Source organism: Dioscorea cayenensis, chromosome 21 (genome assembly GCF_009730915.1).
Source record: "Dioscorea cayenensis subsp. rotundata cultivar TDr96_F1 chromosome 21, TDr96_F1_v2_PseudoChromosome.rev07_lg8_w22 25.fasta, whole genome shotgun sequence".
Taxonomy (NCBI): Eukaryota; Viridiplantae; Streptophyta; class Magnoliopsida; order Dioscoreales; family Dioscoreaceae; genus Dioscorea; species Dioscorea cayenensis.
This window is the reverse complement of record NC_052491.1, coordinates 3,200,672-3,261,619: the sequence shown is the minus strand read 5'-3', so window position 1 is coordinate 3,261,619 and position 60,948 is coordinate 3,200,672. Positions and strand designations below refer to the sequence as shown.

The 60,948-nt window shown below is 36.6% G+C and overlaps 2 protein-coding genes across 7 annotated transcripts; one reads left to right on the top strand and one right to left on the bottom strand.

The window, feature by feature from the left end:
- The first annotated feature begins 17,825 nt into the window (after positions 1 to 17,825).
- Positions 17,826 to 36,377, top strand: LOC120252529 (DEAD-box ATP-dependent RNA helicase 37-like). Its single transcript, XM_039260701.1, has 6 exons — positions 17,826 to 18,551; positions 18,660 to 18,743; positions 22,852 to 23,094; positions 26,317 to 26,484; positions 26,635 to 26,748; positions 35,209 to 36,377. Exons 1-6 carry the CDS (start codon positions 17,826 to 17,828, stop codon positions 35,716 to 35,718), a joined length of 1,845 nt encoding a protein of 614 aa, XP_039116635.1. The 3' UTR covers positions 35,719 to 36,377.
- A 10,164-nt stretch (positions 36,378 to 46,541) lies between these two features.
- Positions 46,542 to 49,478, bottom strand: LOC120252571 (protein WHAT'S THIS FACTOR 9, mitochondrial). 6 transcript variants are annotated; one of them, XM_039260750.1, is made up of 3 exons: positions 48,112 to 49,478; positions 47,267 to 47,337; positions 46,542 to 46,794 (listed from the first exon to the last, which is right to left on the bottom strand). In XM_039260750.1, the coding sequence occupies exon 1, from the start codon at positions 49,464 to 49,466 to the stop codon at positions 48,198 to 48,200; it is 1,269 nt and encodes a 422-aa protein (XP_039116684.1). In that variant the 5' UTR covers positions 49,467 to 49,478; the 3' UTR covers positions 46,542 to 46,794; positions 47,267 to 47,337; positions 48,112 to 48,197. The 6 variants fall into 6 exon arrangements, with proteins under 6 accessions (XP_039116684.1, XP_039116686.1, XP_039116682.1 ...); XM_039260748.1 differs by lacking the exon at positions 46,542 to 46,794 and adding an exon at positions 46,845 to 47,183; XM_039260747.1 differs by lacking the exon at positions 46,542 to 46,794 and adding an exon at positions 46,845 to 47,168.
- Between the last annotated feature and the right edge of the window lie 11,470 nt (positions 49,479 to 60,948).

Genomic DNA, 60,948 nt, shown 5'->3' with positions numbered 1-60,948 from the left:
AGAGACTGGTGAGTAACAGAAGTTACCCAGTGAGTTGTGATAGCATAGATATAACAGAGTAGTAAAGCATTTCAAATAGTAGTTACCACAATAATAATATAACAAGGTAGCTCCAAGTATTCAACAGATTAACAGTTAACACAATGATTTATAAATAGTAAAGGTAAGTAACATTTTCTGAGGAAATATAAATTTTTATGAGAGATTGCCCTCCTAAGATTGACAGTTGGGCTTCACTCCCTCATCACAATCCAAAATACCATGTATTGCACAACTGAACAGTAAATCTAATCACAAGTTATTTGCCTAAAAATACTCCCTGACTTAGCCGCCATCGCGAGTAGGTTGACAGCCATCAAAGTATTCATAACCTTAACGTTAGCCATTGAGATCCCCGTGTGGTGACCCCGGGTTTCTCACATATAAGAACCCCCTGTCAGTGGCTCCACACACCTCTTAACCAGGGTAAACTCAGGGTTGACCACGCCGCCTCCCATCAGGTCGGACCGTGGAACCCCCACTATAGTGTTGGACTAAAGTCTGTAGTCACCATCAAAACAAATGCCATAATGCAATTTTTTCCAATTCCAACTCGAGGAATAAGCCATACGATGTTTAAATATAGAAATATACATCAAACCATATTTGATTTGCATGTAAATACATATACATGTAAATATGCTTCTTTCAAGATAAATATGTATAAGCGTATTAAAATCATTTCTGCCAAATAACTCCATGCTCAAAATATCTATCTATCTATATATATATATATATATATATAGATATCAAATGAAATATGATTTATCATCAAATTTATGATATAAAACACATAAAAAAAATACTATAATACTTTTATTAAATCTATACAATTACGAATTGAACCACTCACTGAGCCACCGTCTCGCCTTAAGACTCGCTCACTGGTCGGCAACTTCATTCCCCTTGGAGGATGGTTTGCCACCTAGAATCAAGTAGGGAATCCAAGAACCAATGAACACAAGAATGGAAACTAAAATGCATGCGAATGTAATGTTACATGTCGAACATGTAACTCTAGGGTTTTTAGGGTAAAATGGCATCATTTTGGACCTGAACGACCTCAAACTGGAGTAAACCTAGTTCCAATGATTTCCAAGTAAGAAGGACTTCAATTTGGACTAAAGAAATACAAGAAAAAGTCAAAGGTTTGTGTGCTACAGTAACCTTGGGATTTCTACAGTAAACCCAGCCCTTGTAAAACGATTTTCTACCAATTTACAACATCAAATCAAGAAATCTTCTCACAAACATTCACACAAATGAATAACAACGACATTGGCTTCGATTTGAACCTAAAAACAACCCAATCCATGGGGTATTTCTAGGGTTTTCTAAGATTTTCAAAATCGATTAAATACAAGAAAAATACAAAAGAAAAACTTTGAATTGAAGCCTTACCAAGCTCAAGAGGATGAGAGGAAGAGAGTAGAAGCTTTGATTCGCTGGAAAAGCTTGATGGAGAATTATTTTTTCCAAAATGGGTGCTCAGCCAAATGAAAGAAGAATGAAAACAAAAAGAAGAAAGGAAGAAAGAGAGAAAGAGAGGCAGCCACGTTTCTTCTTATCCTCTCACCTTTTTTTTAAAGAAATAAGGAAAAAGACCAAAATGCCCTTCTAATAAAAGAATGAAAGAAAATAGATCCAAATGACAGAATTACCCCAGTTTTCTGTTGGTTTTCACATAAAAGCTACTATGCAAACATGCAAGAATGTCACTAGTGCTAAATGACCATTTTACCCTTAATGCATGAACAAGAATCTAAGAAGGCCTGAGGTCGAAAATCAGGTGAGGGTACCACACACATCATCACCTTAAAGGACTCCAAATGACAAATAAATAAATAAATAAAAATTGAAGTGCCATGGTACATCTAAATTGGCAACATCCGAAATCTATTCATAGTGAATCATCAAGATTTTCTAGAATTAGGATGAAATAGTTCAATGAAGTTGTTTTATGTATAGATTCATCTTCTGTGAGGGCTTCTTGAAATAATCTCTAGGCAAGTCTTTAAATTTGGACCTGGATGATCCAGTGGTGTTTGTTGTCTAGTTCAGTTTCTCTTCATTCTTTGCTCATGCTTTGTCTCTAAACTAGGTTTTTGAAGAAATCAATTTTCTCCCTACCTCTTGAGAGGTCATCATTCCTAGAGGTAGGAATATGCTTACTACTTCACATTATGGGAAGCTTGAGTGAGGATCTCATTCTAAGCTTGGTACCTCTACCCTTAGATTTCTTTAGTCAAAAGAAAAGGTTAACCTTGAAATCTCCTTATCTTCCAGCTTTGTGTTGAATCTAGATGTGCTTTCCTCTTGTTGAGGAAGTTAAGAATTTGCTTGCCCCTTGCCATGAGTTTTATAACAAAAATTTATCTTTCTCTTTAGATCGACATGGATCTTAGTGAACAATCAGATAAGAAAAAACTAACATTAATCATTATGATGATAAGAGATCTTATTTCACTATAGAGTGCCTTTGGATATCCTTTTCTTAGGTTAAGAATCACTTGTCTATGATTTAAAACTTGAGTCCCCATTAGTCCTTATCCTTTGCTTCATGGGATCCCTATGACCAACACATAGAGATAAAACAAGATGGTCAAAGCCTTTACCTCAAGGGTATTAGAGGCTTGAGATCGATTTCTAGTTATGGAACCCTACAAACAATATCAGATTGGTTGTGATATGGTTTTTCTTCCTTTATAACCTATATTGGTGAGTTAAGATGAAGGGTTCATCAGAAAAAACCTTTCAATCTAGAAAGAAATTAAGAGTAGAATTTTCCTCCCTTTTATTTGCAAATTGAAAAACTTTCAATAAACTTCTTTTTACAACCCTAATAACTTTCTAACAAAAGGCTATAAAATCTTAATAAGTAAATAAATAGAAATAGATGGAACATCTATTATTCAAATTTAAGATAAATTATCTACTTTTCTATTTTCCTCTTTTTCACATGAGTAAATCTCTTGTAAATCTAGTCAAAATGAACTACTTGTCAAGAATAACTCATTATATAGAACAACTTTCCCTTTATCCTGTTGAGTTGTATGTTGTTGTTGACTTGCAATATTACTCTCTTTGTCAAGAATGCACTTGATCTTAAGTGCAAAACAGGGATAGCATTAGAGATTAATTGAAAACGGTTCCCAAGAAGTGTTAATAAGTGAGAGACCCTCCTAATGTACCAAAATTTGTTAGGTACATTATCTGAATTTACATATAATGTACCCACATCCTCTTGCTTGCATGAGAAAGTATAATACCTTGAACCTTTGGATACTTGTAGAAAATTATATTCAGGGTATTATCACCGTAGCAATAAGATTTTCCTGTAGAGCAATTTTGTTGAGAAACCCCAAGTGGAAAAAAAACAAGGACCTAAGTGTGAAAGTTCTAGAAGATTTTGGATTTAAAAGTAATGAAAAAGATTGGCATGACATATTTCTAGAAACCAAGGACTGGAAGGTAAGGCAGCAGGGACTTTTTGGAAATACTGTGTTATAATCTAGAAACCATTAAACAGTTTTGTAAGGATCTTTTGGAAATATTATTTTATTTTTCAGGGACAATTAGTGACTTTTCAGGGATCTTTTTGTAAGGAATTTTATTTTTAGGGACTTCAGATAAATTTTGGCAGACTTTTAAATTAAGAGATGAGGTTGGAAATTTCTAGTTTTGTGTGGCTTTTGTTTTTCTTCTTCATGGTTGCTACAATAACCTGAGAGGAGAAATGAGAAGAAGAATGAATGAAAAGAAGAAGAAAGAAGAAGAACTTGGAGGTTTTGAGAGAAGAAGAAGCTTGGTGTTTAATTGGTAAGGGTTTTAAATAATTTTGTTTTGAGATGTATGGGTGTATGTTTGTATGTTTGTATGTGTGGATGGTTGATGAAGAAGAAGATGTTTGTATGTGTGGTTGGTTGACAAAGAAGGTTATGGTTTGGAAGAAGGGCTGATGGAGAGAATGAAGTGATGGTTATTAGAAGAGTTTTTGTGGAAAACCCATTGTTTTTGTGAGATTTGGGCTTGGTTTTGGGAGTAAAAGCATGGTTTAGTGTTGTAGATGATAAGTGCTTTAAGTTGCTTTGGAAAAATCTTGTATTTGTGATGAATCTTGCTTGAAATGGAGGATGAAATTTTCGGGTTTACTGTAGAGTTAATGTAGCACCGAGATTAGGGTGTTTGTTTGGGTGATTAATCTGATGATGATGGTGATTAAGTTGATGGTGATGATGGTTAAGTTGATGATAATGATTTAGATGGTGATGATAATGGTTGGAAATGTGTTGGTTGAGTTAAATTGGGTTAATTGAGATTGGTTCAGGTTGGTTCAGGAGGGTTTAGCCTAAATTGAGTTGGTTTGAGTGCAATTGAAGACCAATTTGATTATGCAAGGTCAAGTTTTAACCGGTTGGAGTAAGGGGGGCCAATTAGAGAGTCAGTTATTTGTTTCTTCTATTTTCTTTTAGGTTTAGTTTCGTAATTGGCATGTATTTATTCATTTTATTCCATTATCCTGTTAGGTGTTGTTTAGATTTGGGAGGAGATTCCAGGTGCCCAGGGGGGTCAGGTGGCAAAACATCTTTGAAGAGGAAAGGAAATCGCCGACCAGTGTGCGCGTCTTTATGCGAGACGACATGTTCTGTGAGTGGGTTATGTTGAGTACACAATTCTAATTGAGTATTGAAATATCTTATTTGCTTTCTGAAATACTTTCTATAGCTTTATCATATTTTAAATTACAGTTTCATGGGTTAAAATAAAGTGAATATGACCACTAGAGACTATGGTTTATTTGGATGACTTGTGGTTTATTCTCTGGAAATCATGAGAAAGCATACTGAGGATGTAGTTGTGTTAGTTGAGATTGAACTTGAGGATATACATGCTTGGTGGGGAAATGGAAATGGTTGATTTTTACAATGAGTTCATTGGGCTTAAATGTTATAAGTGAAATTGATTATGTATGTTCAATGGATGATTTAATCTCCCTAGTGATGTACAATTTCTAAAGTTTTGAGGCATGATGTGGTAAATATGGTACATGGAACTTGATGGAGCTTTAAATGCTAAGCTGTATAACTGCACTAGTACATTGGAATTGGAATGGCTTGTGGAACCTTATGCATGACTTTGGGTAGTCAGTGAAGTTGATGCTAATATTTTTCTTTGCAATATTTGATAACCATGGATGACATAATTATACTTATGCTGTAGGATTACCAAAGTTGATGAGATTTGTTCTTGTGAGCATAGTGTAGAGTGCTTAATTGTAGTTCAACCATATTGTGGTGTCTATCGGGTGGATGTCAATGATTATGATTATTATTTTAATGGAATTTCTTTAGAAGGTTGATGATGAATAGCTTGAGTTATATGTGACAAGTGTTGGATTGCAAAACTGCGTATCCTTGTGAATTTCTAATCATAGTTTGATTTAATGCTCTTGAGCGGAGATAGTCAACTTTTGAGTATTTTGACAATGGGATTGTTATAGATGAAGTAAACATTGATGTTGAGGTAATGGCACCATGATAAGGATCTAAGATATGATTGGGTATAAGAAAGGGTTTAATAGTAAAGACTTGTAAAAGCAAATACCTGATGATGTGTAAAGCAGGAGTTGATCAATATATATTGGCATGTGTAAATATATGTGATGAGATGAACACATTTTCATGATTTTTTTAAAGGACTTGGATGTTGTGGTTGATTAGAATTTGGGAATAAATCTTGTACTTGAAGGAAAACATAGTAGCCTGCGAAAAAAAAAGCCAGAATTATCCTAAGTAACTTGAGGTTTAACTAGACCAAAAGCCATGTTGGTTCTGATGACTTTTTTATTGTATTTCAAAACTCAAGGTTTCCTTTCTACACTATTGGCATCTGCTTCTAGAAATAATTTGTAAATGAATGCTATGCTCATCTGGATGGTGGATATTACAGTGTATTTAATATTAGTTGGTTTTATTCTAAAGTAATGTTTCAATCAACTTGAAAAGCTTCACATGTTATTGATCTATTCTTGGTGTTTGGACAGAAAATGTTTTTGAACATATTCGCATATCGAGATCGGAATACTTTGTGAAAGTTTATATGCATTGTTATGCCTTTGACATTGGCTTTGTGGAAATAATGTTTATTTCCTATATGTGAATGCTTGTCCTGGATAAGGACCCTGTGATATGATTTATACAGATTGTATTATTGCTACATCTACATGATGGTTTGGATGGCGATGGTGGGCTAAGGCTCAACTATTGCAGTAGTGGATTCCCACCGGCCAGCCTTTAGAGGTGGCGTAGTGGACCTGAGTGTTGATTTGTCCAGATCAGGTGGGAGTGTAGATCCCTGATTGGATGATACATCGGGATCCCGGGGTCACCACACTGGACCGGTGGGCCAACATCAAGGGTGCGAAGACCTTGATGGCTCTCAACTTAGTCGTGACGGTGGCCAATGCTGGAGAGTGTTTTTAGGCCATTGCTTATTTGATCGAGTCAAAATTTCAGTATTTGAGGAAAATCATATTTTCTTGCAATTGGTATATTCGAAGTGTGATCTCTTGCATAGCATGTTTTATATATTACTGCTTTTCGAGCATGTATCATGCAGAATTGAGGATTTGTGAATGTCGGGAATTTTATTTATTTAAGTTGGTGTTTCTACTCAGTTTGAAAACCTATGTTTTGGTTTTTACATACCAAGGTTTCATATCTTGCACTTACATTGTGTTGCAAATATGAAACGTTTCCAGTTCATATATGTTATTGTAAAACATGTTTATTAGAATGCATCGATTTTGTTTGATATTCTTTTAGATTTGTGCTAAGCCATTCACTAAGTGACCTTGGTTACTCACCCCCTTCCCCTCCCTTCCAAGTTTTAGTGGTTTGGGGGCATCGTAGCGAGGCGAAATGCTTGGCAATTTGCATCTCGAGTCAGGTTTTGTTTCTTGCATGGTGTAATTACAGTGGATCCATTAGTGTCTTTAACTCGATGTTTGTGACTTGTATGTCTTTTGCAACTCGGTTGATTTTCTAAATGAAAGTCTTACTTCCTTGTATCTTCATTGTGGTTTTGTTATTTAGCAGGAGTTTGTGAGCCTTACGAGGACTCGAGGGTTGAGTGGTGGGTGTCCCTCCTCGGGTTGTTGCGGCGGTTGTCACATGGTGGCCAGCGGGTCGGGGCGTGACAGAAAGTATCTTCTATAATATTCTCCATATCTTCTCTGTATTATATTGAAAAATCAAACCATTCTCAACTTGCTAATCTAATGTTGTTGCAAAAATGTGATAGTTTTCAGCTTCAAAAGAAATTTGAGGCTATAGTGATTAATTTTAATTAAATTTTTTTAACCCTATAGGAATGACCTTCAAAGATAAACTGTCTTGACTATACCAACTAGCTCTTTTTCATAAGTTGGCAAGTGTTGATGGTGTGCTAAAAAGGGGCATCTAAAAAATGCAATTGGACCTCTTGTTAAAGAATAACCCCAATGGTTGATTAAGAAGCATCACATTCGATTATAAAACCTTTGCTTAAAGTTAGGAAGAGTCACCACTGGGGTTGTCGTACTGAAAGCTTTAAGCCTTCAAAAACCTTTGAGGACTCTGGAGTCTAGGAGAAAGAATTTTTCCTCAACATGGTAATCAAAGGAGTTGCAAGGGCTCTATAATCTCTAACAACTTTCTTGTAATAGCCAGTGAAATCTAGAACTCCTTATAAAGCATAAACAATACCTGGTTTTGGCCATTGGATCATGGCTGCAATTTTTCATGGATTAATTGCAACTCCATGTATGGGAATTGGATGTTCCAAATATGAAATTTGGGTATGCTAGTACGACCATTTAAACTATTTTAAATGTAAATAGTGTTGTTTTAGTAGTGAGAAAACAATTGGAAGGTTGAATGTGTTCCACACACGTTCAACTATAGATTATAATGTCATCGACGAATACCAATATAAACTTCCCCAAGTACTGTTTGAACATATAATTCATGAGAGTTTAAAAATTTAATGGGGGTATTAGAGAGACTGATGAGCATGACCAAGAATTCGAAGTGGCCATGATGGGTGCAAAACATTGTCTTCTCCACATCCATCTTTCTCATTCTAACCTGATGATACCTTGAACACAGGTCTAACTTTGAAAGTAACAATTGCTCGACTAATTCATAAATTATTGGTGTAAAGTTGTATTGGAATATAATGCACAGTAGTTAGTACCAAATCTCATGAATTATAAGTCTCTTTTACTAAGAGAACTAGCGAAGGAAAGGGGACTAACTAAGCTGAATACTCCCTTATTTGAGCATTCCTTCACATTGTCTCTTTATTTGAATATGCAGTAAAGTGGGGGACAGCTATGGGATCCACTTTCGGATTTATAGTTATACGATGGTTACAATTTTTCGATAGGGGCTAGCCTTATGGTGAGATAAAAATAAATTGGAACTTATTAAGAATTCCTTAGAGATTCATCTCTTTGTCCAATTCTGAGGAAGAAGCAGATAAAGAAGCAATAGTTCTTGTGAGGAATCCTTAATGCCATTCATTTATACCTCTTGACATTGGCATTTAAACCTCATCTTCATATCCACAAAATAACAAAAAACAGGGCTGACGTTATGAGCCAACTAACTCCCAAAACTACACCATATCAACAAAGAGGTTATATATATATATATATATATAAATTCAAAGGGTAAATTATTAAAATAGTTACTTAACTATTTGCTCACTCCTATTTGAGTCACCAAATTATAAAAAAATTCAATTACGTATCATAACTTTAGATTTGCGTTTAATTGGGTCATCTGAGCTAACTCCATTAACGGTGTGTTGACGTGGCATGCCATGTCATGCCCTCTTCCATATCAGCAGGCCACGTGGACAAAGAATCAAAGTAAATAAGACATTGATACAACCTATCTTACTAAAAAATTCAAAAATTCAAAAATCAAATTAATTTTTGTTTATTTGACATGAATGACTAGTTATGTTAGTTGACTATCTTCAAAGGAAAGATAGTTTTTACCACGTGGCATGCTGATGTGGCAAGGGGCATGATGTGGCATGTCACATTAGCACCATGTTAACTGAGTTAGCCCGGGTGACAAAATTGAATGCAAACCTAAAGCTAGGGTATTAAATTAAAAAATTTTATAATTTGATGACTTAAATAAGAATAATTAAATAGTTGATCACTATTTAAATAATTTATTAAAATTCAAAAAAAAAAATTAAGTCCCTCACAATATGGGTTGAAAACGACATATGCTTGAACAAAGCAATTTTTCTCTATTTCATGCAATTATGAAAAAGACAATGAGATTTTTTCATGGGAAAATTATTTTTAAGTCCCTGAAATTTTTTAAACTTCCTCCCACGTCCTTTTGACAAAATTAATACCTGGTCAGTCCTTCCTTCATAGTTTTTGTACTCGTTCATCCCTTCCGTCACCCCAAGCCATGATGCTTTTGTTTAATCCTAAAACTACCCTTGAAAAAAGTTTGGAGGGAATAATGGTGCCAAGTCAAATCATAGAATGACTATTGTCCTGCAAACTTGCTTTGGAAGTTTCATTCTTCTTGTACTTTTGTCTTGGTGAAGAAACTGGTGTTCTTGTTCATATTGTTTCCATTCTTGATCCTCTTCATGTAAAGAACCATTTCTATCTTCGTTCCTCGTCTCCATCTCCCTAGTCCAGAAAAGCTATCCAGTGCAACGTTACAACAGCTGCAAGGATCTCATCTTTAGCATACCGTACGCCAACGATATCGTCTAACAAGAGATTTTTTTCATATTATTATCTTATTTTTATCAACCACAATGTTCAGAAGTCGTCCGTTTATGACTAAAGGTTTTTTTTTTTGTTTTGTTGTTGTAGTGGCTTAATGGACATGTTTTACACTATTGTGAAATATAAGGGAGAGGGTTGTGTGTTAGATTTAACTATCTTAACTGGCTGGGAATTATTATTGGAAGAAATATGTACGTACTGGCACCTTCATGCTTCTTCGGTCAGAGTTAAGTATATAATTCCAGATGAGCAGAAGACAATGGCTTCCATTAGTTCCGAAGATGACTTCCAAACAATGTGCAACATTCACCGGTTATTCAAAATAAACGTGGTTGATATGTTGTTAGAGACTGTGAATATTAACATAGAAGACAACTATGGGTCATCGAGACCATTGTAAATATCATATATCTTTTATTCTTTTATTTTTTATATCTCTGCTTACGCGATAGCTGTTGTCCTTCTATTCGATTTTAATGGTGTACACATATGATACGGTGATTGTTATGCTGGTTTTTTGCTCATTAAAACATTTTCGTATTTATTCACTTTAGATTATAGTTAGTTTTTAATTTTGCAGTTTATTTTTTTACTTTTTGTTAAGATTTTGGTAGTAAGCATTTAATTTTAAAGCATTTTTGTTTATTTATTGAACTAACAATTTACTTTTTCCATCATACCAGGGAAACATTGTCAATACTACCGCCAATATTACATGGAGGACCTTTAACAATACGTAATCCCTTAAGAGATTTAGAAGTTGAGTTTACTATTATTGGTCATCGTTTTGAAAATGCGAGAGACTTTAAGGATGCATTGTGTGACTTAACCGTCAAACGCAATTTCAACTATCGGTTCATAAAGAATGATAGAGATAGAGTGACTGTGACATGTGCTGATGAAGATTGTCAATGGCGTCTTCATGCCTCAAGAGACAAAAATCTCCCTACATTCAGGATTAAAACAGCACAACATGAACACACATGCGATGGGGGCATCAACACACCATTTCACCCGAAAGCATCAAAGAAACGGGTCAGTAGGAAGGTAATAATGAAATTACGTGATCGGCCTCTATATCGAGCAGTGGATATACAACGAGATATATTACGTGACCACGGTGTTCATCTGCCATATAAACAAGGCTGGATGGGTAAAGAGTTGGTAAGAGGAATTCTTCATCGCAGTGATATAACAAGCTATGATCTGTTGGTATGGTATGCAGCCAAAGTTTCTGAAACTAACCCAGGTAGCATCGTTATTATCGACACTAATGGAGAACTATTCAAGCGTGGGTTTTTTCTATTTTCATGCTTCTCTTGATGGTTTCAAGTGGGGTTGTAGGCCTATGCTTTTCCTAGATGGAACTCACTTGTTGGGCAAATATGGCGGTATCCTTCTGGGTGCAATAGCTAAAGATGGCAATGAACGATTTTTTCATTTAGTGTTTGCTATCGTGGATAATGAAACTGATGATAACTAGACAAGGTTTACACAACTTTGGGTGATGCAATATACGGTGATGACGACTACACCAACATTATCACATTTATCTCTAATCGGCTTGTAAATGCTATTGCGAAGGTTTCTCCTTCCACCCCGCATGCTTATTGCTTACGACATCTACATGCAAATTTTCTTAAATCAAATGGGCAGCTAGGAAAGTCATTAAAGGATGAGTGCTAGAGTTTGATTATGAAGATTGCATATGCCTGTACATCTTTCGAATATGATGAAGCTATACGCTCCCTATTGGCCACATCAGGATAAGCACACCATTGGATGTTCCAGAAATCGGACATGTCACATTGCTGCAATTACTTGTTTAGAGGCCAGCAGTGGGGTGAAATATACTCCAACGTTGCAAAATCTTTTAATGCATGGATAAAAGAAGCACGACACCTTCCTGTGTGTAAGATGGTAGATGTATTAAGGTGGTACCCATATTCAACCTCTTAATTTATTTCAGACATCTCTGAATAGAATACAAAGTTGCTACATACTTTCCCTAATTCATGTTTCTTTTCAACCATTTGCTTTTAATATTGTTCTTTCCTATTCTGATTTCGCTTAATCTATCTACTATTAGATGTTTGTGTTTTGCATTTTATATTTCCCTTTTGTTTATCACATTACTTTTTAGTATTAATAGTTGGTGTTTAGAAATTAGGTAATGCGTTCTGCAGTTTGCACTTGCATTATTACCCTTACATCCTGTTATATTTTATATTTGCCAACGTAATGGTATGCTCCACGTGCAATTGATACAACCTCTTTTCATGTTGTTAGGTTTAAGATGATGAACATGATGTACAACCGCCGAAATTGTTGCTTGAAATGGGAATCTTATCTTTGCCCTATGATACACAAGAAGATTGAAGCGATAGTCGAAGAAAGTAGGTGCTTACTAATAGGTCGTTTAGATGGAGAACAGTTCGAGGTTGTTGACCACTAGAGTAATTCTATTAATTTGTGTGATCGACATGCTCTTGTCGCCGATGGTAGGTGTATGGAATACCATGTAAGCATGCTTGCACAACGATTATGCAAACTGATACAAATGTCCATTACTTCATTGAACCATACTACACTATCGAATCCTACAAGTTGAAATACAGTGAATCAATATTCCCTGTACCAGATCATTACAAATCATTGGATGACTCTCGCCAACTCCCTATTCGACCGCCTATCTCAAAGAAAAGGCCTGGTCGTCCGAGGCTCAAGTGGATTGAGTCACAAGCATGGCATGTGCGTGAAATACATTGTAGTCATTGCCACTCAATCGGACATAACAGGGCAACATGTAATGAAGTAATTGCAGACTAAGCACCAGGTGGAGTGCATGTTTTTGTTGAACAATGAACTAGGGTAACATGTTTTGAAAATCATCCATGAATGTCTAACCGTAAACAGCAAACCATATATGTTAACAGTAATACTGGCCGTGGATGGCGAATTTTGAAGTATAAATAGCGTTTTCGGTCAGCAGATAATGAAAATGAACTGATATCTGTAGAAGTAAACAACAAACCACATATGTAAACGAAATCATACATTAATAAGCGACATATTCAATTTATAAACAATAAACACACTAACTGGATACGAGTAAGCTTTATTGGTCAACAAGCATGGAAAGTGATGCATAAAGTGATTAAGTAACCATAAGCTGGCATATATGAACAGTAATAGACAATAATGATTGTTACCGTTAATTTGTAAAGCATAAGTAAGTAAGACGGTACAGTAATGACCGTTCTTAGTAAAGTAAATATTCAAACTGAGGACGTTCATTTCATGTTAGGCATTTGATGATTGGGCACAATCACCATTCGGCTGTGCCTCTTAATTACTCTCTGGGATGGGTGGGTCTTTGGCTGCTGATAAGTTTCTTGGTGGCTTTGTGGTGGCTCATCATCCATTTTTTTCCCAGTGTCTGTACTTGCCTCTGACGCTTTTGTAGGTAATGCTAACTGGGGTGTGTTTCGTGTAATGCCATCTGACAAGATGCGTACAACATACTTCAGTCATAGATGGGCAACATCTGAGTGGGGTATACTGAGTTCCTCGCCATGCAGAAGCTGTTCCATGAAACGCATCAGGTACATTAGACAATCAACACTGTCCTCCCTCTGTTGTGGATAGTCACAAACATGACGAAGTGTATATGATGCCGTCTCGTTGATATTGAATTTTTTCTGCAAACGATCTTCAAATAAGGAATGCTGTAAAAGACAAAAACAGTGTTACAAAAAAGTAGCAGAAACTCGAAATGGATATCAATATTACCATAGCATTTGCTGCTTGATCATAAACTAGACTACGGATAGATGAATAATGAAAATATTCCTTCTCGTCTTTGTCAAGTATAATAAGATGGTAATGTTTGTTCAAAGCAACCAACATGAGAACAAGTTTCACCCTGACATAATCTTCTAAAGCTGGGGACATCATTTGTCAAGACCATCAACTGAATGCTCCTACTGTGACAGAGCAAGCTCCATGGGTTTGCAAATTGTGGCAGGTCCATCGATCTTGTGAGGGAATTTCTTCAGAGAATCAAGTAACATAAGGACGAACACATCGACGACAGAATCTGGCAACACAAGTTTGCCATCGATTAAAGCATGATGATGACATCGGGTCGTGTGACCCCATCCATTACTCCATACAGTAGTCTTGGTATCATATCAAGGAAACATATTAACATCATACAATAAATATAAACAATTAACAATAAAAATAAATAATTACGACGATATCAAAATTGTTAGTTGTAATACTAGCATGCACAAATTGAAACTTGCACATAAAATTTAAAAATCAATTAATACACCATGATAGTGAAGATTTAATTTTGAATTCAACCGCACAGTGTCAAATTGAACCATCATAGTGCAAAATATTTGTTGAGGTACTTACTCGTCTATTCTGGTGTTGAGAAACACACTCAATGCCATTTGTTGTAACTTTTTCAGATGACCAAAATCCGCGGGTCATTTTTTTTTCTGGGATGAAATCTTTTGGAGGTTCTTTTATCTTCTCATGGCATATATATAACCCTATGTCTTCTAAACTGGTGGGGATATCTTGTATTTCCTCTACGGGGCATGATTCCTTCTCCCCCTCTTTCGCAAACAATTTTTCCTCATTTTTCAACTGGGTTAAGGACTCTATTGCATTGTTAATGTCATCAGTTGTTTGCTCATCAAGCACACTCATTTGTGATGGAGTTGGCACTATCCTTTTCTTTCCTTTTCGAGTGTTGACATTTTTTGTTGAGGGAGAAAGTGCTGGGCAAGTGGATTTCACTGTTTTTGTAGCGCGCGTGACTGGCTTCTCATATTGGGACGCTTTAGATACGTTCGCCAATGGAGGTTTCGGTACTCGTGGCTTAGATGCCACTTTCTTAAACATTTTGGCCGGGGGTTTAGACGGATCATCATAGGGTGGATCAATTGAATAACCAATATCATCTATACTTTCTAGGGTCGGTTGCTCCTTATTACTCTTGATGACATCTTCCTTTTCTTCAAGAACACTTACCTTTGCACGAAGTGCTACCAACTCTTCCATCAAAGTTCCATAGTTTTCGTCTTTTGTGGCCTTCCTCACTGGACTTGAGGATAGTGATTGCTGGCCAGACTCCCACTATGTGCTATCTGACTGCCTACTATGCTGACATTTCGTCTGGGAGGGCTCCCTCTTCAGTTTCTCATCTAATTTCCTTCGCTTTGTCCTCACATACTTAGGTGCTTTGATAGCATCAGATGTCTCTAAAACCATCAATGTGTTATTTCGTTGAACCTTTCCATATCCGAGAAGCTCAATTTTAGATTGTCTGTCAGCCACGAGTGGAACAAACTAGCAGAAGACAACAAACATCAACAAAAACATGTACATTAGAAATTAATACATAAAAATCTTTACATAAAATGAACATCTTATATAACATACGAAACATTTACATAAATAAGTAAACAAGTTTGCCAAATTGTGAACAGATAGGTGTGATACAACATTACAATTGTAAATATTAATTTCATACATATACTTATGAGTACTATATTGTAATATTAAAACCGAAATTAGAATATTCGCGACTACATGCTAAACTATGCATACCTTCTTTCCCTCTAATGATTCAATCAAGGCACTAACAGTAGTTTGTTTCTTGTAACTACCAACACCATAACAGAGAATGCGTGGTGTCATTCCAAAGTGAATCTTCTTCCCGTTACCTGTGACTTCATAAAACCAAATGATTAATGCCATAGTACAACCCCTTACATATCCTATCCTTGATTGCTTCCTGACACATCTCTCTTTCACATGAGCGCCTGCGAGAGGTACATCATCCATCATCCACTTATGCGTAGCCTGTGCCCATGCGTACTGTCCTATTGTTGATAGATTGTCCACATAGTAGGGTAACCATGCCGGTGACGAACATGAAGTTGTGGGGAAAAGGAAAAATCCCAAAATGTACACTAATAAAAGCTTCACAAAACTTTCTTCTTTCTTGCTTTCTTTTTTTACCACCATATTCATTAACGACCTCACCAGACAGTCCCTGTTTCGGTCTACTCCTTTACTGAAGTATTCCTCTTCAAATACACAACATTCCTTTTTTCTTTTGAAGTCAATGGCAGTGCTATCACATTGTAATCCTAATATTAACGAAACATCTTCGGCCTTGAATTGCAGAAAACTATCCCCCAAATGGAATGTGTTGCTTCTTTCATCAAACAGCTGCATTAAAGCATCCAAAACACTACGCTCTTGGACTATGGGCTCAATGTCCATGAGGTGGATGAATGGTGTCCGTCAAAGTATATCCCAGTGTCTTTGTGTCATCATCTTCTTCAATTGGTTGATGGTATCAACAACTGGTGCTAAATAACAACGTTCGTTCATAAGATTCCTTGAATTGTTGCCCATAATCCTCCTCATCACACAAACAAAACAAACTAGTTAGGCGACATATACTTCTTGAATAACAAAGTCATAACCCACTATATTTTTGCCAAACAATATAATTTGCCCATAATAACAACAAGAACTCACAGTGCACGCAATTGTCTTCTGTAAATGAACAGAACAACAGAAATGTTAACAATAAACACTAATAGTAATACCATTCATAATAAAAATGCATGAATCCTAAATGTTAATGATCCATTCACATCTTCTTTGGTTCTAAATGTTAATCATCCATTCATAATACAACTAAAGAGATACAATCTCATCGGTAACAGGATTGTTAGCAAAAATAAATAAATAAATAAAATTGAACATCAAATACATTTGTAAATACTAGCCCTAAAATAAATTCCACATGATGATAACAACGTTATTAGAGAGATTCTGGCACATAAGACAGTTGCTTTCATGCATTCGTGCAGATTTATTCATTACAACTGAAATTAGGGCACAAACCTATTGTACAAAACTAACTACACACTCAAATTTCACGTCTTCATCAAGAAATTTCAGGGCTTATGCACAATGATAATCCAATTTAACAAACAATAAACCATAAATGCAAGATAAGATTAACCAAAGGGTGTTGGCCTCCAATGCTGTCGGCCTTCAAACCTTTTTTTTTCTTTGAGTATCCAAACAGAGGGCAAGGATGCTCTCAAGCTTTCTCCTTCTCTCCGGTAGTAGTGAGAAGAACGCCGGTCAGCTGTGATGTGGCCGTTCAATGGAGGAAGATGAAAGGGTTTTCTTTTCTCGGGAGAAGATGAGATGAGTATGGGGATGTGATGTGATGGTTACTTAATAACTATTTAATTTTCAATTTTTTTCAAAATCTTATAATCAACTGAGGGCAACAAACACATTTTACCCTGTTTTTAACACCGTTAGTGAACTGTTGGACTTGAAAGTATTTGTATAGAAAAGAGTGGACTTATAGAGGATATGGAAAAGTCAAAAGACTTTTTATTCCATTGACAAAATGGGAGGGATGCTCCATGCAATTTCTCTTTTTTTATATACAAATAAAATTTTTTGGGTAATATATATATACCCTATAAAATATTATATGGATATTTAATTAATTTTAACATTTTTGTTTAAAAACAAGGGGTGACAAGTAAACTAAAGTTTGTAATTTTAAACAGCAAATTACAAATTTATATTTAAACAGCAAATTTATAAAAAAGAAGCCGAAACCGAAAATACACAGCAATTTCGCAATCACCCTTACTCCATTTTCCCTCAACAATAAGCAAACCATCCGATGCCGAATAGTGGTCACCAAAGTTGGCAGATAATAACACAAATTCTAAATCATTTAGAGATATTTTCCTCGTGTCCTCCCATTTCTCCACGCCAGATCCCTCCCTTGCCTTCTTCTTCTTCTTCTTCTTCTTCTTCGCTTCGTCGATCTCCAATTCCCTCTTCGCTTCTCCAATTTTTCAATTAGGGCTCGCATTCTCCCTCATCATCCATCATCCTCTCAACTATGCGAACCTCCTGGGCTGACGCGGTCGCCAGTGCCGAGAGCTCCGCCTCCACTGCCGCTTCACGGCCTGCTCGTTCTTCCTACGTCCCTCCCCATCTCCGCAACCGCCCGGCCGCTTCCGAGCCTCCCGCTTCGTCTGTCCCTGCAGATCTTGCGTTTCGGCCGGCAGCCGCCCCATCCGGTGGATCCCGCTGGAGCAGTGGCCCTATTCGTGACGCTGCGCGCCATGGGTTAGGTGGTGGAGGTCGCTCCGGCGGTGGCGGATGGAACCATCGCGCAGGAAGCTGGGACCGTGGGCGAGAACGGGAAGCGAACCCTTTCGCGAACGAGGAGGACGATGGTGCTGAGGCTCCCTTCAATGACCAGGAGAATACTGGGATTAATTTTGATGCATATGAGGATATCCCGGTGGAGACGAGCGGGGATAATGTCCCTCCGCCGGTGAACACCTTTGCGGAGATTGATCTTGGTGATGCGCTCAATGAGAATATCAGGAGGTGTAAGTATGTAAAGCCAACGCCGGTGCAGCGCCATGCTATCCCAATCTCGCTTGCTGGGCGTGATCTGATGGCTTGCGCACAGACGGGGTCAGGAAAGACGGCCGCTTTCTGCTTCCCCATCATTAGTGGGATCATGAGAGGTGAGTCTGCGCAGAGGCCAAGGGGGTCACGGACGGCTTACCCTCTTGCTCTCATTCTGTCACCTACTCGGGAGCTATCTGTTCAAGTAAGTTCTGGCTTTGTGAAACTTTCTAGTTTTGCTTTGGGTCTTCCATGGAGCTTATTCTCACTGTTTCAAAACTTTTGTTATTGTCCTGGTTTTTTTGTGCTCTAGATACATGCAGAAGCAAGGAAATTTGCTTATCAGACTGGTGTGAAGGTCGTTGTTGCTTATGGTGGTGCACCGATCAATCAACAGGTTATATACATTGGCAATCCTTAAGTTCTTATCAATTTTGAATTTATGACCTTGCAAAATTTTCTTTTACCTATTCGCTACTTATTACAGCTTAGAAATCTTGGGCTAGTCTTAGTGTTGTATTTCTAGTTCTATGAGGTTGTGCCCTGTTTGGATTTGCACTACGTCTTCAGCTTTTGAACTATGCTCCGGGTGAGATCAATTGCATTTCTATGTGGTTGGTTGCTTTTGGACAGGGTTATTTTAAGCTGTTATTCAATAATCTTTATGAGCTTCTTTGGCAGGGTTGCCAAATCATCCATGCAATTTATCCTATTTTTATACTTTTTCCTTACAATATGTTTTAGTTCAGCATGGTTTGTATAGAAATGTTTTGCGTTTGTTTGTAATTCATTGACTCTTGCATATTTGTTTATATTTCCAATGAGATCTTTGTTATAGAATTTTTTTTTTCTTTTAGCGAATAATAACCATGGCTTAAATGTAAGACTTTCCACTTGATGGTGTTAATGTTTTTCTCACGTTTGATGGTTACATAACAAAAGGAACACTTTATATTTATTCAATTATACATTGTTATTGTCATTCTGAACCCTTCAAGAAGGGAATGAACCAACTCATCAATATTATGGTTTTATGCTGTGAAGTAATCTATGTAGAGAGAACGAAAGTGCAATTTTGAAGACCAGCTCAAGTCTTAGACCAACTAAACTGAGGGTTGAGATTCTTGAGAATAGATCATAAATATGCAAATGAAAAGATCCTTAGGTTTATAAAGAAATATGAAAATGGTAGGGAGTCATTAGCAAATGCAAAGGATCTCAAGAAAGTGTTTCTAGAAAGTTTTATAGGTTCAACTCATTTTGCTTGTCATCTTTATTGAAGAATGAAGTGTTTATAACCCATTTTATTGGCCGGAGGATAAAGAATTATTGATTGCTTGCATCTCCCTACTTTATTAGAATTGAATTGGCCTGGAATTTCCTTATCAAGCATGCCTCTAAATTGTCACTTCATTTTCTTTACATGCCCATCATCAAATTGGAAGGCAGGAATGTAGAAGCAGAGGCCCTCTTTTGCCATTTTGTAGAACACAGATGATGCCTTTAGTAGCTCTATAAGCACATTTAAATAGATAGGGCTTACTAGAAATCCTGATTAGCATCTCAGATATTGGCCGGTCTATGAAAAGCATTTTGGGAGGAAAACCTGGTTGGCCAAGATAAGGGATTTGAGTGGGGATCATTAGACCATAGCACTGTATTTGGTTAGGGATAACCGGATAAGTACTTTTCCACTAATCAAACGACCTTGGATGAGTTAAAACCATATTTTTATAAAAAATTAATTTTTTAATAAATATATTAATGGTTTTTTTTAAATGTTGATATTAATCAATATGTATTGTTACGTAGAAAAGTAAATTTTAATTTTAAAATATTTAGCTTTTATTAGTATTAATTAAGTCAAACTTTAGTAAACTCATAAAAGTTTTTGCTCCAACCCAATATTTGAAAACAGTTCTTTTAAACCCACATTCTTATTACCTAACTAAACCTCCTGGGTCACAACTATTCAACAATAGATGGTCTTGATTCTCCATGCGATTGTAATCTATGCAATCTCTTTGGTTTGAGATGATATTTCAAATTTTATTTTCTTAATCCTATAAGTGTCATGTTTTATTTGTAAAAATTATAAATAGCAAAAAGCTTCCAGATATTTTAAAAATATGAGAACTTTAGAACTGCAAAGGCAAATAAATAAACAAGTAGGTCAAATAAATAACCAAGCAGGATAATGGAATATTCACAATCAGCATGTCATCTAAGGGCACCTGACTTTGGACTAGCTAACCAGGTGATTTTCAAATACTTAAACAATAAATACTTATGCTTGGTGCTGTAGAGGTTATAAGCGCGAGAGATCAATTGGCAAGCCCAAAACTACACAAATACCAATATTAAATGAAGCGAATTGCTTTGTTATGGAGAAAATACCACTTTCACATTTACCTTCCACTAAGAAAGGAAGTCCTATTGTCATTGTTTGCCTGTGCCATTGAAATTATAGCTGCAACAATCTTAAAGCCCGAGGCTTTATTTATTTTGCATAGTAATCTGACCTTGTGAACAAGAGTTTGCATCTGTTTGTGGGATTTACACAAAGGCTTCTACTAAAACATGGGTATCTATATCCTCATCTAAAAATTAATAAATAAACTAACATTTTATCCAAATAAAACAAATCACTAGTTAAAGTTGGATGGTCCTGTTGTCATTTTGTTGGACATTTTACATTGAAGACTTTGTGAACAATACCATGTGAATAACACTATGAAATGAAATATTACAAGTAATTAACAAAATGAACAAAACCCACATTATATGGAGGGCTTCAGTAGAACTTCAAATTCAACTTGAGAATCTAATTAGTTTTGTTTAGGTAATTGATATTAGGTTTTCTAATATAAATTAACATAGATTATATTCAAAGATACTATTATCTTCTTATGCAAGGATCGATATATATTGATATGTAGGATGGACACCCAGTGGCCATCATTTTCTAAGTGATATTGTTTACAAGCCCTATGAACCTTGCATCCTATTTATTAATTTGATACATCACCTTTCAAAACTTTATGGGCTGTGTGATTGCCAACCATCCATCCTTTGCTATTTATTGATAATCTCATAACTGAGAATCCATTGGAAAATATGCTTACTGATTGCTAAAGATTTCTCATAACTTTATGGTTTCTATTTCCAAATTACTGCCGCTTGGTTTTGTTGTTGTCTGTTGCTAGCATTGTCTCTAAAAATAAACTCCCATTTCTTATTCACTTTTGGTTTGGATATTGAATAATTTGAATCAATAAAAATTGATGTCAAGCAGTGTTACTAGGACATGGATATGGGTTTTGAGTATCGAAGTATTAGAGACTAGAGAGTATGTAATTTTTTTTTAATACACCGAATAACACTGATGGCAAGAGCCTACTTCATGATCTCTCTGCCATTCTTGATATTGTAGACAGAGTGTTCTAAAAATCTGAGGCCACTAGTCAACTTCTTTTTCTCCAAAAACAAATATACACATGTGGATTAGATTGGAATAATCAAAGTCTAAATCTCCTGGACAACATTCTTGAACCATGTTTTTGTGGCATGTGTTCAAATTTACCAAAGTAATGTTTGGAGACAAATTCTTTGAAATATGTAGCTATTCATCATTGAATTCTATTAGCCAATAGTAGTGATGTTATCCAGGATTGTATTGCTTGGATGTCTTTTGGGATGTATCATATGGGTCAATTGTCTTCATAGGTTCTGCTTGTGCCCAAAAGCTCAAAATTTGCTACAGACTATACATGTACTTTGCTAAGGTGAACAGCTTGAATTGAGACATTTTAAAACGCTATTGCTCACTTGGTTTCTGATATGTAATTGAAATCCACATTAGGATTGGTTGGTCTCTGCAATTTTACACGCATTCTAGGATAGCAGAAATATATAATCAAGATTGTGTCTGCCCCATCGGTATTGAGTACGAGTTGAAACTATAACTCTGTTTCAAGTTGACTTGATTGGCTAGGTCAATTAGTATATTACTAAGTCTTTTTGAAAATTCACTTGTGTTCCTGTGTAACTTTGTTTACTGGCTCATGTCTTGTATTGATTGGAATGTTAAACATCAAAAGGATGTGTTTTGTAAACTTGCATCACTACAGTCACTATGCTGCACTGAAAATCTCTGAAGTACATTTTATTGAAAAAGGAACAAGTAGTGGAATTATTTTATTCATTGAATCATTTGTTCTTCAAACATTCATTTTAGTGAAGGGCTTCTAAGACTGCCTGCTGGTTATCTTGCTAATGTATGTACATTCTCAAGTAAGTGCACCATATCTTTCACAAATGTTGTACTTCTCTCTGCCAAAGTCATTCATTTTTTTTTTTTTGCTTGTCTAAGAGAGATGCTAATTAACTGGCCACATAATAATCAGTACTTGCTCATATTTCAAATCCCTTCTTTTGAAGATGTACTTGTTCTTTGTGTTTATGCTTTTTTTATTCAGTATTAAATGTTCTTGTATGTATTGTAGTTGAGAGACCTAGAGAGGGGAGTTGAGATACTTGTGGCGACTCCTGGGCGTCTAGTAGATTTGTTGGAGAGGGCTAGAGTTTCATTACAGATGATTAGATATTTAGCTCTGGATGAGGCAGATAGAATGCTAGATATGGGTTTTGAGCCGCAAATTCGCAGAATTGTTGAGCAAATGGACATGCCTCCAAGCGGTGTCAGGCAGACAATGCTATTCAGCGCTACTTTTCCAAAAGAGATACAGGTCAGTCTCGAAGATGTTTTTTGTTTTCATATGGCAGATTTTTCTTTTCTTAGATTCTAGTTTTACTGGATCAGATGCCAAGATCGGTTTCTTTGATCTTTAAGTAAAATGTGTGTTCTCCCTTGTTAATTGTGTAAATTATAAGTATAATTTTGAAATGTCATGTATGCATGCAAGAAGTGTGTGATGCATTAAATCATAGTTCTATAGTCTGACTTCCTTTGGTTATTGTTATGCCTGATTGATATAAATCATATGTTTCCGATTCTGTTGAATATATTACTCTGTTACTAATGTTTTAGATGGTTTTGTGATTAAAATGTTAGCCGTTCTTTTTTAATTGCTGTGTAAGCTTGCTCCCCAAATAGGTTTCTCATTCATCATGTCAAGTATTTTGTAGAAGTCTTGCGGCTGTATTACACCATTTTTCTGTGCGAATTTTAGGGTGTATCTTGTTCTTTACATGTATTTTTATTATATCTCTCTTTTAGTTTTCAAGAATTGTGAGGTAGATATTCTAAATAAGAATAAACCCCAAGAGGACTGCCAATCTTAGTTTGGGACAGATGTTAATGTGTGTCTTCCTAAGGTGCTGAAAGTTGTTTGCTATGAATTTAATGAAGTGGGTTTATACACAATAGTGATTTAAGGTCTTGTAGAAGGAATGATGACTTTATTGAATGCTGTTAATATAAAAAGAGTAATGAGCAGATTAGATAGGTTGGTTCAAATAGGTCAATCTTAATTAAAGCAGCTGGTTCAGCCTATTTTAGAACAATTATATCTGTTCAGGTCAAGGTAGTCAAATCGAGATTCGAATCGTGAATCGAAATTCTAAATTTGTGAATCGAGTATCGTGAATCGAATCGAATCGTAAGATTCGGTTCAACATTTCAAAATCATATATATATATATATATAACATGATTATATAAAAAATAAAAAAATAAAAATTCTAAGTCATTAATTAAATATAAACTAGTTTGGAAGACATTTTCTTAGTTTGAGATCCTGTTTTAAGCTTAGAAGACATTTTCAAGTATTAAGCAAACTTATATATATTTAAAAAACATTAGTTATTTCAAAAAAATAGTTCGGATTTAAAAAAATTAATATAATAATCACAAAAAGATTAAATTATAGTTTAAAGATTAGTTTTTTTAAATTAAAAAAAGATTTCTTTTTCATAACAAGAGTTTTAAGATAACAAATTAATTTGATATTAAAATTAAAAACATTATCTTTTTAATTAATCTTTGAATTTGTTTTTTTGGATAACAAATTTAAAAGATTAATTAAATAATCATTAATTTAAAAAAACTTTTATAATAATTAAAAACAGTTGATCGCATGCATTATAATAAAGAATTTAAAAAGAAAAAGAGAAGAATGTCGAGAAACGATGAAGAGATGGTATAAAAATGCCTTTGTTGAGGATGTTGGAATAAAAACAACAAAAATTTCTCCTTCCTCCTATGTTTCTTACTCTTTTTATTCTTCCTTTTCCTTTGATTTTCTTTTTTTTTTAATTCAAAAACTTGTATTAACTAGGAATCGTTGATCTTCTCGATTCATATCGATTCGACCGATTCGAGACAGATTCAAACGATTCATTCACGATTCTAGATCAATTTCGATTCTTTTATAAGATTCGAACCGTTACGGATGAAAAACGATATGAATCGTAAGATTCGTATCGAGAACCGTACGATTCTAACTACACTGGTTCAGGTCATGATTGTCTATGAAATTTACGATAGACAATGGCAACTTGTTTTCAAGTTCATGTTATGAAGATTACTTCCATGAGTTTAACTTGGTTCATGTAGCCTTATCTTGATAAATTTTCTTCATTGAAGAAATAGAAGGGTTTATATTCAAAGTCTCGACTAAGTATCCCAATCTCTGTAAGGGTTTTTTTTGGCTAATTCTTCTTCCCATATCTGTAAATGTGGTTTCTGTAATTTTTTTTTTTATGATTAGTTCCTTGCATGTATAGTTTGCCCAGAGAATGAGGTTATACTTGTTGTCATGACTCATGGCTATGATAAGTAAGTGTATAGGAAAGAATACCATATGAGAGGAACTTATTTGTTCAAAGACAATTTTTATTGAGAGTTTTAATCTGGCAATCACTTCTCCTGATTCATGTGCCCTGGAAGGTAAATATCATCAAGGGCGGACCGTAGTAGACTTTTGGGTTGGCCCCCCTAAAGTTGAAAATGTTCCTGCTTAATACATATATATGTTATGTATATATTTATATTCAAACATATGAAGGATGTAGTTGTTATGGAGCTGACTTTTTGTGTTTTCTATCGTCCTTGTATTCCCTGAATTTCATGTCCAAGGCTATTACCTCCTTGCATTGTGCACTAATCATACTGGTTCATTTGTCTAGACATTTATCAGAGTAATGGGCTTGGACGTTCTTACTTTTGAGTATATTTCATAGGAATGGTTCTGTTGGTGTTTTCCAAATTTGCATGTTGATCTACCTCATTCACTGATATGTGCTCTCTTTTTAACCATTTCAGCTAATAAATGGAATTTCATTCTGAAGTGACTTTAGTTATGTTTTCTGCCATCTCATAACCACTGCCTTTCACTTCACGCGATGACCTTTATAGTTGCACTGTTTTTGTTGTTTGTATTTATGCGGTGTATGCTGCTATTTTGTAGAGATTTTTGATATTTGAGGAGTCTTTGATCTTTTCCTTGGTCATTCACTTTTATCTATTTGCCTTTATTAAGACTGAATTTTACATCTTATCTGTTATGAATTTTCTATTTATTATTGGCTGCATGTAGCATATGTAGTTTTGCCCATAATATCTAGGTGCGAAACAGATGCAAGTTTTTGAAACTGTGAATAATGTAGGAAGTTTCTTCATGGACCAAATTTGGAACTTAGATGGTCCAAATAGCTAATCATTTTATGAAAATGTACTAAATCTTTAGTGACTTATGTATAAGTTCAACTTAATATATATATATATATGGAAGAGAATGGTGGGAATGTCTAAGACTGCTGGAGAATTTCCAGGCATGTCCACATTGTCTGTGTCATCCATATTCTCATCTTTACTGCATCTCGAGGTGATATATAGAATATTGCATACTCCCATTGGTGCATCCATATTCCAAAATATGGTGTTGATTTGGAATTTTTAGAGGTTCATACATGGGTTTAAAAATCAACACTTCTGCTTTCTGGATGCAGAGATTAGCTTCTGATTTCCTTGCCAGTTATATCTTTCTTGCTGTTGGAAGGGTTGGTTCTAGTACAGATTTGATTGTCCAAAGAGTTGAATTTGTGCTAGAGTCAGACAAGAGAAGCCATCTCATGGACCTTCTTCATGCACAAAGAGCTAATGGGGTTCAGGGAAAGGTAAATCGATTCATAACTTGTTTATGTCTTTAGTAACACGTTTATGTAAGGACTATTGTCCTGAATTTCACATGGTTATGATCAAGAGCTGCCATTTGATTTTGTAAATTATATGGAACAAGTAGTTTACTTTTGCTTTCATCCCTGCAGCAAGCTTTGACTTTGGTTTTTGTGGAAACAAAAAAAGGGGCTGATTCATTGGAACACTGGTTGTGTATGAATGGGTTCCCTGCGACTACAATTCATGGTGATCGAACACAGCAGGTATTTGAATTTCTTATTTATTTGGTCCTGTTTGGTATTTTGTTCTATTGTCCTGGTGAAATATTGTTTTGTACCACAGTATCAGATTTTAATTTTACATGGACATGTTCTTTATCACATAGGTATTTCTAGAAATGGAGAAAAGTATATCTGTTCATCCTAATTTATTTTTGTGTTTGCAGTTGACTTCAAGTTAATTATCAATTTGCAATTAAGTACCCCATGGTTTGTCTGTTGTAAGCCTTGTTTATTTCTCTTACGGTTGCAGTACAAGCAAGACGACTCGTGGTGTACTTTATCTGAATTAATAGTTTTGGCTTATGAGATCTGAGGGTGCATTTGTGGATAAGAGGAAATGATTATCCTAACTAATAGGGAGAAAATACATTAGGCAACTAGAACAGGAGCTAAAAAATGTGGAGGGGAGGGAATGTATATATGTGATTACTATTGAGTGGACACTTGTCGGCTACCTAATTAAAGTAGTTTGTTGCAAAAAGTTTTCACATGCATCGATAGTGATATATTGTTGCATGAAAGGAAGACATGATATTGGTGCAGTATTGATGTACATTTGAGGCATTCTGAAATCAATTATGCGAATACTTTCATTGATTTGAGACTGTTATTATTCCTTTTGAAGGTTTTCAGTCATATGGCCAGCTCATTGATTACTGTTATAACAATTATGCCTTATTTTTTTTCTATTACTAGTTTTTGTGTGTGACCAGATGCATATGAGATTCAATTATCAATTTTATTGGTGCATTTTGATCACATGAATATTTGAGATGGTTCTGGAGAAGAGCTATATCACCAATTGAGGCCTTCGTATAAGAAAATTAGTAATGAAGTGCAAAAAGTACTTGCTAATATTTAGACAGGAAAGTTTGGTAGGTAAGGTTCCTAAATATGCTATATCACCTTCTTGGTTTGTGTATCGGCAGCTTGCCTTCTTTCCTTCCTTTTGTGCTAGTAGTAGGAATTGAATATTGAACTGGCAGGAGCAGATATATATATATATATATATATGCACATTGGTTGATATTTTACAGTTGAAAGATTTTGATGAGCATGTTTTAGGCCCAAATCATAGGTTCTCTTTCAACAGACTGTCTTTGTGTAGGATTCTGTATGTTGAATATGTGAAACAGTACGTATAACAACCTTAAATTAACTTTAATTTAGCGAAGTTAGTATGCAGCTTTGGACTCTGTGATCATTTCTGGTTTAGAACTTGAGTAAATGCAAATAATAGATCTTCATTCGATTTTTCTAACATGCTAATATGTAGGTTTTATGGATTGTTTATTTCATGGCTTTTCTATGTGTGGGACACTTAGCTTGTGCATCTTCCTTTTCTAAATAATCAGTTTTTCACTTATGAATAGATATATAATTTTGTTTTCTTTGCCTGAGTGATTCTAGATTGACTCATTGACTAATGCTACTAGATTTTTTTCAGTTTGATCAATGAGTTAGATTTTTACTTGTGAAATTTGGGGATTCCCAATTTAGTTTGTGTTCAGTATTTCCTTTTTTAGATTTCTAAATGAAAAAATATATCCAATAAAATTTTACGCGGATTTATGGTTAAAACTACCATTTTCCGGCGCAATTTTGTGTATGCTTGCATGCTAAAAGAAAATCCACATATTTTATGCATTGCTAGAGGTGTCATAGGCTTTGGCCCAACCCATGTCGAGTCAAGTTTGAATCGGGAACTTTTGCCTGTGGTTTTGGTCAGTTTCAAGTTATCCCTTGTCAGCCAGCTCTTATGATTTTCTTGAAGTTCAGACTGCATTATTCAGCGAGCAAGCTAGGAAGTTTCATACATGAATTAGACTTGACCTTGAGCTAAGTGTATTTGGTGGAGCCTTTTCCAGCTGAACTTTGTTGTTTTTTGGTTAAAGAGCTCATAGAGCTAATTTATTAATAACAAACAAAAGTATACAAGAGTTTAAAGATACAAACCAAAAACAAAAAAAGAACTACAAGAACCAACAGAACTAGAAAAACAAACAAGGCTAATAAAATACAAATCTAGAATCTGACACATATCTCATAAGCCATTGAGGAAGGTCCCGACTAGAATGAAATAGACTCAATTCATGGAGATTGTAACCATTCACAGCAAACTTGAGGGCGACATTCAGCCAAGTCCTGGGAACCACATTGATGCGAATATTGGCCTAAAAAATAAGCAGCTTAATGTTATCAATGCAAGGATTCAAACGCCAAGAACAAACATGCTCGCGCGACTGAAGAACAGTTGGGACTCGGATTTCCAATGAAAATGTTGCGGATTTGTAGAGGTAGTGCAGCAGCAGAGTGCAAAGCAGCAGCCAGTGTTTGCAGATTAGCCTCAATTTGGGTTTCAGCAATGAGAGGAAGGCTACCTGCAATGGTTATAACATGATTAAAAGAAGAAACAAAAAACCCCCCATAACCAACCTGCCTCTGATCATTCCGAGATGATGCTGAGAAAAGAAAAAGACCATCAGAGCAAGCAAAGTTGGTGAGGATCAGCTTCCTGCAAATAGGATTTCCGTGGGCACATATATTCTCATTAGCATAACTCAAAGCCTTGTGAGCAATAACATAAAAATTGGGATTGATGTTATGGAAAATTGCATCACACCGAGCTTCCCAGAGGAACCAGGCTGCATAAGCGATAATAATTTTGATCCGTTTAGAGTAAAGAGATTGGGTGATCCAAGTACCAGAATTAAAACCATCAGTAAACTGAATCTGCTTGCTAGTTAAGTGAGAGAGCAAAATCCAAACACTCTGAGATTTACAGCATGTATGTAAAAGATGTTCAGGAGATTCAAGATAAAGATTACAGAAAATGCATATGCTTTGAGGACCCAAATTAATGGAGTGAAAGAAATCTGTGGTGGAAAGCCTCCCAAGGAATGTAAGCCAGAGGAAATGCTTGACGCGTGGGATCATTTTAAGGGACCAGAGCCTCTTCCAGCCATTCCAAGGATTAGGATCCACAAATCTGTTGATAAATTGAAAAAGCAATCGAAATGCTGCAAGTTTTGGGAGCCCAAACCCACACATTAGACGAGTTGTAATCAATGTTTTCCAGATTGGAAATAAAAATATTCACATTGGAACCAAAGAGAAGAGAGAGCTTAAGATAATCCCAATCACCATCAGCGCAAAGATCATCTTAATTAAGATTATTAAAGTCAAGATTCATGTTAATAAATGTAGGCTTGAATGCAATAGGAATGTCACCACACTAAGGATCATAAAGGATAGAGGTACTGGAGGGGTTGATAGTTTTAATCCAACAATAAGGCTTGATAGTGGACGCAGACCAACAGAGACCTCTGAAGAACCAAGAACATTTAGAAGGGATAGGGTCCTTCCAAAAATTAAGATGACCATATTTTAGACGCAAAATCGCAACCCAAACAGACTCGGCTGAGTTGAGATACTGAAATATAAATTTAGCCTTAAGAGAGTGATTGGCAATCAAAAGATTCTTAAGAGCAAGGACCCCCTCAATTTTAGGTTCCATAATGCGATTCCAAGAGACAGCCGGAACACCCTTTTCATTGCCACTCCTAAACCAGAAAAAATTCCTAACAATCCTGGTGATGTCATGAAGAATGGAATTAGGAACGGGATAAACAGAAAGGTAATGAATGGGAACAACAAGAATAGAGGAGTTGATAAGAATGGATTTAGCTGCTAAAGAAAGCTTGGACTGTTTCCATCTAGAGCAAATGCGAGAAATTTTATCCACCATAAGTCTGAAGTAAGAAATTCCAAGATGTTTAGGGGAAATCAAAGCACCAAGATAAGAAAAAGGAAAAGAAGATTGATTGAATCCAAGAATGGAACAAATGCTTTTAGACACCCTAGAATTGAACCAGGAGGGGAAATATATGGCAGATTTGGAAGTATTGGCTTTCTGACCAGTAATGTGAGCATAAATATTTAAGCATAAGTTAATATTTCTAGCAGCTTTCCTAGAGGCATGATAGATGATAATTAAGTCATCGGCGTACATAAGATGATTAAAGTTATAGGTAAGGTTGCGATCAAATCCTGGAACCATATTAGAATGAATGGCAAGATTGAGCATAGAGGAGAAGTTTTGAGAAACTAAAATAAAGAGGTATGAAGAAATAGGATCCCCTTGACGAACACCACGGGAGACAGTAATCCAAGAAGAAGGAAGGCCATTAATCAAGAAAGAAAATGAGCAAGAGTGAAGACAAGTTCTAATCCACGAAATCCAAATGTTAGGAAAGTTCATCTTAGCAAGAGTGGCAAGAATTGCGTTCCAACTAATTGTATCATAAGCCTTCTTAATATCGATTTTAGTTAACATCCTAGAGGGGCCATTAATATCTTACTCTGAAGAATGGGCATTCTCTTGTAAGGCTATAATATTATCAAAGGAGCAACGACCAGAAACAAAGCCAACTTGCTCACGGCTAATAAGCCTAGGGAGAATAGTTTTGAGTCTATTAGCAAGAATCTTGGAGAGAATTTTATAACATACATTGCAAAGTGAAATAAGGCGAAAGTCAGAAACAAACCTGTGATTATTAACCTTGGGAATAAGAGTGATAAAAGTCTTCCCCTAGGAAGCAGGCATGGCAGAGTTAGTGTAAAAATAATTTATAGCATTGAAAAGGTGATCCCCAATATCAGCTCAAAAGAAGCGATAGAACTTTGCATTAAAACCATCAGGCCCAGGGGACTTACCAGAGAGAAGTTTACAAGCTGTAGCATAAAGCTCTTCGCAAGAAAGGTCCCGAATAAGATAAGACCCATCCAAAACACTAATCGTCAGGAGATCACTGGGAAGGGCGTTGAAAACATCCAGCAAATTACTATGCGAACAGTTAGTCCACAAATTGGTATAAAAAGAAATAAACCTGTTCTCAATAGTCAATATCAATATTGTTAGTAACAAAAGAGCCATTAGAATTAGAAATTTGAGAGATGGAATTATAATGGGAAAGCAAACGAATATTGTTATGGAAAAAAGCAGTATTTTGGTCACCATTATTCATCCATAGCATATGCGCTCGTTGAGCCCAACGGGTGGAACTCTGACGTTGAAGAGAAGTATACCTGGAATACCAATCATTCAACAGGGAGGCATCAACCTGATCCGCAAACTCAGAACTTTCAAGAGCAAGGATAACAGACTCCGAATTTTTAAGAACAATATCAAGAGTAAAGCTAGTCATACACCATAAATTGATGTTGACACGAGTATGATGAAGAAAGTGAGTGAAAACATGAAAAGGATTACCACGGGGAGAGAAATTTCAAGCATCCCTCACAGCATCCTGGCAGCCAATATAATCACACTAGAAATTTTCAAACTTAAAAAAAGTTTTACTGTGAGAGTGATTGGAAGAGATAGAGAGAAGGAGGGGGCGTGATCAAAGAAAGTCTGCGATAAATGGGTAAGAGAGTATGAAGAGAAATTGGAGATCCAAGCAGTGTTAACTAAGCATCTATCCAAGCGGGCCCACCGGCGAGCCATGCCCGATTGATTGTTGCACCACGTGAATCTATAACCAAAGAAGTTAAGATCAAAAATATTATTAGAATCAATGAAATTTAAAAAAGAGATAGCTTTATGAGAGTAGTAAAGATAGGAACCCCCTTTATGCTCACTGCGATTCATGATAGCGTTGAAGTCGCCAACCAGGAGCCAGGGAAAACCCAGGGAAGTTAGTCTGGACAACTTAAGCCAAAGGTTTCGCTAGGAAATGAAACGGTTAGAATTGTAAATAACAGAAACAAGCAAATTAATGGAAGGAGAAGGAGAAATAACAGGATGAAGAGCTCTGCGGGAAACAGCAAGAGGAGAGACGATACCAAGTGCTTTACGCCAAAGAACAATTATTCCACTGGAATAACCATTAGCCAACAAAGCGACCCAGTTTTAGCTTCGATGAATCTTATTACAAAACCGGTCAACTCGATTAGAGTTAGCTCTAGTTTCTACCAAACAAACCATCACAGGGCGATGAGAACGAATCAAGTGCAAGATACGGGTGGAGGTTTCGGACGCCGAAATCCCCCTGCAATTCTAGCACAATATTTTGGAATTAATCATAATCATTAAAAAGGAGATAAAAAAACATATCATAGTGAAGAAGACTTCCATAAGAAAGAGTGAAGACCGCACGACGCAACAAAGCAAAGAGATAAATCAGGAGCTAGCCCCGCCGGGTTCCAGTCTTCCTTTCTTCAAGGAAGCCGCCATCTCATTGGAACTCTTCCTAATCAGGGAATCGCGACACACTTCTTCCTGGAATTTGACTAGTGTCATTGAGTCATCAGGTCCATCTCCATCCGACATCCCATTATCAGAATCATCGGATTCCTCCTCCTGACTATCTCCATCCACCGAAGGATCTTTTTCCAAGGCAGAAGAAATCCGATCCACTGCCATAGCATGGGAGGCATCAGGGTTGGGATGAGGAGCGATAGGAGGGAGGGAAATGGACGATCGAATAATGGGTGGTGGGGTTCCCGAACTGGTGTGGCCAGAGACTTTTTCTTTATAGGGAACTAAAGTCGGTGGAGCAGAGTTTTGGAACTGCCACGCCAACGGTCACGTGATTGGCACGGGGGCCAACAACATGACCGCACGCATGGCCGCGCCGGTGAGACACCAACAGCCATGACCCAAAGTTGGACTCCTCCGGAGGACCAGAGACAATACTAGGAGCAGCCAGGCGTGTCGGGACCAACGGGTTTCATTACTATATCTCGGCCAACGACATCCACAAGGCTGGAGGAGCCGACCGCCGACCTCCGCTGAGAGCGGGAGGGTGGAGAGACTAGCGACCCCGATTGTCGTTGAATGAGAACAAGCTTTGGAGCCATGTCCGATGACGCCGCAAATATAACAAAAAGTAGGAAGTCTTTCGTAGAGGACGACAAAAACTTTATGGGAATCATCATCGACCCAAAAACCACGATTCAAAGGCTTAACCAGATCAATCTCAAGGCAAACCCTAGCAAACTTAGATCTGGAAAAAGAAACAGTTAATTCGTCAATTTATAGCAGGTTGCCAATATGAGCAGTTACCGTCTCCAGGGAGTCACTGTCCCAAAGCTCAACAGGAAGATTATGCAATTGAACCCAAACAGTAGCAGTGGAGAGCTTAGCAAAGGCAGGTTTAAAGAAAGGCTCCCAAGGAGAAAGTTGAAGAATGATACCATTAATAGACCAAGGCAACAAAGGAGATGTTTCAATGTAGTGTGAGAATCACAACGGATCAGTAAGAAACCATTAGGGAGGTCGGAGATAAGAACTTCTCCAAACTGCGCCCAGTTAGCCATGAGAAAGGCTTTCACTTGATCGAAAGGAGGGGGCTTGCCAAAAAACTTTCCGAACGAGTTTTGGAACTTCAAATGAGCACAAGCAAGGGCATCACCATCCAGCCGAACAAATTCCGTAGTAGAGCTCTTAAGCTTGGCCAAAAGGAGAGGGTTTTGAGGGGGAGATGTGTCTGGGGAACGAGGGGTAGACGAAGCTATTTGCACCCAAGACAGAGGGCGAGGAAGCGGAGAGGAAGACTGGGGAGCTTGTCTCCCACTCGCCATGGCAAGGGGGGAGGAGAGCAAGGAAAACACTTAGTGAAGCACTGTTTTTCATGGAGAACCTGGAGGTTGTTTCATTAGAATCATCTTGAGGTGATGATGCATTAGAATCATCTTGAGGTGATGATGAAAGATCACTGGGAACATTCAAGTAGTTCATGTGACTAATGTGTCATTGATGGTGTTCCAGATGCATGAAAAGCCGCTTAGATGTGTAAATTCTTATGGTCATTAAAGAATATGTTGAGGACGAGGTTAACAAGTAACTAGTTCTCTAGCTGTGTATTTTAACTTTAACTTTTAAAACATATGTTTCCCCCTAATGATCTACAGACATTTGGATTTCATTTTACAAGCCTACTAGTGGGAGAAAATTGTTGATCATTATTGCTGTCCATATTTCTGCCATCTACCTTGAATTGATGTGAATTTGTTGTGTGATTTAACATCTTTGCGAGGATGAATAAGAACATGTCATGTATGTTATATGGCCTGTAGAGCAGTTAATTTCTTGACAGCATCATTTGTGATATATCATCGTTCATCATGTGTATACGACAATGCTTGCTTTTTGTTGCAACTCATTCCATCCATTGAATGATACATTTGTTACTAGGCACCAATATATTATTCTTTCTAGGGCTAAAAACATGATCTTTGCAGGATATTCTTTTTTCATATGTTCTAAGCAGACCAATGTATTAAGCAGGAAGATAATCCTGTGATGGTTAAATGAATACAAATGCTGTAATTTATCTACAATCTTTTATCTGCAACGTTTTACATTATTTCATTAATTTGGTTTAGTTTAGTTTAGTTTACCATTGGGAAATTAATTGTATTTGCTCTCTCTATCAGGAAAGGGAACATGCACTGAGGTCCTTCAAGAGTGGCTTGACCCCTATCCTGGTAGCAACTGATGTTGCTGCACGTGGGTTGGACATACCCCATGTTGCACATGTTGTCAACTTTGACCTTCCTAATGACATAGATGACTATGTGCACCGTATTGGAAGAACAGGAAGGGCTGGTAAATCAGGCCTTGCCACAGCATTCTTCAACGAAAACAATTCCAACCTAGCAAGGTCGCTTGCTGATCTCATGCAAGAAGCAAATCAGGAAGTGCCTGCATGGCTTGCTCGGTATGCGGCCCGTTCTTCATATGGAGGTGGTGGGAGAAACCGCCGCTCTGGTGGTGGTGGCCGCTTTGGAGGCCGTGACTTCCGTAGGGACAATAGGGGTGGTGGAAGTGGTGGCGGTGATTATTATGGAGGTGGCAATAGTGGTGGTGGTGGGGGGTATGGTGGTGGACCATCCACTGGTTATGGTGGTGGAGGCAGCGCGGGGTTCACCAGTGCATGGGATTAATCCTGTCCTTTGATTGCTTGCTTCTTTTTTGTTTTTGTTTTTTTTTTATTTTAAATGATTTTGGTAGGGGTGTCACCCTTCTAGAGTTGAAGATATAGACTAAGAAGCCCTGTGTTATTCTGCTTATTACTGTCAGTAGTCTTGCAGATCCCCTACAACTTCTAGTATTGAGGTATTTTTGCACACGATGACTGCAAAGTATAACATCATCATTGGCTAGCGGTGTTCTAACACTAGTGTCGATAGTGTCTTTGATTATTTTCTCTTTTTGCCCATTTGGTTTTCGTCCTACTTTTTTTTCTTATTTCTTTTCTTTTTCTTGTAATATTGGTGGGAAGGTTGTAGAATATGTGGTGAGGGGGGTCTTTTAGCGGATCATTTTACATATCAAAAACATATTCTTTCCAACCAGGTTAGTCTTACTGCAGGGGTGGGAACTGGAGTTTTTGTTTTTCACTTTCAGGGGCTTTTTGTTGTATAATTCTGGGAGGTGGCCTGAAATAAATTCCATGGTGTGGCACGAATGAACGGTTGTGGATGTGTGACCTGTTATTGTAATCAAACTTGTGACAAATGATATACTGCAATATTTGATGTGAGAACAGATGTGAGAACAGATGTTGAAATTACTATCTCAATGGCTGGTTTAAATTTTATTAGTGCCTGCTGTGCTTATCTGCGGGTTATGGTCTGCATGTTCTACTTTTTAGTGCCTCTTTGCTTTAATGAGTGAGTTGTGTCGATAAATGACTCATTCTACTAACATGTGTCATGTGGGCAGTGTATTGTAACTTAGCATATATCAAATGGTTTCGGCGTATTCGGCATGGTACATCCACACCGGATGCAGTGTCAAATTAACATGTGCTACGCCATTGCCAACGAAAGCAGACACGTGTTAAATTTCTTGGGAAATGCATTAAGGTGTAGAGAATTATTTTCCCCAATTTTAATTTCATTACTATTTATTAAAATAAATAGTATGTAATTAAAATTACATATTTCTAATCAATGATGGCAACAGAGATGCTATGCAAGTCACACAGATGCATTTTGACAGATAATAACAAGAGTAATTGCCGTCAACTTATTTATGGTTTAGGTTGGTGTTTGACCTCTAATATTAAAGTTTTTGTAAAGAAGACAAATGCATACCAATAATCAAGTGGTTTATTGATAGCTGGGTCTATATTAAAATTTTTCACAAATGGTGAGAATTCGAATTATAGGTGAGGGCATATTTCTGAGAGTGTAAGTAGTGGTTATCTGCAGATGGTGTCAACACCCATGTGTGTGCGTGTCTTACCCCCACTTGCTTTGCTACGATTTGTGCACGCTATTATTTTTCTTAGCTATTTAACCGCTTATTTTGGGGAAAAAAAAACAAATATGCATATCTACAGGCAAACATTTTCACAAGTAGGCCAGAGTTTCTCCACGTAATTAATGTGTCTGCTTTTTAACTCGAGGAAACTCCACCCACATTATTGGATTAGGTTAGTGCAAGATTTGTTATGTTCTACAATGTTAAATAATAACCCAAAAATTCTGCTATGCACTTCATATTAAGTAAGAAAGGAACGTAGTTTTATACAAAAGCGATTGATGGTACACGAAAGTCTACTTAAATTATCATGATGGGGAGGACACCGGAAAGATCAAATGAATTGCCCTCTAAATGATCTTTTAATTTACAATTGGTGTCTAGATAGATATAAGACAATTATCGTCATATTTTCTTCTACGCAAGCTAAGACAAGTAGATATAGATATGAATGTGTGCTTAAGCAAGCAGTCATATCCACAAATCAGTTTTTTTTTTTAAAAAAAAAATTCATGTCAGATACTTCCAAAAATTAGGTTTGACCTGGCCAACAAATATATTCAACACTTCAATCCAAAGGATGTGAAAAAACTAGAAATTTTATTCTAAAGATCACACAAGGAGAAGGGCAGGCATATGACTAACATTTGTGGTAGTAAACTAGGCAAACACATCTAAAGTTGCCGATGATAGGGATGGCAATAATCCTTAAACCCGATCCAACCCGACCTGAGTTTGATTAGTAAAATCCGATTTGACTGGATTTCGGGTCGGTTTGGGTAAACCCAACTAATATAAAGCGGGTGTAGGTGCGGGTATGGAAATCTTGATACCCGACCTGAACCTGACCCAAAATTCAATTAACAAATATACCCAATTATATATATTCAATTTTTTTGTTAGGGTTTTTTAAATTTCCACTCTATGGTGTTGAATTTGTCTATTTTGTGTTGCTTTCAATGCTTATTTTTAAATTCTACTCTATGGTGTTCATTCAAACCAAAAACTATGATTTTGGATTGACATTTTTTTAATTTTTTTACTTTGTATTTTAATTTTATCTTAAATACTTTTAAATAGAGTCATGGCAGGACAAGTAATCCCCCGGGTACCAGATTACCCGTCGGGTGCTGGTGTGGGCTAGGGTTTTGAAAACCCATCGGGTTCGGGTTCGGGTTTGGGTATGGGGGCAGGGTAGCGGGTGCGGATACAGGTATGGCAAAACCTGCACCCGACCTGACCCGTTGCCATCCCTAGGTGATAAAGGAAATGTGGAGAAACTAATAATACTGAAAAATAATTTTGTTAACTTAGAAGTGCAATGAACATCCAGAATGAGCACTTCATCTGCTTTCAAAACAATGGAATATTCTGATGGGAAAGGAAAACAAAACTCATCGAAAAAAAATCTGTAGAGCATGGGAGGCAATAATATGGTAGACAAAGGGGAAGACAATGAACCTTTAATTGTGTTTGACAATTGGGCACCGCAAGGCACCTTCAGGTTATCCTCCTTGTCTCAAGCAAATGTAGTTTACATATTATCACAAACCCAATTATCTAACAAGTATCACTTGGGATCTGTACATCGCTATGACAGGATTTAAACATTTCCTAGTGATACAATCCGATATCATTGTGTGACACCGAATCAAGGTGCAAAAATAATTCAAGTCTGAAATAAATGAATGGAAAAACTGATTAAGGGAGCATTATCAGTACAAATTATCACAGATGAAATGGTCCCAACTAGTATCAGGGAAATAAAGTCAATAAACATTATATAATTCAAAATAAAGATACAGACTCGATAAAATTAGATTCATATAAAAACAAAAAAGACAAATTAATTCATTACATGAGACAAAACCATAAGTTTACATTAAAATAAAGGAGGATTTTCGATGCGATAAATACGTATCTTTCCACGATTCCAGTACTAACCATATGGTTTGGATCTTTGAAGGGTCTCTTTGATAAAAATAATTGTTTATTCCTGGATGCCTCATCATTCACCTTTCTTTCATTCTAGTTATTGATATGTAAAGAAATAAGCTGAACAAAAATACAAATGAATAATAATTTGCTCCTCTTTTTCTGTTCTTAGGATAGGAAAGAAAAAGTGTATTAAATAAACATAAGAAAAGTGCAGTGGATCTAAGACTGAATTTTGGAGGAAAAAAAAGCCTCAACATCAAAGCAAACACCCTAAAGTTACCTCCACTATATTCTTTTACACGATATAATTATTTAAATAAATAATTATTATATATTTTTTAAAATTATGGATAAAATTCTTAAAGTATTAATTTTGATTAGTATTAATTAACTCAAAGTTTGAAGTTGTTGAGGGCGAGGCCCTAGCACATCTATGAGGGTGCAACCTTTCACCATGAGAGACCAACTACCACTCAAAGTCAAATCCTTCACAATTCATATAATACTAGTTTATCCTAGAAAAGTGAGAAAAGGCAGAAGGATGTGGTCTATAACTTAGAAGAAACCAATTGAGCATCTTTGGACATGTTAAAGCAACTTGATTGTTTACCCCCTCTTGCCATCAATTCATAGAGCAACATCCCTGCTTCCGCTCTCCCCTCTTGCCATGGCAAGCGGGGATCAACCTCCTATTCCCCCTTCTCCTCCACTCCCCAAAAAGACCTGGGCTCAAATGGCAGCCGCTTCTACTCCTTATCTGAACAACTCCCCTCTGCATAATCCCCTCCTCCTCCAAAAGCTCAAAGAGTCTACAACAAACTTCGTCAAACTCAGTTCCAATACCCTCTCAAAAGCTCATAGTCGCTTTCAGTTCGCACTGTATGGAAAACTCTTTGGCAAATCACCCCCTTTCGATCAAGTTCGGGATGCTCTGTTAGAGAAATGGTCCAACGTCAGCGAGATTTTCATTTCTGATCTACCCAACGGCTTCCTCCTTATTCGGTGTTCCACTCAGCAGGGTATGCAGCATCTCATCACTGAAGGACCCTGGTCCATCAACGGTACTATTCTGCAATTATCGCCATGGAGACCATACTTTGAACCTTCATTCTCTAAACTCCAGTCAGCCACAATATGGGTTCAATTTCATAACCTTCCTGTTGAATTTTGGGATGTTGACTCATTAAAGATTATCACTGGCCAGCTTGGTACCCTTATTAAAGTCGATGAGTTTACTTCCACACTTGCTAGATCAAAGTATGCTCGGGTTTGTATCGACATCGACCTCTCCAAGCCCCTCTGTCGGGGTTTTTGGCTGGGAGATGATATTCATCGGGTGTTCGTTGTTGTTATGTATGAAAAATTGCCTACTTTTTGCTACTCTTGTGGATTAATCGGGCATGGTTCTAATCGATGTCCAGCTTCGCAAGCTGCTGTGAACGGACCACACCAGCCACCCTCTCAAGTCCCTCGAGAGTCGGAGGTAGGTGCTGGCCCTATTCAAGCTGCTGAGGTGACCATTCGCGAAACTTCTGTTACCAGCTCTCCTTCACAGGTCGATTCTGGGATTCATGCTGCTGATGTCCCGGATTCCGACTTTGGTCCATGGCTCCTCGTCTCTTTCGCCCGTTCAAACTCCCCACCTCCTATCTTACACACTTCAATTCAAACCTCTCCGCCTTACATTCCACAATCTGAGAGATCCTCCCATCATCACGTCGTCGATCAGGTATCCGCTGCCCTGCATGTTGAGGATATGGACGAGGACAGTGAAGGTGAGTCCGAGGATGTTGATGATTCCGGTGAAGATGGTGGCTCCGATGAGGATGAGATGTCTCAGGACGACGAACCAGATGACGACATGACCCTCGTTCAATACCAGGCAGAAGTGAGGCGCGACACTCTTATTCGGAAAAATGCTCATTCTTCCTGTTCATCTCCGAAGAAGGGAAGGATGGAGATGGATTACGCCGGTCTTTGACCCGGCCGTGGTTTCTCAGATGATTTCTGTTATTCCTTTCCTTTTTGGAAGTCCTGATTTTTTTTCTCCACTTCCTTTATTATGATTGCATCTAAAATCTTATGCTGGAATTGCAGGGGCATATCCGCGCGGCATACCTCTGCTCATATCTTCAAAGTCATTAGAACACACAAGCCTTCTCTGATCTGCCTTGTTGAGACTAGAGCTAATTTTGAGCGCATCAATCGTTTTCGCAACAAACTTTCTCATACGTGGGATTGGGCTGCCATCGAAGCTCGCGGGTTCTCTGGCGGCATTTTTATTTTCTGGAGCAAAACCATCGGCCACGTTACCCCTTTAGCCGTTTCCCGTCGAGCTTTACATATAGTTGTTTCCTCTTCTATTTTTAGCAACTGCATTGTCTCTGTCATTTATAACTCTACTCTTTCTCGTAATCAACGTTATCTCTAGCATGAACTTTCCAAAATTTCTCAACTCCATCTTCCCTGGCTTATCCTCGGTGATTTTAACGCTGTTCTTTCTCGTCATGAATACAAGGGTGGTAATTTCTCTTATTATGATCGCAAAGCTCGCTTTTTCAAAGATTTCGTTGACTTTAATAACCTTATCGATTTAAACTTTTCTGGCCCTTTGTTCACATGGTGCAATAACCAGAACGGCCCAGCTCGTCGTTGGGCCAGACTGGACAGGTGCCTTGTCAACTTGGATTGGTTTAATGTTTTCAGGTTTTATAAACTCCAACATCTTTGCCGTGTTTTTTCTGATCACTCCCCTATTCTTCTTAACATCAGTTTGCATCCCCCTATTAACCATAAATTCTTCCGGTTTAATAATTTTTGGCTTGATTATCTTGGTTGTCATGATGCAGTCAACAATGCTTGGAATCTTTCCCCTCATGGGAATCCTTTGCAAGCCTTCTCTCACCTACTCTCTCGCTCTCGATTTTTCATTAATAGATGGAGCCGTTCGGGTGTCAATGACATTGAATCTAACATTCTTCAAGTGGAATCTGACATCCGATCCATTGAGAGCAACGTTCATAATCTCAACTCGTGTCCCCAGCTTTTTGAGCTATACTCCAAACTTGAAGCTCTTCATCGACAAAGTAACTCCAGATGGGCTCAACGAGTGCATTTGACTTGGCTCACAAATGGAGATAAGAATTCTAAGTTTTTCCATTATATTAATCGGACCCGCACTCACTTTAATTCCATTCAACAGGTCAGGAATCTTGACGGTGCTACTGTTACTTGTCAGTCTGATATCCTCCTTGCATTCAAAGATTACTATTCCAAGCTTTGGATTGCTCCTGCATCGCAAGACATTGATATCACTGAACTCATTCCTGACGACATTCCCACTCTCACTGACTTTGATAACTCGATTCTCACTAGGGAGGTCACAAAAGATGAGGTATATCTTACAATTCTCGATCTCCCCACTGGTAAGACTTCTAGTCTTGACGGTTTTAATATTGAATTTTATCGCGCTTTCTGGCATATCATTGGGGATCATCTTTTCTCCGCTATCAAATGTTTTTTCAATTATTCCTCTCTTCCTTCTTCTTGGGGCAAAACCTCTATTGTTCTCATTCCTAAAAATGATTGCCCTAAAAAGGTTTCCGACTATAGACCTATATCCCTTTGCAACGTCTGTTTTAAAATTATTACCAAACTTCTTGCCAATCGTTTGAAGCTTGTTATTTCTAAATTAATTGGTAATGAACAAGTTGGCTTTATTCCTGGGCGTAGTACTTTCGATAATATTATTGCCATTCAAGAGGTAGTTCATACTATTGAGCATGATATCAACGGCCCCTCTAGGATGCTTATTAAACTCGATATTGAAAAAGCATACGACACTATTTCTTGGAATGCAATTCTTACCATTTTGAAAAAAATGAATTTTCATAGCAATTGGATTTCCTGGATTTCCACATGTCTCAAATCTAGTTCCTTTTCTATTATAGTTAACGGAGTTGCTTCTCCTTGGTTCTCCTCTTCTAGAGGCGTACGCCAAGGCGACCCAATCTCATCCTACCTTTTTATTATGGTGTCTCAGATTCTTACAACCCTTCTTAATTCTGAGCTTAGAAAAAGACTTATCCCTGGATTCAGTTACAATCTTAGACACAATTTTAATCACCTAATGTACGCCGATGATTTAATTCTCATTACACACGTTACTAAATCCGCAGCCAGGAATATTGTTAGATGTCTCAATCTTTATTCTTACATCACTGGTCAACAGCCCAACTTGGAGAAGTCCCATGTTTTCTTCCCTACTTGGTTCAATTATAGAGTGAAGAGTAGAATCTGTTCTATTCTTAACTTGCACCCTGCTTCTTTTCCTTTCAAGTATCTAGGGATCTTGATCTCTCCTCACAAATTGAATGCTGCAACTTTTAACCCCATGGTGAGTAAAATCAATAGATCTTGTAACCGGTGGACTAATCTTTCCTTATCTTTAGCCGCCAGAGCCATTCTTATCAACACTTCCTTGCTATCTATCCCCATATATACCCTCTCTGTATACCCTATACCTCAGTCAATTATCTCGGAGATCACTAAGATTGTTAGAAAATTCTTTTGGAGTAAAAATGGTAATAGAAATGGCATTCATTATGTCGCTTGGTGTAACATTACCAAAGGTAAGTCTGAGGGGGGCCTTGGTATTCATGATCTCTCTATAGTTCGGCACTCCCTGATGGCCAAACACATTTTCAAATTTCTTAATGATGACAATGTTTTCTGGGTTGATATTCTTCGTACTAAATATGGGCCTTTTAATTTTTGGAAAGACTTGGCTCCTCCAAAGTGCTCTTGGTTTTTTCGGGGGCTATGTCAAACAGCTAATCATCTTAAGCCTCATTGCAAAATTATTTCAGTAAATCCCTGGAAAACTTCTTTCTTTTGGGACCCCTGGCACTCTTGCATTCCTATTGCTGTTATGCCTACATTCATTGATATGTCAGACAATTTTGATAACATGACAATGGCTGATGTTATTCAGAATGACTGTTGGGATTATAATGGTCACAATGGCCTCCTTGGCAACATTATCAATACTGATTCCAGCAACCTAGGTTATATTGACTCCTCTTCCAGTAACCATTGGGTGTGGCACCCTTCCCCTACCAGTGTGAATCTTTCAACAGCAGTTTACAATAAGCTCAATAATTGTGACTCTAATGGTGAGTGCTGGGCTGGTTGGAAAAAATTGTGGACCCTCAGAATTGCCCCCCGGGTAAAATTTTTCATTTGGTTAATTTTTCGAGGTAGGCTTCCTACTTCGGATTATCTCTTTAGATTAAATCTCGGTCCTGATAATCCTTGTGCTCTTTGTGGACTGCATCGGGAGACATTAGAACATCTGTTTGTCTCCTGTCCTAAAATTCAGGAAATTTGGAGCTTGGTTAGTAGGAAGGTTAATAAGCACATCACTTTCCCTGAGAATTTTGCTAATGGGTCTTGGCTTACTTGTTATAATCATTCTCATTTTGTGGTCTCCCTCATTGCAACTTGTGCTTGGTTCCATTGGAAAAATAGGTGTGATGTTATTTTCAGGAATGAACATCGGAATGGCTATAATGTTGTGAGCATGGCTCTGGCTCATGTCAATGATTTTTTCATGTGTAATCATAATCTGTATGGAAGGAAGCTCATTTGCAACAACTTCTCTTGGGCAGCTGGCCCATTCTTGTTTGTATATTCCCATTTTGACAACGCCAGGTATGTATCTTCCGCTGGATTCTTTGTTTCAAACGCTAATTACAATGTTTCCTTTGCAGGGTGTTTCTCTGGCCCTGCAAATGACGTCTATCATCGGAGATATGATCAGTTTAGATGCAACATTACAGTCTACATGGGAGAAGGGCATCCAGATTAATCACATCTTCACCAATAGCAGCATTATCAGTCAGATTTTATCAGATATGCACCCATCGATCTCCTGGAGTTTCTCTGATAACATCTCCAACACCAGATTTTTGTTGAATATGATTGGCAATCCAAAAATTCACATCACTCCTACTCATTGGTTGGGCCCTGCGATTAGTCTTCATAACATCAGCCGAACTTATCTTGCTTTAAACCTGTTTTCTTTTCGGTCATGAGCTTCCTTTTTGGATTATGAAGAACTTTTATAATGTCTGGTTTTCATTTCGATTTCAAACTTTTTGTTCTATTTTTCTTCTTTGTTCCTTCTAGCTTTTAGTTTTTGCTTTGTATTCTTCGGGTTTTTCAATAAAAACAGACCTCGAGTTGAGGTTCTTTCAAAAACTTAGAAGAAACCAATCAAATGCTTAGATGCACTGCTTGCTAAAATGTCAAAATAAAAATCATTATGAACCACTTATCAAAATTATTATTATGTTTATTACTTTAGGAATTTTATCCGTTTTCTATACATATACCATACATTGGCGTCAAATTAGGATTTGATCTATAACTTCAAATAAATAAATGAATAGCACGTGATGTAGCAAAGGTCAAAAGTTAAAATAACAATCGCATTAGTGTATATACCCTAAAAAGTTTGAAAATTGTGTACATAACCCCAATATAGTGTAGTTGCATGTATACACCCAGGAATGCCAACTTTTTGTGCCTAGGGTTAAAGTTGAGTTAGCAAGTGTCAGAATGGAGACAAGAGGTGTCAAATGATACTTTCAGATTGAGAAATGCTATATATGCCGATTTATTTGGCCGAATTCACAGGCCGAATGACGTGGTTGTCTACATGGCAAACATGTCATTAGTTTTCTCTCTCCTCTGATTGAAAAAAAAAAAATCCCAAAAGCCCTTCTTGGACAAAACGCCTCCTCATCTCATCTCTGAAGCCGCCGCTCCTCATCTCATCTTCAAACGGAAGAAGAAGAGAGATGGACGAAGAGGTGGCGGTGAGAGAACCCATGGACGCCACTCCACTCGCCGGCGAGCAAGCCATCTCTGATCATAAGCTACCGGCAGAGAAGCCCAGCCCTGGTAAGCAACGCTCTCTTCCTTCCTACCTTCCCTAATCGGAAGCTCCACTAGCCCTTTCGGATTCTTCCTTGGCAATCGATGTCTCTGCTCTTGGGAAGTACATCCGTGACAGGGGGAATAGCTTCTCGTCTGTGATTGTGAAGATGATCTCATCACTTTGGGAATTTGATCCTCCGGCCACCGTACCGCCGGAGGTGACGGAGTTTCACCTCTATGTTTTCAGTTTTTCATTGTTATTGTTTGGATAATTGAGTGTAATGTGTATTGTTCCATTGATGATCAGCATGTGTGTATTTAGTTGCTAAATTCAAGAAAATCAAGAATTTGTTTTCTTTTCTTCAATTTGTTGTTAAGTTCATGAAATGATGCTGTTTTGAGAGAACCCTGTAATGACATTTGTTGGTTTTTGATTATTTTTTTATTCTTGTTTTTTTAAGAGAACATATCCGGTGTGGTAGTGGTGAAAGTTGAGATTTGGAGGACGAGTTGTTCCGGTGACAGACGAAGGGGAAGAAGCAGCACATCTCGATGGCAGTCTCATCAGCCAGAACTTGAAGGAGTGAAGAGGAGACAGAAGGTGAGATAAAAGGGAAAGGAAAAAGAATTTTTTTTTAAAAATTTTTAATTTGATTAGGAGAGAGAAATAGGATGACGTGGATTCCACGTGGGTATTCACATCATTCGGTGTATGAGTTCAGCCCACTCATTCTGCGAGAATAGCATTTCTCTTTCAGATTTGTACCCTTCAAACATAAATAGTAACCCATTCCGCTGACACAACCAGTGGAGATTGATCTTGATGGACGAGCATCAGTGGCACACAGCTGCCACCATCATCAGCCTCCTTACTATAGAGAAGATTAGTTTGGTCAAAATTTGAAAGCTACCCAAACAAGAAAAAAAAAAACTATATCATAAGATTTTATATATAAAAAAAAAATCCTCTTTACTTCTTGATTCAATATCAATAAAGTGAATAAACATAAAGAGAAGTGATGAGATTGTGAAGAGCTTTGTTGAAAATGAACTTAAGGAATTTTGTGAGTCCTCCCTTGATAATGCTATTTTTGGTATGTCTTCTCACTTGGTGTTAGACAAATTTAAAGGAATCATCCTCGCCACCTTGTCTTCCATCACGTTATTCCTCATAAGATCCCCTTCCATACCTTCGGATCATCACCCATTCATTCATTCAATGGGATCAAGATTTGAAAATAAAACCCTAACAAACATTATTCTAAAGAGTGAAGATGACAAACTTCAGATTTAGAATAGTGAATAGAGGGATAAAAGAAAAAAGAGGGATGGAGGGCATTTTACCATGGTTAAGATGGCACCACATAAGCAACTTGATTAATTGACAGTCATATATATGCAACAGCTTGAGGTTTCTGCGGGTATACAAGCAGCAATATTATTTATGGGTACACAAGCAAATCAACATTTTTATGGAGGGTATATATGCAATTTTTCCAGACAACAAAAGCCTCTTATTGAAAGAGAGTTTTTCTTATGACTTTAGGAATTTGATCCACTTGCCATACAAATTTCATAAATTGATAAATGAAACAAGTCACCAAACTAAACTTAAGATGATGGAATGGAGAAGTCGTTGGGTGCCGAACTAATGTTTATTTAACTATCCTATAGGATAATGATAAGGCACACACCATTTTAAGCAAGCGCCTAATGCCCACAAAAGTGAATGTTGGCCTCAGTAACAATAGAATGTATGTCAAATATTCACTATATCAGAGGAAATGTAGGATAACAACAAGAGATAGTGGATGATAAAACTAAGATGCTATACGCAAGTCTGATGACACAAGCCGAACCAGGATCAAGTTAGGACAAGAGCCCTCTTGCACTAATCGAACAGAATAACCACAAAATTTAGCACGTGAGAAAGGTGTTCAAAATTTTCATTACCAAAGTTGAATACAGGTGGTAAGAATAAGTTCAATGTCTATCATCAATTGCTTTCTTTTCCAAATATTTTTTGTAAGCCATTCTCAAACTAAACTTTCTAGTCGAGCCTAATCAAGCATTTTGCAAGAAAATGAAATGCCCAATGTTTTTGACAGGCAAAAAATCAACTTTTAGCTAGCAGTAAACATAATTCATATCATGTTCACCACAAAGTAATGCTGAAACAACATACTCACCTGAATGACTGTGAGAAGCTACATTGGTAACAGGGAAAAATCGCAGCCGCCTATTCAAGCGAATAATGCCCAACACTCATCATCCCTCAGTATTCATCAGACCCCAAATCACTTTCTAAATCACTTCCTGACGAACTCATCTCATAGCACTCATCATTCCCATCACTCTCACATTTCTCCTCCTCATCAGCATCATTAACCATCACTTCCTCTCCCATTCTATCCTCACTACCATTAATCCCCAAAGGATCATCTTCCTCCAATGCCAACCTTGTCAATCCCTTACCTCTATAAAGCACCCCAGTCCTCATCACATAGTAGTACTTGTTCCTTACAAGCGCAATCGGATGCGGCTCCACAAGCTTCCCACGCTCGTACCCTTCCCGGAGCACCAAAGTCGTCGTCTTACACTTGAGAGACAAGTAAAAAATCCCAGGATACCTAGTAAAAACCCTAGTAAACCTATGCGGCAAATTCAGCTCTTCCCTGAGCCCTCTCAAATAATTTCTCTTGGTTTTCTTGTGAATCATCAAACTAAGAACCTCATGCAAAATCCCAACAACCCTCTTTTCCATCAAATCACTCTCAGGATCAATCCCAGACGAGTCTTCATACGGCGAGATGTAAGGGAGACGGTGGAATTCCTCCATCCAAGCTTTGACCTTGTTCATGGATCCATACCCACGGGGGAAGCGCATGGGGAAGGAGATAGGCGTTAGCTTGAGATCACGGTAAGAGGGTGAGTTGATGGTGGCGAGATGGCGACGCTGGAGCTCGGAGACAGCGAGATCGTCGCGCCAGGAGTTGAGAACGAGGTAGGGGATACCATCGGAGCGGCGAGAGACGTGGAAGAGATCGGAGTCGGCGAAGTCGGCGGGGAGGCCGAGGTCGTAGCGGAGGGAGTGGATGGTGGGGAGAGGGAGGGATCGGGAGCGGGACATCATGAGGAGGCGGGTGAGGCGATAGGAGGCGTCCACAGAGGAGGTGGCGGCGGATTCTTGGCGGTCGAGGAGGAGGGCGGCGGGGGAGAGCGAGAAGGAGGGGAGGGAGGGAAAGCGAGGGTGGGAGGAAGGAAGGAAGAGGGTGGGGTAGCGGCGGAGGAAGCGGAGGACTGGGATTGTGAGGCCGAGGGGTTTCTGGAGAGGAGAGAGGTGGCGGGCAGGGAGAAGGGAGGAGGGGCTGCGTTTAATGGCGTCTTTGAGGAGGATGGCGGCTTTGATGGCGGTGTCGCGGTCGATGATGTGGTCAAGGCCGCGGTTTTTCACCCATTTGAGACGGACTTTAGTGAGGGAACGGCAGGAGAGGAAGAAGAAGGGTGGGGTGGGGATGCACGGAGGAGGGCGAGTGATATTCATGGTGCTGTGTGCCTGTGGATGTTCATTGTTCTTGCTCAGCTTTAAAATATGAACAAGTCTTTTATTATTATTATTATTATTATTATTATTATTATCATCATCAGTGGAAATTGTTAAAAAAAAAACCCTAACTTTATAGTATTACCAAAAACACCTCCTTGGCAATCCCTAAAAACACTCTCCTTTTAACGTCAATAATTGTCAAACCCCCAAAAGTTGTAACTGGCAGTTACTTTTGAATTTTATGGACGAAAATTGCCCTCGCATTGGAAGTTGTGTAGTACAATCATGTGTCCGGTTTGAGAGGGAGTGGGGGTTATTGTTTTGGGTAATCCCTAGCGACAACCATTACTGGTGCCGGTTATACTTTTTTTCCCTCTTCACCATTTCAGCTTTTCCATTTTTAAAATTGTCTCTGCTAGGGCATCCTTGTCTCGAAGAAGAACTTCGCGTTCCACCATTGTTCGGAGAAGAATTCCAGCTCAAGTATTCGGCATTTCATCAGCTCGCAGTCTAAGGTATTGAGCCGATGTGGACGCCATTGAAGGAGTTGTGCTTATGGTTTTTTTAAAACAATTACATTAGAAAAAGAGATTTTTTTTTTTGGTTGTTTTGTGGTTCTGTTTTTATTGGATGATATTGAAGTCTGCAGGGAGATTCATCGGCTAGGGTTTTGTTTTGGTTTTTATTTTCATCTGTGCACACGATCGAAAGAGATTTTTCGATTGTTATGCTGTCTAATGTTTACAATGTAGGTTTTCCCTTTAAGTTGATATGGTTGCAGTTTTAAAATGAAGTTTTTGTTTAAATAATGTGATTGTATTTAAACATTTGATGTATCTGTTTAACAATTGTTGTTTCTGTTTAAAATGTGAATTTTTTTGTTTAAATATTTATGTCTTCGATTAAGAATTTAGTTTACCGTTTAAAAAAGTTTACTTTCCGCTTAAATTTGTCTGAATACTGTGTAATATATGATTATTGTCGATGGCTTGTGATTATGGCGGTCAACCTAGTTAATGGGCGATGCTATAGAGACGCCGGAGAGATGGTAAGTGCTTTGATAACTAGAGTTTTATAAATAGTGCTTTTTTAGTCGGGATTCTAACATCAAATTTTAAATCTCGACAGCGGAGGCTATTCGACTATTGTGTCGATATGGACCTCAGCGAATTTGCGACTCTAGCCTACCCCCTTGTTCATGACACTGACACCCCAAGGCAGAAACGAGGAAGTGTCGACTGCGCCGTCTACGTCATGTGGTTTATCGAACAGCTGCTCGACGGTGAAAAGCTACGGCTACCGCAAGCGGACGTCCCTTACTTGTGCTTAAAGTATGTTACCCGCATATTTAAGGAAGGGAGTGCAACCGGCATCACTCAAAAGGGGGATTCGTCGACGGGGGAGAAAAAAGATTGATATATAATATTGTACAATAGAGTTACCGTGTAAATAACATTGTATATCATTTACATATCATAGTTTTTGTTTAAATATCTTTGTCTCTGTTTAAATTCTTAGTTTTATGTTTATTTTTCGAAGTTAACGTTTAAATAAAAGTGTCTCCATGTTTAAAAAATCATTGTCTTTGTTTAAATATCTTTGTTATTATTTAAATATCGTTGTCATTGTGTAAATTATTACAGTTTTTGTATAACTTTTTATTTATTTATAATATTGTTTTTGATTCTCAAAATATTTAAGTAAAACGTTTAAACGGCAATATCTTTGTTTAAATATCAAAAGTTGACACTCAAATAAGTTATTTTCTTTTTAAATAATTATTTATTTACAATGTCTAGTTGGTAACAGTTTTATTGAAAGATCTACGGTTGAAAACGCGTTGAAAACGTTGTCCGATATCTAACGACAACCCTTCAGATTGATCTGAGAAGGAAGGAAGGCATGCCACACCGTCAGGGTCGCTATGAGGTGGAACGGGAGCGCTCGCAGAATCTGAATTCCTGCCAACACTTCAGTTTAAACAGAAAAGGTCAATGTGTTAAACGGAAACATAAAATGTTTAAACAGTAACTAAACATGTTTTAAACGGTAACAAAAATATTTAAACGGTAAGTAAATAATTTAAACAGTAAAGTAAATATTTAAACTGAAACAAAATAATTTAAGCGGAGAAAGCAACAAGTAAATGGTAACGTAATATATTTAAAAGGTAAATGGGATAATTAAACAATAATTAACTTCTACGACTACATAAACATAAAAGAGAAGAACTTTCCAACGAGAAGAAATCATTTTCAGTAGGATACGACAATGGCACATCATCTGTCTTAATAATAAGATCGACTACAGCATATCTGAAGATGGATTACACGTGACACATGCGCTGGAAGTCAACCTCGTTTTCTACTAGATAAACCGTTTTATGTCTATTGGGTGTGATAAACTTCACCCTAACATGAGAAATATCGAGACCCTATCGCTCACATATATCTTATTAACACTGATTCCCAAGAAGTCAGCGCCGTGAAGATTAGCACTCGTCCCTCCCCGTTGTATCTAGGAATAGCACAAAAACTCTTCATAACAGCCCTACATTTTTATAAGTTGTTACTCCCTTCCAGCAGAATGATTAAACTGAGAGCAACGAAGAAATTCTCACCTTATTGGGAAACCAACAGAATTCAAATCAAACAAACCAAATGAGGTGAAGAAGAAGAAGAAGAAGAAGAAGAAGATGTAATGAGCCTTCTAAACTTTGTTTGACAAAAAGCAAGCAGGAAGGCAAAAAAAACAAAAAAAAATGCACAATTGTATTCATAAAGGTCGGACATGATGTGATTGGGCGGTATTTTTCCCACCATTTGCAAGGGCAAAAATGGAATTTTATAACATGGACCTACTTCAAGTGACCGATAGGGGTAAAAGGGAATTTAAACTATAACAGAAGGGCTGTCCGGGGTGTGCAAAAGTTGGAGGGGTTTTTAGGGATTTTTGAATATCATGAGGGGCAAACAGTAATTTTTCCTTATTATTATTATTATTATTATTATTATTATTATTATTATTAGGCATTCTCTCCTACAAAGAAAACTCTTGTATACTTTGGATTTCAAAAGTTGTATAGACATTTAATATATAATTAAATAAATGCAATTAAAATTTTCAATTATTAATATCATAAATAATATAAATAAAAACCTAAATGTAATAAAAATATTTAAATTTGCTTCTTGAAAAACTTGGGAATATATTATACATCTATTTTGGTTTTTTTTACAATTCCCTTGCTTCGCTTATGTTTTAGTTTTTTTTTTTCTCTTTTTTACAATTTTGATGGTTGTAAGACAATATTACTTATAGATATAATTTGAAATAAAATATTTTAATTAATGAAATTATAACATCATAAACAAAGTTTTTAAGAGGAAATAAATAAAGCAAATCTAAATGGTACAATACCCGGGAGAAGAAGTATTTAAAATTAAAAAAAATAGAATATAAATTAAAGGGTAAAGAAAATTTAATTGCACAATAATAGATATCACAACCTCTTTAATAGCTCATTAAAAAAAAATAAAATTAAGGATCATATTTTAGGAATACATATAGTTTCTGAAAAAAATACATCTAATTTCTGGAATTTCAATATCTTTCGTCCTTTAATATTCTGTATTTTGATATCTTTAATTTTTTCTAATTTATTTAGATATAATATAAGATAAATGGCCGTTTTCAATTATGACTTGCAAATTGATTAAAAAAAATTTATGGTTTGATAACTCCCTATAGGTATACATTTATCATAAAACAAAAATATTTTTAATCAATATAATTGGTTTTAAAAGGTTTTATGGAGTATTTTATACAAAATTAATGAAAGTAATTAAACCTTTATATTACTTACTTTATAATTAATGCAAACCAATAATTTTTAAAAAATCATAATTATTTCTTGAAATGCTCTCAAGCCAGATTATACATCTATTTTAAATATATGTTTTTTCCAATCACTATAATTGGTTTTAAAAGGTTTATGGAGTATTTAATGCAAAATTAGTGAAAGTAATTAAACCTTTATATTATTACTTTATAATTAATGCAAACAAATATTTAAGTGTAATAATTTTAAAAAAATCATAATTATTCCTTGAAATGCTCTCAAGCCAGATTGTACATCTACTTTAAATATATGCATAGATGTACTTCTAATTTGCTTAAATATAAACCAAAACAAATGCTTTTTTTTTCAATTATTACTTACAAATTGGCCTAAAAATACCATGTTTAAATAATTCATAATAATGTAAATCGTTGGATTCATCTCCCATGGTTCTGGAATGAGGGGACTCCAAGGTCCTCCAATCGTGGCTTGACACGTGTCACTACCGGATGTTGCCATGTGGATGCAAAACTCACCCACATGGATGGAAAACACTGTTAGTGTTCCGTCTCTTTGATGAACAATGAATGATGTAGCAAAGGCGGGAAATGTTTTTTTCCGGGATCTTGGTTTCCCTTCACTTTGCATCTTCTTTCCTTCAAGCCTCCTAAATTTCAGAAGTTGTGAATCCTTGTTCTAGAATTTGATTGTGGGACTGAATTGAAAACTTAGAGGTATGTAGAACTTCTTATTGTTTTTTATTTTGGATATTTTCATGATATTTTTATATTTTTGTATTTTGTTTACTTTTATATAATCTTTTGGAATGGAGATTATATTTGGAAATCTTCTTTGTCCCTTAATCCAGCCATCTCCATTCTTTAAGACCTCTACACCATGCAAATTTGCTAGCTGGCTCTGCAAAATCAATAGGAAGACATGATATGAGAATTATTTCAACAAAAGAAAACAATAAGCTTAAGATGTAGGCAAACCTTAATCCTATAAGCTTTAGAAAGCTCCTTTTGAAGGTTCAGCTTATCTCTTGTACTTGCAGCCAACATTTTGCAAACTCTCAATTTCTTACTCCAAACCAGCTGTCCTAATAGAGCTTCAGTTTGAGCATAAGAAATATTTCTATCACAAAATCAACTCAAGATTGAAAATTAGTATGTTTATATAATTCCATGCTGTGATTTTTTACTAATTAGAATTTTAATTTGGTGGTGCCTTTAGGTTATGTAAATATCTTATTAGATATTTTGTAAAGATCTAATGATTTTGGATATTTTTTAATGTTTAGGTATGGGAGAGGATTCAAGGCATCAACTAAGTCAAACAGAACCAAATGGGTCTAGTTTTACAAATCTTTTACCCTCCATTAGTCCTTTTGATGAGGAAAATATGATAGAACTTGAAGATGAAGAGGAAAATGTGAAACAATGTGGTTATGACAATGAGAAGGTTAGTTTACTATTAATTATTACTATAATTACATTCATAAAATTTATAATTATGAAGTAATAAATAACTGGATTTATTTTTTTATTATAGAATGGTGACGATTTTTGTGATAATATCCCCAAATTGGGTAAAACCTTTGGTACTAAGGAAGAAGCATATACATTTTATAATGCATATGCATTAAATGTTGGATTTAGCATAAGGAAAGGGTGAGTTAATTTCAAGAGAAGATAGCGGAATGTTTATAGTATCAAGTTTTGAAGGGAAATACAATCATGAACTCGCACATAAAGAGTTTGCACATATGTTACGATCACACCGAAAAATTAGTGAAGCTCAAACAACACAAGTCGAATTAGTTTATGAGGCAGGACATACACCAATAGAAATATACGAGTTGCAAAACAAGATGGCTGGATGTCGGTCGAATGTTGGTTTTATGAAAAAAGATATTGAAAATCATTTGGGGGAAAAATGGAGAAACAAGTAGAGAATAGTCTCCATAAAGTGATAATGCAATATTTCAATAAGATGCGGGCTATAGACCCACTTTTTGTATATGATATGCAGTTGGATGATGAAGGAATGGTTACAAACATTTTTTGGGCTGATGGGAAAGGAAGATCTGATTATGAAGTTTTTGGTGATGTAGTTACATTTTATACTACTTATCGAACAAATAATTATGACAGGCCTTTTGCTCCATTGTTGGGGATCAATAATTATGGTCAAACAATTGTCTTTGGTGCAGCTCTTCTATATCAATAGAATGTGGAGTCATTTGTTTGGTTATTTCAAACATTTGTAGGGGTGATGAATGGGAAACATCCGACCACTATTATAACTGATCAAAGTGCTGCAATAGCGAAAGCAATACTGATAGCCTTACCAACTACTCATCATCGCCTTTGCATTTGGCATATATACCAAAATGCAGCCAAACATTTGGCACATGTATTTTCTGGTATGCGCACTTTTGTTGTTGCATTTCAACAGGTTAAATATGACTAAGAAGATGAAGCATCTTTTCTTGAAGCATGGGAAAATTTACTTGAAAAATACAACTTAAGAGAAAACCCATGGCTTATGAAATTATTTGAAGAAAGAAAAAAATGGGCGATGGTATATGATCGACATATTTTTTGCGGAAACATGATGAGCACCCAAAGAAGTGAGAGTTTCAATGGTGTACTAAGAAATTATTTGACATCAAAATTTGGGGTAGCAAGATTTTTTGAACAGTTTGAGAGAGTTCTTGATGATAGGTGGTATGCAAAGCTTCAGGAGGATTATAAGATGATGGATCAATCAATATCATCAAAAGAGTTGTGCCCAATTTTGAGACAAATTGTGCAAATGTATACTCCGAGTATTTTTTAGAAGTTGAAGGATGAACACAATAAGATCCTTTATATGATGGTTGAATTATTAAGTGAAGCAAACAATTTGAAGACTTACAAGTCAGTTCATGTTGATGCTCCTCGATATGCTAGCTTAGTGACATTTGACTCCTCAACTGAGACAATTGAATGTAGCTGTAAAAAGTTTGAATTTTTCAGGGATTCCTTGTATGCACATGTTGCGTGTCTTAGATGTAAATCAAAAATTTTTTCTTCCTGATAGGTACATAATGAAAAGGTGGACTAGGAAAGCACGAGATATGGATACTTGCATGCTTGTAACCACCATATAGAAGAAGACCCTAGGGTGGCAAAGAGCAAGAGATACATGGATATGTGCCATCATTACCAGAAATTAACTTTAGAAGCATCTAAATATGAAGAGGCTTATAAAGAGGTTGTGCGCCATTACTTTGCGCTGAATGTGAAGGTGAAGGATATTGTGAAGATGTCTCATTTAGGGAGAGAAGATTGTCTATCAACAGATAATATATGCAATCAGAATTCTTCTTGTGAATATTTTGGTCACAAAGGATTGGCTATAAGGTATAAGCCAATTTGTGGAATTCGTAGTACTAAAAGAATAAAAAGGGCATTAGAGCAACAAAAGAAGAAGAAAAAAAACAATAGGTCATTGATTTTTTTTATTGAATTGATTTTTATTGCTTGCAGGTGGCTATGGATCTTTGTTAAATTATTTTTTTTGTTGGCTTGCAGGTGTACTGTTAGAAGAGAAAAACTGAATTGATTTTTATTAAGGAGTTAAGGGTTGTATGCAGGTGGCTATAATTACTTTATTTGTTCATTTTTATTAAGTATTTCCAGTTATCAATATGTTTTTAATGATAATTATTGATTTTATGTAGGTATGAGTGTCAACAATTATAGTGAAGAATGTGACTTGTATATAGGTGGCTATACTGAAGAATGCAACTTGCAATTTTTATTAAGAAATCTAGTATGAGCAACTTGCTATAGTTGTGTTTGGCAATGGAGAATGCAGAATTGGATTTTGGTGCAAGTTGCTAGTGTAATTGAATTTAAAGCTTGTTAGTAGCTGTGATATTGAGATGTTTTTGAATTACTTCAGTTGCAATTGGATACTTGCAATTATGATTTATTTTCCATTAAATTTGCCAACAATACTTAATCCAATAGGTTGATGTGCCAACCCATTCCCACACTCAAACATTTGATTTTTTTTGCCGGAATTCAGCTAAAAATATTGTGAATTTCATTAGTTAGTAACAACAACAAAATTAGATATAACCAAACATGACAGCTCAACAAGTTGATGTTCCAACCCATTCCCACACACATACATTAGAATTTTTGCAGAAATTTTACTGCCAGAATTCAGCTAAAAATATAAGGGGTTGCACTTGAGTGAACACAATCGACAAAAAATTCAATGCTTTCTTGAACTTGTAATTATCATTCATCACACAAAGAATAACTCTATATATATACACCATGTTGGATTTACACTTGCTTTGACAAGAGGGAGATGAAGAAGTCTGAACTAGTTAGAGTTCATTTGCAAGTCTGCAGATCTATAATCACTGCAACAGAGGAGTCCCTAATATAGCTTGTAATAAGGTTTCTACATCTCTCTTGTCCAGCTGTATCCCTGAAATCAAATGAAGAAAAATGGGGAAAAAATTGATAGAATATATCAGATGTAAACATGTTTAAATAAATTAGCTTAAGTAAAGAGATTCTTTTGGCCATAACAAAGCTGCAATCCAACAGTTAAGTCTTCAAGGTACATAGTCTTTGACCAAAAATCAATGCCAATAGTGGCCTGTGTATCATCAGAATAAGAATTACACATGGTGTAAAACATAACACTAGATGAAGAAAATTCTTGCACCAAACAATAGAAAAAATGTGCAGCCGGTCTTAAAAAAAATTAAAGCTCCGAAATCATATAGATGGCATATAATGTCTAAAAATGGTGTTTTCAATCAAGAAACTTTTCTAATAAACAATGAATTAATTACTGATACCATATATACTAACTTATGCTTAAATAAAACAGAGTTACATTGCTCTGCAACAAGACAATTACATAGGCATCAGAATCTAAAAATTTGAGTTTTTTTGGATGTTCATGGATTTGATAATTAAAAAAATACAAAAATAAATCTAAAAATTTGAATTTTTTAGATGTTCATGGATCTAATAATTAAAAAAATACAAAAATAAAATCTAAAAATTTGAATTTTTTGGATATTCATGGATTTATGACATACCCCTTGCGTGTGTGTACCGCAAGTGCATGGGTCGTCGAAGTAATAAAATACCCTGGTGAGTGGGTAGTCGAATCTACAGGGTATAGTTGTTCAGAAGCAAGAAGTATTGCTATTTAGCTAGAGTAAAAACCAGTTTGCGATTTGATTCAAGATATTAATGCAAATAAAAGTAAAAGAGAAGAGAAGAGAGAGAGAGAGAGAGAGAGAGAGAGAGAGAGAGAGAGAACAAAAGGAGTAAAGGAAGGTCGTCAATAGTAAAATGGGGTGCCCGGGATAATGCTCACCCTAAGATTATTGTTTCAAGTGCAAGACTAATATTATGCCTCCTAATTGAAGTTTAATGAGTCGTGAAAATCCAAAGACACACGGTCCCAAATTTAAGGTCAACCGTGACTAGCCCTCTACACTATGCCCTGGCGGAAAGGGATACTCTCAACACCTCACACTGTGAGGGACTGCTTGACACTCTAGGGACTCCAAGTGATAAATCCTATTCCTTAATATAAATCTAACCCTTTGGTCCAGGCGAAAGACCCCTAATCACGATTATGCCCCAGAACTAAGGATTACCCAACACTTCACTCTGTTTCTTGCGCATCTAAGCCCCAGTGGAGTTCGTCTTTTAGCACTTCACTCTATCATGATCGCAAAGAACTCTTGGAACATGGAGGTAGGATAAATTACGTCAGAAGAAAAATGGGAGGTTTTGCTACCTCTCAACTCACCCTCTCAACCCTCTTCAATCTCGCTAAGTCTAACCCTAATGAAGTTGTCACCCCTTTAATGGATTACCTAGATAGATTCTCAACCCTAGTGTCACTCTAAGGGAAAATCAAATCATTAAAATTCAATTAAAACATCAATTAAAGGAAACATAATAAGAGTCAATGAAACAAAATCGCCCTAGGGTTTGTAAGTCCAAGCACCCATTAGGGGTTTAACTCTCCATGGAGCAATACAAGAGCAAAGATGAAATCAAAGATAAGTGCAAGCAATCCATAGAGATAACCACCTTGTCATCCGTGTCGATGTTCTTAAGGAGCCGCCTCGTCTTCTACAAGGACTCCTTTGTTAAGCCTAGGGCACACCTCGCCGAATCAATGCCGACGAAAGCTCCCCTAATAGATCTCCTCCAAAGGAACTCGATGTCAAATGCCATAGGAACGCTCCAAAATCCCAGCAAAAACCTCCAAGCCCTAGCCGCGCTCTCCCCAAAAGATAGGCAGAAGATAGGACAAAAATCACCAAATAAAACCCTCAAAGCGGTATTTATAGGGTTGAAATTGGGCATCCACACTAGCTTGTGGAATTTTCAAACGGCTGTGCGGATTTCCAGGCTTCATTTTCCTGTGTGCTGTGAACAATAACTGCTACAGTGATTTGTTGTATTAAATTGCTACAGTACTTTCACTACAATGCTCTAGACTTTATTTCTTCATCGAGGCCACCAAGTTGGGCACACAACCATGCGGTAGATCACGTCACATCTCGCTTTCAAACAGATTGACGAAGCTCTTAACAATGTTGCACGAGTCGGAACATATGAGTGTGAGTACCTTTGTGCTCATCCACCTTACATATTCACTTAGGGTGTGTTTGGATAGTGGGATATTTTATTCCATGGATGAGGGATATCCATGGATGAAATATCCATGGATGGGAATATCCATGGATAAGTGTTTGGTTGGATGGATTTAATAATAAGGATAGAGATTGTTTGGTGTTTGGTTAGAGGGATAAGGATATGTAAAGTTTTGGATATCCATTTTTTAATGTTTGGTTGGGTGGATATGGGAGTGGTATGATAACCTTATCCATGAGGGGGTGAAGTTACCCCTTTATTTAATTAATAATTTTTTAAAATTTTTTAAATTGTTTAATTAAATTCGATTATAGTGGATGATTAAAGAAATTTATTTTTTAAATATTTTAAGTAAGTATTTGATTTAAATAACGGATATTAATAGATGAATTTTTTTATTTATTTAGCATGAAATATTTTTAAAAGGATTATTAATGGATAACATAGCAATTTAATAGTGTTAAAAGGAATATTAATGAAAAACATAATAATTAAAACATGTGGCTTAAGACAATGAAAACATTAACATTACAACAATTCAATTAACCTAATGACCTAATTAGAAAAATCATAGTGTAATGTACCTAATGACAAAATGATTATGGCTTAAGACAATAAAAACATTAACATTACAACAATTCAATAAACCTCAAAATAGAGATCCAACCTGATAGCATTACACATTAAAACAAATCCAACATCATAAGTTAAGCTATAAAAGTTTACAACCAAATTATAAAAAACATTGTAGACATAGTATCGTAGTTCAAAACTAAAAAATACAAGCGATCAACCCTCAAGCAAAACACATGCATAATATAAATAAACACAAGTAAAACACATCCCAAACTAATAATTTTGTCCTGGTGGTCCTACAAGTTCCTCTGCCATGTACTGGCGGAGAATATCTGGCGCGCCCAAGAATTTGAATGTCCTG

What these genes read in the sequence shown, in the direction of transcription:
- LOC120252529 (XM_039260701.1), top strand. Translation starts at nt 17,826, where the DNA reads ATGCGAACCTCCTGGGCTGACGCGGTCGCCAGTGCCGAGAGCTCCGCC. An exon ending in CTCGGGAGCTATCTGTTCAA is followed by an intron (nt 18,552 to 18,659) that starts GTAAGTTCTGGC and finishes TTTGTGCTCTAG; the next exon opens with ATACATGCAGAAGCAAGGAA. An exon ending in CTTTTCCAAAAGAGATACAG is followed by an intron (nt 23,095 to 26,316) that starts GTCAGTCTCGAA and finishes TTCTGGATGCAG; the next exon opens with AGATTAGCTTCTGATTTCCT.
- LOC120252571 (XM_039260750.1), bottom strand. Translation starts at nt 49,466, where the DNA reads ATGAATATCACTCGCCCTCCTCCGTGCATCCCCACCCCACCCTTCTTC.